At 35.6% G+C, this 72,089-nt stretch overlaps 7 protein-coding genes and 1 pseudogene across 9 annotated transcripts in view; 5 read left to right on the plus strand and 3 right to left on the minus strand.

The window, feature by feature from the left end:
* Nucleotides 1–1,433: 1,433 nt before the first annotated feature.
* On the minus strand, nt 1,434–2,137 carry LOC110797670 (auxin-binding protein ABP19a-like). The gene has a single exon (XM_056835375.1). The coding sequence runs from the start codon at nt 2,068–2,070 to the stop codon at nt 1,444–1,446; it is 627 nt and encodes a 208-aa protein (XP_056691353.1). The 5' UTR covers nt 2,071–2,137; the 3' UTR covers nt 1,434–1,443.
* A 5,439-nt stretch (nt 2,138–7,576) lies between these two features.
* LOC110797667 (auxin-binding protein ABP19b-like) lies at nt 7,577–8,604 on the plus strand (annotated as a pseudogene).
* A 601-nt stretch (nt 8,605–9,205) lies between these two features.
* LOC110797673 (uncharacterized) lies at nt 9,206–15,143 on the plus strand. Its single transcript, XM_022002776.2, has 5 exons — nt 9,206–9,383; nt 9,493–9,547; nt 10,441–10,826; nt 11,224–11,867; nt 14,257–15,143. Exons 3-5 carry the CDS (start codon nt 10,538–10,540, stop codon nt 14,698–14,700), a joined length of 1,377 nt encoding a protein of 458 aa, XP_021858468.1. The 5' UTR covers nt 9,206–9,383; nt 9,493–9,547; nt 10,441–10,537; the 3' UTR covers nt 14,701–15,143.
* A 1,103-nt stretch (nt 15,144–16,246) lies between these two features.
* Nucleotides 16,247–17,099, minus strand: LOC110797656 (auxin-binding protein ABP19a-like). The gene has a single exon (XM_022002764.2). It carries the CDS (start codon nt 17,034–17,036, stop codon nt 16,398–16,400), a length of 639 nt encoding a protein of 212 aa, XP_021858456.1. The 5' UTR covers nt 17,037–17,099; the 3' UTR covers nt 16,247–16,397.
* A 7,138-nt stretch (nt 17,100–24,237) lies between these two features.
* On the plus strand, nt 24,238–28,148 carry LOC110797674 (uncharacterized). The gene is made up of 8 exons (XM_056836491.1): nt 24,238–24,469; nt 24,767–25,055; nt 25,194–25,286; nt 25,917–26,061; nt 26,202–26,312; nt 26,392–26,474; nt 26,567–26,624; nt 27,664–28,148. The coding sequence occupies exons 2-8, from the start codon at nt 24,768–24,770 to the stop codon at nt 27,741–27,743; spliced, it is 858 nt and encodes a 285-aa protein (XP_056692469.1). The 5' UTR covers nt 24,238–24,469; nt 24,767; the 3' UTR covers nt 27,744–28,148.
* Nucleotides 28,149–34,484: 6,336 nt separating this feature from the next.
* Nucleotides 34,485–35,594, minus strand: LOC130467225 (uncharacterized). The gene has a single exon (XM_056835665.1). The coding sequence runs from the start codon at nt 35,592–35,594 to the stop codon at nt 34,485–34,487; it is 1,110 nt and encodes a 369-aa protein (XP_056691643.1).
* A 15,749-nt stretch (nt 35,595–51,343) lies between these two features.
* LOC110797676 (MOB kinase activator-like 1A) lies at nt 51,344–57,233 on the plus strand. 3 transcript variants are annotated; one of them, XM_056836493.1, is made up of 7 exons: nt 51,344–51,499; nt 52,856–52,904; nt 53,001–53,109; nt 53,735–53,828; nt 55,147–55,280; nt 55,393–55,556; nt 56,861–57,233. In XM_056836493.1, the coding sequence occupies exons 4-7, from the start codon at nt 53,812–53,814 to the stop codon at nt 56,930–56,932; spliced, it is 387 nt and encodes a 128-aa protein (XP_056692471.1). In that variant the 5' UTR covers nt 51,344–51,499; nt 52,856–52,904; nt 53,001–53,109; nt 53,735–53,811; the 3' UTR covers nt 56,933–57,233. The 3 variants fall into 3 exon arrangements, with proteins under 3 accessions (XP_056692471.1, XP_021858472.1, XP_056692470.1); XM_022002780.2 differs by lacking the exon at nt 51,344–51,499 and adding an exon at nt 51,559–51,786; XM_056836492.1 differs by lacking the exon at nt 51,344–51,499 and adding an exon at nt 52,051–52,459.
* A 14,573-nt stretch (nt 57,234–71,806) lies between these two features.
* The window catches only part of LOC110780383 (uncharacterized), an 8,814-nt gene continuing 8,531 nt past the window's right edge, over nt 71,807–72,089 (plus strand). The window contains exon 1 of the mRNA XM_056835667.1: nt 71,807–72,006. The gene's annotated coding sequence lies outside the window, so the exon portion shown is untranslated. The remainder of the gene's footprint in view (nt 72,007–72,089) is intronic.

The following is a 72,089-nucleotide window of genomic DNA, read 5'->3' on the forward strand; positions in this document are numbered from 1 at the left end:
TTGAGAACGGGGAAGATGTTGGGGTCATGATCCTCTTTCCTAGCCTCGCCCTGATACCTTCGCTCCTCGAGTTTCCTCTGTGGGATTGTTCGGGGGCGTGTAGAGGGCTAGGAGTTCGATCACTCCTCCTTCTTCTTCTCGACTGGCCACTAGCTTCGGTTTGCCTACTGGATCTACTGGTACTGCCTAGCCTATCATGGACCAAAGGGCGCAACCTACTGTGTACCGAGCTTCGGATCCGAGTGCGGTCACTTGCCCCGCTTTGGAGAGCTTGCGGTGTTAGAGATGGTGTTTCAAACCATTCTGGCTGCTGTTCTACCCTTTGTTGCGTATCCCATGTACTCTCTGTCCATCTTGTCGTTAAGTGTGTCCCCGACATTGAAGGGAGAGTGCGTTCGGGTCTCGCAGTTTCTTCGTTAGACGGTGGCTTGTTCAGCAGAAGTTGTCGCCTGATTCTCCTCGCTTCTCGGCGATCCACTGCCTGTGCCTGTTCTTTCTCATTGAAGAGGAAATTCTGCATGATAGTCATGGCTGCGGCGAGCTCTTCTCGAGAAGGGAGTGGAGGTCTGCTAGCTGTTGCGGCGGTAGCCCTTGTCGGCTGTGATCTCGCCACTGATTGCAGTTGCTCCCCCTCGTCGGATCCTGAATCCATTTGGACAAGGACATCGTCCTGGTTGTCATTGTTGGGAATTTCCATTTTTCAAGTGAAAAATCGGGTGTTTTTCAAGGCTTTGAAGTGTTATTCCCCACAGATGGCGCCAAATTGTTCCGGTGTTGAAGTGGATGGAACAATGGGCTTCGAATGAAGGCCCTTTTGAGTGTGTTGAAGATCTTGCTAGCTTGAATGAGTAATGTTCGAATTCACCTGCACAAAGACAAAGTTACTAGCCTCGGGGGTGTTTCCGAGGAAAGCCCCTCTGATGCCTAAGTAAGAACAATGCTCGGATTCTAGAGAGAGAAGTTCTCTAGAGAGTAGTCTTAAGGCAATAAATTGGACGTACCTTGAGGTGTGAGCCTTGGCGGCCTATTTATAGTGTTTGTATAATAAATGTCCACATAGGTCATTTATTGTTTGGTGGGCATTGGGCCTTGCTGGCTAGACAACCTTTTTGGAGTGTTTGTGGGTTTGATGTTGTTGTATTGAGCCATTGGGCTTTGGACTTAAGAGCCCAATTAGTAGCCAATTGGGAGCCCAAACAATTCCTAACAGATAATTTAATTAATATCACATGTACTAGTTATGAAAGTGTACGTGTTATAATGATTAGGATATGCATATGAAAAAGTATTTTATTAATCGTCAATTAGAATATAAGTATACATCATAAAATTCAACTATGAATAGAAAAAGTTATCAAACTAATGGGAAATCATACACTCTTTATTAAAATATTAATTGAAATTTTTATTTGTTAAACATTGGAATAAATTTCCAGGGTCTTATTATGCTGTACCGAACATTCTTTTCATCCGCATTACTTCCTCATGACTTAAAAGTGTGATTTGCTCAGCTATATCAGCAGGTAAATTACCAGCAAACAAAGAGGGAGTAGTGAGTTGCAATGCTGGGTTCGCACCATTCAAACTAACAAATGCAGTAGCCGGAGTTCTACCAACATTGATTTGGAAGTGAAGCATTGCTTGTGGAAAGACCATCACATCACCAACTTGTAATCTTTTATAGTATGCGGTGTTGTTTGCATCAATAAATCCGGCGATGATTGATCCTTTGGCCAAAATAAGAACTTCTGATGTACGATGGGAGTGTAGTGGGATAACTCCACCAGCGCCAAAGTCTAACCTTGCCATCGAGATGCCTAAACCATTTAAGGCTGGGAATGCATCTGAAAATGCTAGAGTCACATTATTTCCGAAGACGTTTGAAATGGTTCTTTCACCACGGAAACCAGTGTAAACAAAATCATCAGTTGTGACACTAGTAGGATCTTTGCAAGCATATCCTTCAGGGCCTCTAGGGAGACTAGGATCCCCAACACAAAAGTCGAGTTCTATTGCATGAGAAAGAGAGGCTAGGAGGCCAAAGACGATGAAATATGAAAGATTGTTCATTCTGTAAGATAATATATAGTTGTTGTGAGATCGTCTATGTAAATGTTTAAGGGTGGGTTTAGTATTGTGGATTGGTTTCTTGCATTTTCATAACAACATTGGGTGCCCTTTATATAGAGAACCTATAGTCCTATAGGAATGTAGGATGCTACTTCGTATTGTTTATCAAATAAGTTGACTTTGGTATGAATGTCAACGTCGTATGCAAAAAAGGACCAAAATGACGTGGCTCTTGACATCTTCACATCTAGAAATAGAAATTCTTGAAACCCATCCAATAATTTTATCATCATCATTGTTTGAATTTGAAGTGTTTTAAATTATGTATGGATTTTATTTTGATAAAATTAAATATGGTCAACATTTTTATACGAGGGTACACTCGAAAAATATATGCATCTACGTAGTATTAAAACTTAATTCAAAGTATAACTATTTAGTCTTTGAGCCGACACTTGCACATTGAACGGAAACTTCACCTGAATTGCTCATCTAGTTAATTAACTATATTAACAACGCACATAAAACTTAATTCAAAGTATAACTAGTTGGTTTATCGGGTTCGGATAATGTCTCGGATTTAGATTATGGTTATACCTTTTTGTAAGTGGAATTTGGGGCCGGATAAATATTGTACTTACTCCGTCCCTTAAATATCGCTTCATTTTGTTTTTTACACTATATACAATAACTTTTAGTCATCTTTTATAATTCATACGTAAGAAAAAATATAGTTGCGGGGTTCCTTGTTAGTTCGTCTCGATATATATTTTTCAAATATCAAATTTTTATAATTTTTACTTATACCTAATTCTGTATATTTAGAGTTAAATAATATATTGGTGAATGTAAAGTCAATCATGTTGCAATATATAAGGAAAATATATGTTCTTTTAGAAAGATAACATATAAGTTAATTAATAGAGCCGAATGGTTAAAAGTTAATATAGCTGCATGGTTAAGAATTTATTGTTCAAACATGAGGTTGTGGGTTAGATTTCTCATTTAACCACGCATTTTTAATGCACATTATAGATATTTACCGCTTTTTGATGGCATGAAGTGTAAATTTTCTCATAATCACTTTGTATTATTTTGTTATTTGTTATGAACTACTCCCTATGTTTCTTTTTGTTCTTAATTTATGTTTTTCTTTTTGGGTATTTCAAAATGTTCTTTACATTTTATTTTGTATTATCACATAAATGTTTTAATATTCTATCAAAATTTGTATCCAACGATTATTTTAACCAATTAAATTTGTTGGGTCATTTAATATCTCACACTTTTCTATAGGGACATTAAACTTTTCTCATTTTCCCAATAAGATTTTTGATAAAAGTGAAAACATTATAAATAAACGTAATTTTCCTTGTTTAAATTAAAAAAAATAGAGGAATCTCAATGCACATTAATGAGACGTTAATAAACGTGCAAAAGGCCAAACGTAAAGAACTAAAGAAACGGAGGGAGTAGTTTTTAGTTTTTACCCCGTGCGATACATGAGTTTTTTAATTTAAAAATTCGGGCAAAAGATAATTGTTTTTTGTCTAGTCTGAATAATTGAATAGATTGTTGTTAAAATGAGCCCTTATAACTTGAATGGTGTGGTGCCTATAATGTGTACCCATACAACTAATACTTTGACGCATCACGCATCACGCATATATTGACGTCAAAACAATAATAGGATGTCACTAAACGAAAACTGTACGAGAACCTCCATCTCATTTCAGGTACACATAAAGATATATGTATGTAATATTATTTTTTCTGTCATTTGATCAGTTTGGTTAATTGGAGAATTTAAATTGAGAGGAAAAACACTTTAAAAAGAAATCAGAAATAATATAGATATCGAGTCACCATCCAAGTAACGGAATATGAATAAGAAAATATAATAAATAGATAAAGATTTATACTTTTTACAGTAAATATTTAATATTGGCCATTAATCATAGGCCGGAAACTAGAGACAAACTGATTAAAATAGCAATATGCAATGACAATGATTGTTTGCTAGGTAGTGTTGCAAATGAAACCCATGAACATATATTTTTTGAATGTGGGTTGAAGACTTGAAGAGATGATGGATAGGGATTCGACATAAAATTCTTAGTATGATTAATGCCGCAGTTAGAGTCATAAGTATGATTAATTTTTGTTTTAGTCTAAACATGTTAAAATTTATTAAAAACCAAGTAAAATTTATCCAAGGTACGCACAAAACCTTTTAGGTAAGCCCGAGTAAGGCATGGAAGTACGAAACTAATGTGAAAAGCCTAAATGCCAAGCTATCCTTAAGCAATCCGATGGCCAAGGTCATCAATCAATCAATAAATAAATACTACTCCGTATATACTAAAAGACACATCAGAAATGGCACATGTCGATCATTTCTTAGTGTGTTATTAGATTTATTTTTTTATAAAATTTTAATTAAAGAATCTTTTAAAATATCTAATTTCCTGATTTTTTTTTCTTTCTTGTTTTTTTTTCAAAATTATGATTTCATGTGTATTATGACTACAATCTAAAATAATATAACAATTATAATTTGAAAAATATAGGTCAGTAATGGAAAAATCACAATGTTTATGATATTATTGTTTTTATAATATACGTAGTAATTTGCTACTCTGTTGTAGCAAGATAGTATTTTAATTTTCATAAACCTTTTTCAAAATAAATTAATTATACTCTTAGCCTACATGCAATAGTTTTTTAAAAAATAATGTGTTATTATATGTCCATGCCCAAACAAACATTTTTTTATTATTAGTTTCTTCCATTTTATGTAGCGGGTACGAAAATGGTTACAGTTATGGATATCATTCATTTTTAAAGGAAACAGTCACCTGATAAAGGTATGATAAGTTTTTTTTTTTTTTGCCCAACTTAAGTATTTTTAGTGAAACCCTAAACATCTAAGATTGCATTCAATTTATAATTCAAAAAATATTAAAATTCTCTAATTTTCCAACAACCCATAATAAAATTTATATGATTTTTTTTTATTAAAATTAGTTAAAATAGAGAAAACAAATTCTTTAGTCTCGGACTTAACCTAGCTTTTAATATTATTTGACAGCCAAACTAATGTAGTTGAAGTTGTATAATCTAGAATGAATAATTGTATTAATTGTTAATAAAATGAGCCCTCATAACTTGAATGGGATAGTGCCTACAATGTGAATCTATATCAGCGTCAAAACAATTATAGGATGTTACTATACTAAATTATACAAGAACTTCCACTTTATTTTCAGGTACACGTAAACATACATGAATCTAGATCTCATTTGATTAGTTTAGTTATTTGGAGAACTTAAATTAAGAGAATTAAACTTTTTAGATACACCGGAAATAAGATGGATATTGAGCCACCACCCAAATAACGTATTAAACGAGATATTGAGCCACCACCCTAATTCAATAACGTATTAAACTAGTTTTGGGTGGATACGGCACACAATTTTACATGGATTATGGTTGTTACTTTTTACCTATAATGAATTATTTAGTAGGGTGCGACATGCAGTAGAATTTTAAAATATGGTAGACATTTTTCAGACTATACTAGGTACGTAGTACACATATAATAAAATAAATAGCATGTATTACAAATAGTAAACATACCATTACCCATGTACATATGTAAAAAAATCGCTAAAAAAAACTTGTAAATATACTAAGGAGACACGGAGTAGTTCCTTAAAAAAATTGTATACAACTAATGGTTCTTATTTTGAAAAATAAAATAAAAAATTGTATACCATGTAAAATTTGATTTTCATACAACATATAGATATCTAGATTATGATTACTATAGAACAAGTGTTTGGCCTAATACTACTAGTTCTCGTTAGCCAGATCAATGTACTTTATGCTACAATACGGATCGAGTACTTTGTTTAGGAGTCAAACTTTGATTAAGGATTTTGTATGAGAACATGGAGTCAAACTTTGATTAAGGATTTTGTATGAGAACATGGAATTTGCATTTGGTCTGCTGGATGAATAAAATTTATGCACATAAAATGATGTAAAAAAGTGGATTGCTAAAAGTCGTCTTATATTACTCAAAACCGCCCCATTATTTTCCCTTATTTTCCATTATTACCCTTACTTAATCTTACTTTCCAATTCTCTCCCACCACCGCCGGCCACCAACTCCGGCCACCATCGCCGGCCACTACCTCCGGCCACCACCATCACGTCGTCGGCGACAAAATGGCCGAGTCTTCACAAGAGTTTTTTTTTTTTTGTCTGGAATTTTTTTTAGAAACTTATGCATTTTTAGCTTGTACCATGGTATAGGCTTATGAATTTTAAGCTTGTACCATGGTACAGACTTATGAGTTTTTAGCTTCGACCATGGTATTGACTTATGCAATTTAAGATTGTACCATGGAAGGAGCTTAAAATTCATAAGCCCGTACCATGGAAGGTGCTACAAATTCACAAGTCTCTATTATTTTTTCCGATTACATTAAATCAAATGCAACAACAAATCAAAACCTTAAATAATATAGATGTATGAATATTTAGCTTGTACCATGATACAAGCTTATGAATTTTAGCTCCTTCCATGGTACAAGCTTAAACTGCATAAGTCAATACCATGGTCAAGCTAAAAACTCATAAGTCTGTACCATGGTACAAGCTTAAAATTCATAAGCCTGTAGTCCTGTACCATGGTACAAGCTAAAAATGCATAAGTTTCTAAAAAAAATTCCGGACAAAAAAAATTCGATCTCTTGTGAAGAATCGACCATTTTTTAGCCAACGACGTGATGGTGGCGGTGGTGGCCGGAGGTGGTGGCTAGATTTGGGGTGGGAAGGTAAGAGGGTAAATAAAGGAGGGTATATGGGTAAATGAATAGGGCGGTTTTAAGTAATATAGGACGGTAAATAGTAAGCCCAAAAAAAATCATCTTGCACATAAATTCAAAAGAAGAATAATGTTGTTGTCATTAGTCGAACCCGTGACCAATTAAAATATTTAAGTAGTTAAATCCACTAAGCTGCAGATAGTTTATGTGTACTTTATGGATTATATTACTATAATTAAAATTAATGGCTTTGTTTTAGTATGTTAATTTATTTCAGCATTTTTTCCTCTGGGAAAGGGTAGACATTTGTCTACCCTAATTACATTGTGGATCCGCCTATGGCGACATAACGGATACATCATAATATGGACGCTTTTTATATAATATATTAAATAGAGATATAATAAACGAATTGAAGTAAATATATATATGTAGTAGTTTTTATATCATAAGCCGAAGTAATTGTTTAATATTGATAAAACTATTCCTCCAAATAAGAAGTTCATAAAATTATAGATATATACGTAGTAGTTTTTATATCATAGGCTCAACATCTTTGACTTTGCAAATAACACATTTGGCATTAAATCACCATATATGAAAAAGTCAAGCCGTCTTCATAAAAAAGCTCCCTATATAAAGGGCACCAATTTATGCTAAAAGATACAACAAACAATTCCACCAAACCAAATACTACATCCCTTACCACTAAATATCAACTATCCCATCTCCATATCTAGCTAGATATTACAAAATGAGCAATCTTGCATTTTTCATCATCTTTTCTCTCATAGCTTCTCTATCACATGCCATAGAACTCGACTTTTGTGTTGGAGATCCTAGTCTTCCTAGGGGACCTGAAGGATATGCATGCAAAGATCCTGCTACTATCACAACCGACGATTTCGTTTACACCGGTTTTCGTGGTGAAAAAGCTACCACAAATATTTTTGGAAATAATGTGACTCTAGCATTTTCAAATGCATTTCCTGCCTTAAATGGTTTAGGCATCACTATGGGACGATTAGACTTTGGCGTGGGAGGAGTGATCCCATTACATTCCCACCGTACATCGGAAGTTATTATCATCGCAAGAGGTTCAATCATCGCAGGTTTTATCGACTCAAACAACACTGCATACTACAAAAGATTAGAGGTTGGCGATGTTATGGTGTTTCCACAAGCCATGCTTCACTTCTAAATCAATGTTGGTAGAACTCCAGCAACTGCATTTGTTAGTTTGAATAGTGCAAACCCAGGACTACAACTAACTACTCCCTCCCTATTTGCCGGAAATTTGCCTGGTGACATAGCTGAACAAATTACACTCTTGAGTCATGAGGAAGTAACAAGGATGAAGAGAATATTTGGCACGGCTTAAAATCCTCTCTAATATTTTTGTGCCGCGTGACATGATATATATTTGGTCAAATTTGTTTTATTTTTTTATCATTCAGTAATTTACTTAAGCATTAATTGTAATAAACAATGTACATCTACTTACTGCAGTTCGTAAGGAGTACATTGTATTAGTTGAAGTTGTTTTGGAAATGATATGTTTATTGTTTTTTGTTATTGTTGGTTGAATTTTGTACTCCGTGATGAGCAAGTTTTGTGTAAGAACGTCGTACGCTCATAAGATTGTTGTTAAAGTGCTAATGAGTAATGTCAGCATAACATCATTTAACTATTAATAAGAAAACGATAATTATTTCAATGCATGATACTTCGTAATTGTTAACACGAAAAACCATAACTATTATTAATGTTAACTTTTGAATAAGAAAAAGTGTATACGGAGGATTTAAAATTTCGAATATACTGTTAATTTTTGTTATTAGGGCCAATAAAACAACAACGATTTATAAACAAGCGTAGGCCATGTTGTATGATCATTTTGGTATGACCGAATGAACAATTGAATATGAAGTAAAGATGGTTGTGGACCAGGACGGGTCGGGCTTCTGCTCGACCCCCACGTGTCGTATCCCCGAATAGGCATAACCCACTCTGGCCTCTGCAACGGACCTCGAGTTGTGCCTGGCCGAAAAATTCAAAATAAGGCCCACGCCGTCATACCTAAACTTAATTTCACTAAATAGCGTGTTTTGTCGTGTCAGGTCAGGTCATGCCGTGTCTTATCGTGTTTCTCCTAAAAACACGGTGTAGGCCCAAACCTTGATTTCGTGCACGTGTCTCGCCATACTTTTTCGTACCGGGTCGGGCAGGGCCGGGCCAGCTCACGACCATCTTTAGTATGGAGTAGCACTAAAAGTATGACCTAACTTAACGGGTCAAAATCAAATTAAATTTAGAAATTAGTCCTCCTTCCGCTCCCTGATCATCCAATTACCACCCTCACACAACTTTCTCTTTCCTCAAAAATTCAAATCTCCCAAAATTCGACCTTTCGATTGGATTTTCTGGGTTGCAGTATGTAATGTGGCATCAATCATGAAATCTTTCTCTTTGATATCTGTAAGAATCGGCGATTTAATTTGATTTATGTTACCCTGATTTTGAATTATTTGTTTTCACAATTGTTATTTTCTAAATTTGATGATTTCCCTCTTCTTTTTTTCTGCAGGAAAAATGTTGAAATTAATCTCTGATTATATTCTTATACCAAAATTTGGTGAAATGTAAGTTTCGATTAGTTTTGGTTTGATCCTACTTAATTTGAATTCTTTTTCTGCAATTGTAGATATTGGTTTAGCTCATTTTAGACTGTTAATTGATATCTTTTCGGCCTATAATTGATCAAATTGCATATAAAATGCCTGGATATTTGTCACAGATTTTTGTTCTTCTTTGTCAGCCTCAATTTGTAAAATATTGCACGATATGTTGAGAAAAATCTTTAATTTGTTATAAATTGATGCATGATTTCTAATGCCATTTCTAATTTTATGGCGCATTTGAGTTTTTGAATCATCCAATTTCGTTGTACTTCGTAGTTAATGAGAACCGATAGTTGGATAATAAAATTTTGACATTTCTGTTGTTTGGTTGGCATACAAAAACATGCGAAGTTAGAATTTCTAGGAATTGCAAAGTATGTGAGTTGTTTGGTTGACAAAATTTGGGTGAAATGGGGGAAGTTAAACTTCGTGGGAATTTCAACTTCCCACAAAATTGGGGAATTTACTTACCTAGTCCCCCTAGGTTAGTTGAAATTCCATTAACCAAACAAGTTTTAGAAATTTCCATGAATTTAATTAAGGGACTCATTTCCTATAAATTTATATTTCATTGGGAAATTCTACTTACTATGTGAACCAAAAGACACTTAGTTCTAATTCTGATGCCTCTATCGGAGTTCCGATGTCTTAACCCTCGGATCTCCATATGTATAACATCGTCAATTGAATGTTTGGACGAAGACAAAGTAGTTTATATCGTAAACAATTGAGCAATTGGATGCTCTGAGATTTCTACCAAATCTTCATAGCCCTAGTCTATGTGATTTGGTGTTGTTTTAATTTAATTTTGTGTATGTTTGGATTCGTAATAACGTTTACCAGTCTCGTTTCAGTGTTTCAGTGTTTCAGCTATAAAAATTCTAGTCAAGATACTGCCTTATAAACTTATGTAAGAGGGGGTAATATATCTGTTGAAGCTTTATTGTCAAGATGATGGAACCAGATACATCTTTCACTGAGGTTGATCTCAAACAAGAGAAATTTGAAGATGTAAAGGAGGAAGGTAACAAATTTAGTTGTGACCTTTGTGATAAGGAGATGGTTCACAAGATGGCACTAGTTTTACTCGAAGGTTTATCAACTGCATGTGTTGACAACACGACAGGAGATATGTTCAAAAGCCCCGGCACTGTTGCTGCTGAGATAAGAAAGGAAATGTTGAATTATCTTACTGAGAGAAGTGAATCCTTTGTTGCAGAATCTTTTCTCTCAGACGAAGGTCTTGATTTGACTTATATATCATCTATTTTGACCCTCCTACTTTACTTCTTGCGTTTTGCAAACCTTTTTTGCATATACCCCCCCCCCCCCCCCACCCCACAAAACTTTTTTTCCTCTCCGTCTTTACTAGACTCCCTTTTATATGATATTTTCAAATGTACTTATTTTATTTATATCTCCTTATTTTTCTTCGTTTTTAAGTTTACTTATTTTCCTTATCCCTTTTTTTTTCCCTTTCTTGTTTTACCTTCATTAATTCCACTTTCTCCCTTTTCCTTGTTTATTCTTTTAACTTCCCGCTCCTTTCTTGTTTGATTGGTTACAATGACGATTCATGTTATCCTACCCCGAACCATTTTGGGACTAAGGCTTTGTTGTTGTTGTTGTTGTTGAAGGTCTTGAGGAGGGAAAACCTGGGCAGCCATCTGACATAATTTCTGACTTCAGTGAAGATTTTGCTGCTCTCAAGAGGAATATATTGAGCCGGGTTTCTGGGTGGCTGCTTAGTGACATGAGAGAGGACAAAATTGATGATTTTGTACAAGAAATGGAATTGAACAGTTTCTGGTTGTTGGATAGGAGAGAAGCTATAGCACAAACTCTACTTAAAAATGTTGATTATAAGAATGAATTTCACTGCAATATGAAGTTTAAGTCTGAGGAAGAACTTAAACAACATCGCCCACGTTGTGGTTTTAGGACTGTGCTGTGTCGAAATGAGGGATGTTCTGCCACGTTCAGCGCTGCTCAAATGGAACAGCATGATTCTATCTGTCCTTTTAAGATGCTTTCTTGTGAGCAGAAATGCCCAGAAATCCTCATGAGAAGGGAAATGGACAGGCATTGTATTACTGTCTGCCCAATGAAGCTTGTAAACTGTCCCTTCTACTCTATTGGCTGTAAAGCTACCGTTCCTAGTTGTAATATCAAAGAACACTGTTTGGATAATATCCGTTCTCACTTGCTATATGCTCTTCAATATCATCACAAGGGAGTCTCGGCTGAGGATTTGGCACCCCGAGCTGACCAGATCGAACAGGTGAGTTTAAAAAATTCAATATTTGTACTTATTCTTTTGTTCTCTCCTCTTATAGGAATTCCATTCCTTGTTGTATGCATCACATTTCACAGGCAGCTTTTGTTACGGAAATCCCCCATTTCCGTAAATAAAACTCAAGATGTACCCTAATTACAGAACTTCCAAAACTTGAGCTTGTAGTCGACTAGTCATTGACCCTTTTCTTGATTGTTATGATATTTTTTATTTGTGCAAGTTTTAGTTTTCCCATTTTTCTTCAACTTCAAAAACTCTGTAGTTCTGGTCCTTCTGGATCAGATTTTACCGTGTTTTGGGTAATTGAACATGCTACCATCAGCAGCGATTTAGGAATCAGGGTGTACAAACTTATTTTTTGTGGAAGCACAATTGGGAACTAGTTACCACATGCTCACAGAACTTCACTTGCTTATTATTCAGCTAATGCGTTTTTAAATATCATTTCACATGAGCTGGCTTAGGAAAGCAATGAAAAGATGATTTTGGCTGCTTAAATGTAGTCAATCTGGGGCAAGCTTATTTAAATGAAACTAATCTCTTTGTGTGACATCGTGCTATGCCTAATCTCCGTTGTATTGTTGCACATATGTAATCATGCTCTAAGATATCAAATCAACACCCCTAAAATTATTTAACTCCAGTTGTGGGAGCATCTTTGAGGTGTGGATAGGCCACTTGTGATTCTTGATGCTCATGCAAAATGGGATTCTTTATTTTTTTACCTGTATGAAACCCCAAAGGTGATGCTTCATGCTTCTATTTTACATAATATCAAGTTATTATTCTAGGCTCATATTTTACATAAGGAAGATTTTACAATAGATACATTAAAATGGTAGCCACCATAATGTATTTAATCTCAACCATTGAAATATGTTGACCAATCTAAACCGTTGATTATGCTGACTTCAAAGTATTTTATTTTTTAATTATAATTAGTTTTTCAATAAAAATAAATGCATTAAAAATACCCCACTTTCATATTCTAAGCATCCACGTTCTTATAAGCAGTTTTTATCACTGACAAAAAAAATGAACAAAATTTCTGAAACATCAATCCAAAATTGATGTTCTTGTTATGAAATTAACGATTTGAGATCCTCCTAATCGGGGTTTTGGTAAATTGTCTGAAACTTCAATTCAAAATATCGCTATTGCCAGAAGTTGGTAGGGGTGGATGTTGCAGAGAGAATTGCATATTATGGGATAACATCAAATTTGATGAGCTATTTAATTGGACCGTTGGGGAATAGTAGGCGTTTGTTAGGAGTTTCTCCAGGATCAAGAATCAGAAAATATCAAAAAATTAAATTAAGATTGAACTTGTTAAGTTAATGGAGGAGGATTTCTAATTTTTTTTTTTTTTAAATATATTTATTCATGAATAAAAAGTCAGCATAATTAACGGTTTTGATGAGTCAACAAAAATAAAGGGTTGAGATTCATTTTATTATGGTGGCTACCATTTTATGGTAGCCATTGATAGTCTTCCTTTACATAATATCTAAAGAGGTGTCTTCAGTTTAACTTGCTAACTAGGTAACCCATGACAGCAATGAGTTTTTTTGTGACTGGAAAGCAAGTAAATTTTAATTGGCATTATGAAAAGAAAGTAATTTGTAAGAATTTTAACCTATGAGTTTTTCCGTGACTGGAAAACAAGCAGTTTTGCTTGACGTTGTGAAAAAAAGCAATTTATAACCTTTTGAGGTTTTTCGTTACTGGAAAGAAAGCATTTTTTCATGACGTTATAAAAAACAGCATTTTTGCTTGATAGCTGTATTCTCTTGCAACCACGGAGATTGGCATCAAAAGAACTAGATACAGTAGTTTACCATTTCCAAGATCTTCAAGGGGTTTTACTTGATGTTCATTGATTGCTGTAGTAGGCAAAATACCAGTGTTTGAAAAGATGTAAATTACAGGATGACAAAGAGTAACCAAGGTATATGGTTAAAGGTTCTCAGCTTTATACAAAGTTTTTTTTTTCTTTTGTTTTTACATTGTGGTGCCTTTGGTTTAATTCATTCATATTTTTGTTTTCTTTTGCACATTCCACCTGTTTAAGAGAGCTTTGCTGATAGGTTCATGTGACTGTGAGCTGAATGTGCTCATGTCCACTACATTGAGTTCCATTGAAAACATTTGATTTTATTCTCCAATTTTAGGATTTTTTTCATATTTACCACCTTTTATGTTTCAGGTTTTTACATTTACCACCTTATAAAATGTAATTTCATATTTACCACCTTAATTTGATGAAAAGTTTCGTATTCACCACTTTTTAATGGATTTCCATCCGGTTTTTCATCCAAAAATGTGGTAAATTTTCACTTCCCATGCAAAATATAACAACATTCACCTTTTTCAGAATTCTTTCGACCGGCTGGTAGGAATGCAAGGTGTGAGGTCTTTCACAAATGCTGTCAAGAATCTTGACTCGAAGCTTGGGCCATTCGAGGTTGTAAAGAAGAAGAATTTGGACAATGAGAAAGATACCAAAGATTCAAATTCTGAAGAGCCTTCATCAGAAACCGAAAATAAATTGGACTTTGAACAGAATCCGGCAGAAGACACAAAACCAGCAGGAAACATGAAGGGTTCAGATGAGAAATCAGATTCTGAACAGTCTCCTTCAAAAGTCTCAAAGAAAGACGAACTTTGTGCAGAAGAGTCAACGAAACCAAATACTGAACAGATTACAGTTGAGAAAACGAAGAAATTGGAGTTTAAACTTCCTACAGATGGAAACACAAAGGAATATCAGGATTCTGAACTGGATGTGATTGAAGACATGGAAAATATCAGGATTTAGACAACCAGAAAAGAAACTTGATTCCAAATAGCCTCCATTTCAAGATCTTGAAGAATACTTACAGATAGTATAAGTTTTGTATCATGTCCATATCATAGATTCATAGTATCGAGAATTGCTACAGTAAACCAACCTAGAGATATTTCCCGCCATCTTTCGCAGCCTCGCGTTTTTGTTTCCTGCAGAGGCATATGAGGAGGGGAATGGCTTTAACCTAGGGAAAAAAAAACTATATTTAAGAATTTTCATATCTGCTTGAAAAAGTGTATTTGGAGGATTGTAATGCTCATTTATACTCATATTCGAAGTATAAGTTTAGCTTATGGTTATTAAACCAATATTTTGATGTACAGCTGATTGTAATTTTATGATCCTGACAATATTGAAGTAACAAGTTTACTCTGTTTAAACAATCAAGTGTCCAAGATTTTGATTTGGTTGAATGATGATGCACAAAAGAATGAAAGATGCTTCAGGGTCTGTAAATCCCTTGAGTCATGACAGCCATCCTTTCTTCTAATGGAGGTTCAGAGTGTTATGGAGTTTCATGTCTTGCAGTAATGTGGTTAAGGTCTTGTTCTCTTCACCTGATCTGGTCTGATTTTTTTAGTTTCTGGTTTGGTCTGATCTGAATTTTTTTTGTGAGTGCTTTTTCTGGTCTGTTCTAGTATGGTATGATTTTTCTGATATGATATGATCTAATAAGCAATGTATAAGGTGAAAGAACAAAGCCTTAGGAGTGTTTGGTGAAATTGTGAAGATGCATAGTTCTTATCCGATGACTCGAAATGAAGAGATACAAGTCATTCTTATTGACAAAAGGATCATTTTCGTTGAATCTTTAGTCTTGTGCTAAGACTTGAGCATACACAATTGACAGTACAACTTACATATGGAAATCTGGAATTTGGAATGATTTCCAAAATTGACAGTTTCTTATTCTGAGTTTTCGCCTCCGAAAATAACCGCTCTGGTCACTCCAACAAACTTCAAACCAATGACGTTTTGGCCTAGTGATTAAAACTGAGGGTATGTATATCGTATACGGTAGATTACAGATTCAAATCCCCCCGTTTTTAATTTGTATTATTTAGTGTCTCATTCCCAACCAAAAAAAACTTCAACAAACTTCAAAACCGTCCACCAATTTCCTTATTTTATGCAAAACAGTTCAAAAAGGATGTATCATGTGTGGAATCCGGGTTAGCTTCATTGAACGTTATTTTATCAGTTTTACGCTGATTTCGTGATTTATTTTTTAGGAAATTTGTGATTAATTAATGTGTGGGTAGATTTACAATCTCCTCTTTTAATAGATATGGACTACAAGTAGATAATAAGCCTTCATGTTAATGAGATTTTAGCCTAATGATTAAAACTGAGGTCATTTGTATGACATGTTACAGGTTTGATCGCCTTTCATCATAAGATAGTAGGCTAAGACTGGGTGGTATATGTGATATATATGTCACAAATTCAAAGCTTCCATCTCCCATTTGTATTTTTTTTTTTAGTGATTCGAACCTGAGTCTTTTTTTACACAGACTTTCAATCTTAAACTCTATTATCTTTGTGGCTTATTCGCAAACTCACCATAAGATTTCCAATAAGAGGTAACATATAATGAGAAACCAAAATAAATGTTTACATACTTATTAGTTTTATTTATTACTAAAACAAAATTATTATTAAAAGTTTCAATTCATAGAACCACCAAATGCCTTCTTAAGCCTCTTGACTTGTTTAGCACCAAGAAGCATAGTCTTCTCCACAAGCTCAACAGGGAGGTTCCCAGCAAAGAGAGAATTATCAGTGAACTGAAGTCCCGGTTTTGCGCTATTCAACGTAACAATCGCTACGGCCGGAGTTTTACCAACATTAAGTTGGAAATGCAAGAGTGATTGTGGGAAAACCATAATCTCACCAACTTTGAGTCTCTTGTAATAGGCAGTGTTGTTTGTAGAGATGAATCCAGCAATGATTTCTCCCTGGGTTAAAATGAGTACTTCTGATGTTCGGTGAGAATGCAACGCGACAACTCCGTCTATATCAAAGTCTAGTCTTGCCATGGCGAGCCCTAGACCGTTGAAGGCCGCAAACTCGGAGGAGAATGCCGGAGTTACGCAACTCTTGTAAATGTTGGAGGTGTTTCCAACGGCGCTTAGGCCCTTGAAAATAAAGTCGTCAAAGGTGACTTTAGCAGGATCTTTACAAGAGTACCCTGCCGGTCCATTAGGGAGAGTGTAATCCGCCACGCAAAAATCCTCAACGAGTGCGTGAGAAAATGTGATTATGGAGAGAAGGGAAAAGGTAAAGAGAATTGCGAAATAGTTCATTTTTAAGAGGTTGAGAAAGATTTTTGCTATTTTTTTTTGAAGGGAGAAAGTTTGCTAATTAGTTCTAAGAGTATTTGTTGATTTTCTTGAGACGATTTGTTGGTCATATATATACAGACCAAGATTAGGTTGACAAGTTGACAGGGATATGACGTGTCCATAAAATTTTAAAAAAATTGAAAATAAAGAGATGGAAATGAAATTAGGATATCAAATGTGATTCTGTTCACATTATCATTCATTACCAATATGGCAGGAAATAATTAAAAAAAGTTGCAAATATGGAAATAAATCGAAAGTAGGGTTTGATCGAGTGTAAGGATTAATTTCCAAAACTATGATAGTTTCACAATACGTGCATAATTCTATATATCTTTTTAAAAAATAGCAAGTATGGAAATAAATCAAATGTAAGGTTTGAATGTAAGGTTTATTTCCAATTAAACTCTATAAGTTTCACAATACATCCTTAAGTATCAATTTTTTTTATAGCAAATATGGAAATAAATCGAAAGTACATAGTGTAACAACCCAGAAATTCTACACAAATTCTTATTTACAAGTGGTGTACAATAAATATTGTACACCGGAATAAAAGTTGACTCAAAATGCTTAAAAGTTACATTTATTTATGTAAAAGTTATCTATTTTTTAGTGATTAATTTTTTCATTGTAATAAAAAAAAATCAAAATCACTAATAATGTATAAAAATCAATCGTTTTACCCTTTAAAATGTTTATCTATCAACTTTTGTTTTTAATAATATAAAAGTTATGAAAAATTAGGTTAAAGTTACAAAAACTGCATAAAAGTTATCTTGGTGTACAATAAATTTATTGTACTCCTTATGCGCGCAAGACCTTTTGGAAATTATAATATAGAAAATAAGGAATAAAAGTGCTATTTAAATTGACGGTGGCGAAAACACCGTCTTCTGGGATTATCACTATCATAAATAACTTAGTTTTTATTAAAATATACTTTTATGCATATTAATGTTACTTTTATAAAGGACCAAAATGTGGGGTGTAACACATAGGGTTTTGAATGTAAGGATTTAGTTGCAAAATTATGAAAGTTTCACATTGATCTTATATATTTTTTTTTTAAATAGCAAATATGGAAATAAACAGTAGGGTTTTGAATGTAAGGATTTATTTCCAAAACTAAATGTAAGGATTTATTTCCAAAACTATGAAAGTTTCACAACACGTCTTTATGTTTCTTAACGATCATCCACCGTGTTGTTAGGTTATGGACAATCTAATCGTCGTACGGGATAAATCTATGTGTAGGGATCCAAATATAGTTCACATAATGAATTAGCATAATTAAGGGAACACACAATTGTGATGTACGTGTGCCTTCCCTATTTGTGCACGAACTGAGCAAGAACAAGTTTCAGGACACCAAATGCTCGCGCATATGAAATACAGAACCCCTAGGGCTATATTTACATGGAGGATTGGAAACCCAGAATTCAACTAGGAGTAGAATTCCGGTAGAAAATAGGATTTTATGAGACATAAAAACATGATTCTACCCTGAATCGTATTATACATGCATACAAATACATAGCCCTTGCACACCAAGAAGGGCTTGCTTGTGGCCCAAGTCACTTGGGCGGCAGGTAAGCTTGGCGCCCAAGCAATGTGCATGTGCGCACACAAGCGCTCAACGTGAAAGGATGGAGTAGAATATTGGTTTAGTTTGGCTTGAATTGTAATTTGAAAACCGTATGATTTAGTTTGGCTTCAGTTGTAACATATTGGTCAGACTTAAGGGTAAACCATAAATGGGATCAAGTTAGGTGGTTGTAGGCTAGTAGTAGGAGACTCGTTTTATATAATATTACATACTCCACTCCTTATTAGAAAATAGCTTCCTTTAGGGGGTCTCATCTATTAACCTCAATCCCATAAAACATACTCTTAAGTAAGATAAAAAAAATGAGATGAAATGAATAATACTGTCTTTTTCTTTACCTGTGCTTCTGAGAGTGACTTTAATTAGTCATGCAACTTCTTAGCTATTGAGTAAACAACTTGAGATTAATGGCGAATTCAATTATGATTTATATAATTATTACATTCTTTGATTGTTTTATTAACCTAAACATATATAGAATTGCCCAAATAAAAACATTGAAACTAGAGCCATTCATAAAAAAATAAAAAAATTCTACAAGATCCAAAACACTTGCAAAAATCCTTAAGCTACTCCAAATATTAATTGTCTACAAAAATAACGAAAGTCACTTTAATATCACCCAAAAAAAATTGACAAGAGAAAGAGTCATCCACCTGCAGAATGGAGGAAAATATGCTACTACACAACAGAGACTTCTAGAAACAAAATCCGCCTAGGAAAGACATGAACTTGTTAATCAGTAATGACATCCAAGAAAAAAAAATCTAACAATTAAATGGGGCAAACCAAAGATCCATCACTTCCAGACCGTGTTCCAGTTAATCTAACATGACATAAAGATATAACTCTGTGAAAATCTCCAGTTAATCTAACATAACATAAAGATATAACTCTGTAGAAATCTGGCTTTGGAGTAGAACTTATTTATAGTTTCTGCACATAAGTCCTCATAAGACCTTAATACATCATTTACTGGTTAACAAAATCTGGCTTAGGAGTAGAACTTATGATTACAGCTTTTACAGGTTAGCGATGTATTGAGAAGACTGAGCATATGATTTGTTATATCTGCAATTTAATAATCACACATTCACACCAAGATCGTTTGTTTACTTCACGCCAATATGATAGCACGCATCTTTTTCTACCATCCCCTACACTCAAGCCAATCTACCATACTATGGCCATAGCACTATGTTGAAGCCAATCTACCATACTATGGCCATAGCACTATGTTGAGTACAACAAGATAGCTTTATTTTTTAAAATTTTTTGGTAAGTAAGAAATATATTAAAAAATCGTAATCAAATGTATGTATAAGGTTGAAAACACACCTACAAAAACACACCTAACAAAAAACAAACCTCTACAACCTACAACACACACACAACGTCAAACCTAGACAACTAAGACCAAAAAGGCAAACAGTCAAAGAGGAATCCAAGAAGACAATAGCAACACCCTTTTTTACCATCCCTGAATAGCAACAAACAAGAGCAACAGAGCTGGAAGCACACCAACAGTAGAACATGCACTTAACAAACGCAAGCTGCAACCAACCTGCAGCCACTGAGGCAACACTACAGCAGCAACAACCCAAAAGCAACCCATTGTGTCAGCCCTACAACTGCAACACCCTGACCCCCTGCCTGGATAGCTTTATTTCCATAAGCCAATATCTTTTCTATAAAAATACACAAAGATAAGCATCGGTTACTTACTAGATCTCACCTCAATACTAAATTTTCATTGATGATCAACCCTGGCCAAAACCATATGTTTTCAGCAAGATATATTATCATCTATAAAATTGAATTTAAGCTACTTTCTTTTTCAGGGGAAATTCTACACCAGTGACATGCTGCGAGTCAATGCACATTCAACATCAAGAAATTAAATTTCTATTTTTTTATCAAAATCAAATAAAGTGTGTATTCAACATATTCATGATCAATCTGTATAACTAAAGCTGAAGTCCCAAATTAACATTATACACTCAATTTATTATGGAAGCTCACAACAAAGAAAAACTAATTGCTGAACTTTTAATTAGAATATGGGTAGGATTCTTGGATGCAGACTGCCCAACAATGTTTTCACTCTCAGTATTGCCTTGTAATAGATGTGAGGGTTCTTTCCTTAATTGTATAGATAGATAAACAAGATGAAATCCATAATTATTTTGAAATTTCAATCAAATATCGTTTCATATAACTACATATCTTACAAGTTACAACACATTCCTTGAAGAACTTAGTTCCCCAAATCAGAATTTAAAAATATCTACAGCATAATTTGCAGATACCCTGAAAAAACTGAACCATCCTAGAATACCAACACACAAATCCTTTCGTTTTTACAGTTGCTATCTTGAATTTGCAAAAAGAAAAAAAAAGCTGAAAGAAAGGAATATATGGAATTGAGTGAAATCAGCAATTATAACCAAGACCATAGCGGGTATTGAACATCAATAAAAAAAATTTACCGGTGAATTAGCGGCGATACTCTATTATGCCGATGTGATGGCTTTGTTACGGAGTTGTGATCAAGTGTTCGATATTGCAATTATGAAATCAAATCGTGAAATCCAAAGAAGCTTGTAATAAGAATGAAATTAGGGGTGAAAGAGCGAGATCGAATTATAATGACTCTCCTGCAGATTTCCCGTTTATAATCGAAAGGAATGAGAGAGAATTGAGTTGAGGAGAAAGTTTTGGTGAGAATAATCTGGGATTTTGAGGAAGAATAGAGGGAGCAGGGCGAGTTGGTTGCTCGAGAGTAGAGGAAGTTGAGAATTTCGTGGGTGCGTGGGTGAGCGGGTTGTTTCTAATTTAAGTCATGACGTGCTTATAAAACATGGTTATTATGGTATATTGCGACTCTTTTTATGGACAATATTTATTTAGACGACTAAAAGCGTCAATATATGCATTTCCAGTTTTCGTGAATACAAAATTATTGCGACCCTCTTTAAAAGCGCCATAGAAAAAGCGTCACTATTTACCCCATTTTCTTGTAGTGAAGCCAACCATGTATTGTGCTTGTCATGCGGCTTCCCTGCTTGGCTCGCCCATGGGCTTGTGCTACTCACTGCTACGTTGCTAAGACCATTAGTTGTACGTGATGCATACGACCTATGTCCCTGTTTTCAGCTCATTGTCCGAGCTGAAAATAGAAACAACGGATCAATAATATAATTAAAGCCAAGAGAAAAAGAAGTTATGTGTAGCCATGCACTCTTTATTTTTAAGTGAAATTTGTAAATTTAGAAACAAGACATTGAAAAAACATTAATTATGGTTTTGTTTTTTTACAAAATCAAACAAACGCTTACTATTGGTTGATATTGAAATGGGGGATTTACTACCAACTAGTTATTGGAAAATGTTAGAAGTTCTAAGTTGGAAAACCAAAAGAAAATAGTGAAAAAGGTGAATGGTAAGTTTGTCTCACATTGATCATAGAATTCTTCATTTCTCCTTGTTTATATCCCAAAGACTCATATGTGGCAAGCCACACCATCAAGTTGATGGTGTGACCTGTTCACATTTGTATTTTCGGCCCAGCCTTCCGAAGCCCGTTAACGGAAGTTAACGGAGCCCAAAAAACGGCGGTTTATGTTGGGTTGAATTTGCAACCCAACCAAGTAACTGTTCCCTCTCATTTGATCAATAACCGACCATTCACTTCCCCCTATTTGATCAGTTTATTTCTTTATTCAATTCAAACCTCTTTTTTTCTCTCTTCTTTTTCTCTCTCTTCTTTTCTCTTCGCCATTGTCACTTGATGTTGCTCTTCTTCTCATCTCCATTTTCGTTTCAATTTCGATTTTCATTATTCACTTTCATTTGTTTTCTACTTGTTTATTGCCCTTGAATTATCTTCTTCTGTAATCATGGTGAGATTGATATTTGATGATGACGGTAATGCGACTGAAGTTCCCGTTGGCGATAATCAATCAACTTCTACAGTTACTTCTACGGTTAGCCTGTAATCAATCAACTTAATGTCGCTAGTTTTTTCTTCAATTTCTGGTAATTCGACTTCATTCTATTCAATTTTATGATTATTATTCGCAGTAACCCTAAGTTGAAGACTTAGTAACACCGATTTCCTTTGCTTTTATGATTTTAGATAGTGTTACAAATATGTTATTTCTCCTTTGAATTTGTTAGTTTTCATTTTATAATTTAATTTCTATTCATTTATTGTTCTTTTCTTTAATTACATGTACTTATTTTACATGTTACTTTTCTTTGTCGTTCGAATTACTTTATATTTAACGTTTTTGTTGTGTTTTGTAGTTAATGATCCAGTTGCTGATACTCAAATTCCTCCTGAAGTGAAAGGCGTGGATTCAAACCTTAATGATCACTACAACAAAAACATTAATTAACATCGCCAAATTAATAGTGTTTATCAAAAAGCGCAATTATTTATATGAAACAACATCACTTTATTTTATATTGCTATTAAAAGAAATGATTTTAATTTCCACCTTAAACATAATACAGCGTTTTTCTATACGTGCTGTGATTTTTTTTTTTAATTTTTTTTTATAAACAAATTAATTCATTGATAAAAAGTCATACGACATCTACATAAAGATTCAAATCTAACAAATACATAACAAACAAATCAAATAAAAACTTCCTTTCCCCATAGCTACGATCGTAGTATATCAAACATTCTGTATACCCTCTTTTATATATTGGCATCCTCTTCGATCTCGCATAAATCTTTACCAAAGAAACAACCTGAACTAAACTAAACACACAAAAGTTAACTAAAAATAAACCCACCATAGGGGTACTTACTACACTGAACAATCAAACCCACCATAGGGGTACTTACTATACTGAAACTATGTAATTTTATTGAAATCAACGCAAACACACAACAGAATTGAAAGAGAAGGGGCGGAAATAACCAAAATTTTGAATTTTTTTTGGCTATTTCTGCCCTAGAAAACTCTAATTTTTGTAAACCCTAAAAAGAGAGAGAAAAGAGGTAGAGAGGAGAAAATTGATTGTCACTTACTTTTTTGCTGTGATTAATAACGTTTGGTTGGGAGGAATTGGAAGGAAAAGAAAAGAAAGGAAAGGAAAAATAACGTTTCTTATATTTGGTTCAAAAAATTATATGGGAAGTGGAAGGAAATGAAGGGAATTGAAAGGAAAGCTTCCTGTATAAAAGTTTTACTTTCCTTTCCTCCCAAAATTGGAGGAATTTGGAAGGATTAAAAAAATTAAGTCTGTCAAACAAAATATTAAATCTTAAACTCACGTTTTTCCTTTCCTTCCCTTCCCTTCCTTTGCTAATGTTGTACCAAACATGAGATTCCTATCATTTTCATTTATCATACCAAACATGGGAAAATATATTTTATTTCCTTTCCTTTCTCTTCTTTTCTCTTCCCTTCCTTTCTCTTCTCTTTCCTTCCTTTACTAATGTTGAACCAAATAGGGACTAAGTAATTTATCTCAAAATAAAAGGGCTATAGTAATAAATTTGTCAAAAAAAAAAGTAATAAATTTGTCACCTATCGCCAAAACCAATTAAAGAATAAACCCTTAAGAGCTCCGCCTAATTTTTCTTTCCCATGTTCTCCATCTTCCTTACTTCTTGATCAAACTCCAAAGCACATTCTGCTCTGCATAGACTGCATATCATTCCTTCTCTTGGAACCCTAACCAATCTCCTCCAACAATTCAATTGTCACCACCTCCAGCCGGCGGTTCTTCCTCCAACGACCTCTCCGTTCCTGTTGCTGTATTCTCGGTATTTCTATTTTTGTATCGATTTTTTTGGATTTTCTGTTGAATTTATTTGTATTTTTATTGATATAAACAGTGTTTCATTGTAATTTTCTGTATGATGGGTTTCAAATTGTTAATTATACTATGTTTGGTTGCACTTCATAATTCTACTCTTCAATATGATTGATTAGGATTTAGGAGTACTGGCTCAGGGACATGCCTGAGTATATTGAGGAATGTTGTTAATTAGGTTTAGGGTTTAAGCCACCGATTGCAAATTCACAATCCACTTCTGAAATCTAGGTTGTATTGTTATCAGGATGGGTAAAATCAAACGAAAGGCGAAATCTTTGCAGTCCTGCTCAAAAAAGAAGAAGTTAAATAGGGATGGGTCAGTAGCTAAAGGAGACGAGGAAGATCTTGGTGAAAAGGAGTTGAATTCAGTACAGAATTTTAGTCATCTGAACGTGGATGAAGTGAAAAATGGAGATGATGAGGTTAATCTATGCGGCATTCCATTGTCCCTTACTTGTAAGGATGCAGGAGCAGGAGCAGGCGTGACATTTGTTCTTGAGAAAGCTTCGTTGACCCTTGCCAACATTGGAAAAGTAAGTGCATTTTCAGACTAGTTGGATGTTGGATGTTGAATGTAAAATTTCTGTTGTTTAATCCGAAAGTGTTTAATGTTTAATAGGATGTGAATTGTCACAACTCACAAGAACTAATCACTGTTTTTCTTTCTTCAGAGGTACCAAATACTGAATTCAAATGAGCATGCTGGTTATTTACGAAAGAAGAAAATGGATCCTTACAAATACAGGCCTGACATAGTCCACGAGGTTCGTAGGCTTTTCCTATTGATCCTTGAAATAGCTGTAAATGTACTTTCCATTTGTTGTATCTGATCAATGACTGTTTTAACTTGTGGTATGGAGACGTTTACATTAGGGAGAGGAACAAAAAGCAGGGTACCTCTGCTGGTTTGGGTGTTGTACAGTAGGAAATGATAAGAATGTTAAATTCAAAAGGAGAAGAGAGTTATAAGGATGGAGTGAGAAGAAAATTATAACTTTCATTCAGGAAGGGTGAGGGACAAAGGGTGGACATCAAGAGTTGTAACTTGTTATAGTGACGGAGGGACCCTTTTCTACCCACACCATTGACATACTTAGATAAATTTGTATTGCCTCTTTCCTCTGTGGTTTGTTTTACATCTGTAGATGATGTTAAAAGTCTGGACTTTGCTAAGAAACCTTGGTAAAGTGAGGAATACAATTCTTCCCCTGGGGATAGGAGTGTGGAGTTCCTGTGATTGTTGATTCTAGTAACCTTATGTTCTCATCTTCCTTTCCTTGTCTATGTTGTCTTTTTATTTGAGAAAAATATGCTTCCACATTTATTGTAATCTTTCTAAGTCTTTCACCAACCAATCCTTAACGCCATTTTTGTTCCATAACTTATATTTCTAGGCGCTCAATGATATTATGAATTCCAGACTTAGTAAGGGTGGTAGGCTGAAAGCAGTGTACATCCGGACAGAGGATGGAGTTCTGATCAAAGTAGAACCATATGCTAAGATACCATCGGACTTAGAAAGTTTCTGCAGTATGATGGGTAAGTTCTTTCCTTTTAAGTGATATTGATGATTTCAGGGTGGTGCAAATTGTGTTTTCATGTCATAACCTGCAAAAAAAATTTCATTTGTTTTTATGTTGTCAAACATGTCTCTGATGATGAACACCTGACTGTTACAGCCGAATTACTGCAAACACTCAGTATCAAAGCTAAGGGTAACCGCAAAAAGCTTCTGCGAGTAGTGGCCAACCCTGTAACCAAGTATTTACCTCCCTCGTCGCCTAAGATAGGTGAGCCTTGACGAGATAATGATGGAGAAAATTTGATTACTTTGGCAATTCGTTAATGCAATATGTTTTGCTGCTTTAGGTCTTTCATTTAGCTCAGAGAAGGCTGTTGAGCTACGAGAGCATGTCAGTGGAATCAATAGGGATGAAGATGTTGTCTTTGTGGTAGGTTCAGTTATTTGATTTAGTATATGCATTAGGCAGTCTTTGCTTTTGTCTCTGCTTCTGAATTCTGATTACCTCTCTGATACTTTCAGGTTGGTGTGATGGCTCATGGTAAAATTGAATGTGATTACATTGAGGACCTTGTATCAGGTAGTGTGCTTGTTTAGATTTCTTGTTTTATATGTTTCATACTTCCGATGATTGAGAATGCAGTTTCTTAGAGTCCATGAGTTTTCACTTGGTAATGGTTTTCTATAATTTATAAATTCATTTTTATCAGCCATTGAGAAAATAATAGGCCTAAGGTGAACATATACTCCTCCCTACATATTACTAGCAGAAAATTTCTTCACTTTTGCATATGATATGCTCACAGAAGACATAAAAGGCGTATTCCTCTAAGCACGAAGCAACTTTTTTCTTTTATCACAGTATTAACAAGATATCTGCTTGACTTAAGTTGGTTTTTAGATTTCAATTGTAGATAAGCTGTCCTAATTGTTTTCAATACTGTGTTCCTCATAGTGGGCCTTGTTACAGTGTGTCATTACGATCAATGAGCACTCACATCTTCTTTGTTGCCTTTTCGCTCTGCTGTCCACTGAGTTGATAGTTGTAGAGTGATACGGAGTAGTACTTTTTACCTTGCAACAGGCTGAAAAAGCATAAATAATAAGTGGCGGAGTTCGATGTATTTTCTTATACATCTTCCTTTGCCTAATAGTTTTATCTCAATTTCAGCACTGAGCTCGTTTTGTTTTCTTTAGTACCTAACTTTCTATGCTGACGTGGTGGCCTGTCATATACAGATTACAGAGTATATTTTCTCCGTATAAAAAAAGTTGCACAAATTTTCTAATTTTGGTACATTTTTGGGACAAAAGACCTTAGTTCCCATAACTAGTTTTAGGTTCAATAGGACTCAAGTTTCTGTTGCAGTAGAGATCAATCATCAATGGTGAAAGTAAAGTTTTGAACCTTTGCCAAACACAGTGACTTTGTTCTCTAAGTTACAGCTTATTTCTTCTGATGATTATGGAACTGGGAACTAATTTCCTTAGTTGACAGTGTAAATGAAACAATTCATTACTGTCATCTATTTAATCATATAATATCCTTTGTTTTTTTTAAAGAGATACCAAATTGGTGGGATTATTATTGAATTCTTCTTGTGTTTTGTTGTTGGCAGTTTCCCCCTTTCACTTAAGTGCCGCAATGTGTTTGAGAATTATATTAATTGCAATGGAGAGGAAATGGAGCATATTGTGAAGTTGAAGTTGAAGTTGCACTCCTAATGTATTTAGACGGGGATAAGTATTAACGGAAATTCTTCATCTGTTGATCTCTAATTTGAACTCTGGTACCGTGCTATAATTTTCGTAGGAAGTGATTTATTATGTTACAGAATTAATCTATGGTAAATTATGCTATTAAACACACTAAGTTATCGCTTGCGGATCTCGGAGATGCTGAAGCAACATTGCTAGCCAAAGCATGACAAATTTAACTGCAGTCAGATGTTAATCAAATAGTTTTTTTTTTTTTTTTTTTAATGTAATTTTTATCTGTTTTAGCATATGAGGTAAAATTTAGCAACAACTTTTTGTCTACTAAAAAGGCTAAGCCTTCAACTACGTTATTATTGCCTAATGATATTACTTTTAGGGTGTTATATATGATGCTATATTGCTATTTTGCTCAAATCACTATTAGTGGAAGGCCACAACCTATGTTATGCAGTTATGTTATTCGGATTCTGTCATACTAATGTATGACAAATGTATGACAAAGATATCAGTTATATTTTGGGAAAAAAATACTCCCTCTGTTCTCAAATGTTAACCCCTTTTGGAATCTTGACACTATTCACAATCGAAGAGAATCTTCTAATTTCATTCCAATATGTATTTCAAAATATATTCATGTGAGATCTTATTTTGTTCGTCTTAATTTGTAGTTTAACAATATCAAATTTTTATATTTTTCTAACATACGTATTTGGAGATATTTACGTTTAAATATTAAGTTGAAACGAGTTGAAAAGTCAAAACATGACTAACATTTAAGAACGGAGGGAGTATGATTTTGTAGTGGGTAAGAGTTCATGTCCATACTGGAGTGTTAAAGATCCGATATGGTTTCCTTGTGATGAAATTAAAAGTCCGAGTCCGAGTATCTCACGGAGCCTATGCTAGACAATCAAAACCACCTGACAACATATTGATATAGTAAAACTATTTTTGGTACCTGAATCATTCTGCGTTCCTGCCAAAAGAGGGGAAATATATTCCCTCCGTTCCTAAAAAGTGTCCTATATGCCATAAATGGATATACCTTTGCATACCTTATTTAGTTTGAAAATGGTATCCGTTTTTGAAAAATGGCATCGGTTTTTGAAAAATGGCATCCGTTCTTTGAAAAATGGCACTTGCTTTAATTTTTGTCTTATCTCTATTTTGTCGTTTAGTTGGGTGATATGTATATTGAAATACATATTAGATATTGACCTCTCCGCCCTCAATTCTTACATTCTTTTTGGGTCTAGGTGTTTGCGGGCAAACTTAGGAGTAGGGGAGCAAAGTGAAGGAAACCCCAAGTATCTTGACTGGGTGGGAACTGGACTCTAGACCAAGTCTGGATACTTGGGGAACTAAGTACCACAAAACTACAATAAAATTATCTATTACTTTTCCTATTTCAAAAAAAATTACAATATTTTGATTAGCATGTATGTCAAGACACAACTTTGACCTTAAATATCTCTAATCATACTTTCTTTTTTTAATCTTATAATTTAATAGTTTGAAAATATACAATGAAATCAATCCACCAACATTTTACTTATAACATTTATTTTTGATAAATTAGTAAAAATTTATGGTCAAAATTAGGAAATAAATAGTGATAAAAGTCAAAATATTATAATTTTTTGAAATGGAGAAAATATGTCTTAACCTAGTGATTAACTGATTAGCATTGAGGGTCTATTATCATATACTCTATATCAATAGGTTATAGATGTAAATACCTCCTACTCATTTATAATAATTTATATTGTTTTTATGGCTATTCGGTAAAAACTGCTAACAAAATTTCTATGCGGTGTTGGTGTTATTAATTCCAAGGATTAATTCGGTAAAAACACCAACACCGCATAGAAATTTTACGAAAACAATATTGCAAATTCCAAGGATTAATTCGGTAAAAACACCAACACCGCGGAGAATGATTGAGCAACCCACCGGGTTGTCTACCAAGAGTAGATGGACAATCCATGTGGACATAGAAAGAGTAGATGGACAATCCAATAGACTAGGAGTGTAAAAGCATTTATTAAATTTATAATCAATAAATTCAGCTAATAATGTACAAAAAAAGAGATGTTGCATTACCGATACATAATTTGTATCAATACAAACTCAAATTGTGACGATTCATTGCCTCCATGTTTACATAATCTTTGAATATATAATTTCTACTTTTTATTTTACTCCGTTTTTTTTTTTTTTTTGCGTAAAGCCAATTGAGATAGGTGAACAAAGGCAATCTTCTTCTTCTTTGATAGACCTTCAGCAACAATGGCGAACTGAAAAGGCGACTCGGTGAATCAAGTTTCTTATCGTAGTCAAGAATCAGGTATGTATCAAAACACTATTTTCGTATATTTTTCTTCAATTTGGCAATTGCATTCATGGATAATGATAAATGATAATGTAAGTTCCCCTTTCTTTGAAATTGAAAATCAGAATACGAATGGACCTTCACAGACTCGTGGGCATTGATATTTTTTTTATCTTGTTTTGACTTTTGATAGTGAGGCATTACATTGTTTTGAAGCTTTTGATAGTGCAAGAATTTATCATGTATGATATAATATGAGGATCGCCAAAAATGTATCGTGTGACTTTAGCCATGACGAACATATACCAATCTCTATTGATCTAAGTAAAGATCAACTAGATTGAGATCAAGAATACTTATGGTACTTGAAAAGGTACATAGGAATAGTTCTTGATTCAAGGAAATAAAGATATGCTAAATATTGATGCTACACGCATAAACACTGGCAAAGGATCAAGCAAGACCCTTTGGAGTTAACCATTGATAAAGACGAGCTATAGAGCATCGTGTTTTGAAAATGGCAACATGGGTTGGAGACCATGAGTTGTTGCGTGGGAAATTAAAATAATAATTTCTATGTTCTAAGATATAGTTGGAGAATCTTCCACATATCTATGAACTGCCTGGATAGGTAAATCCAAACAAAGCATCACTAGCAACCTATACAGTTGAAGTAAAAGTAATTATTGCCTAAGAAGCAATAAAACAGGGGTGTTTAAAGTTCTTCACTGAACTTGGGTAGATCACTTATCTGCTGGCTTGATGGTTCTTCATTGAAAAATGCGTAGAACCACTCTTGAAGCAAGAAAAACGTCTGCTAACTTGATGGTTCTTCATTGCAAAATGAGTAAAACCACCATCGAAGTAAGAAAGACTAGATCACATAATAAACAAACTCGAAAAGATCTTATCATCATATCTCGAAGAACATTCGATGAAAAGGATATTAAGATTGGCAAAGCATGATAACTAAACCTATGCAACAAGTGAGAAGCAACACTCACGTTGTAGCACTGGAAATCAAGCATAGCTTTGAATTCCATGAATTGTTTTAGAAGATGGGTTTGAGGCCCATGGTTATAAAACATTGGGGTTGAACATTTATCATATATGAAATGTATTTTCATATTCCATTTAATCTTGGTTTAGTATTAAATGATGAGTCCCTTCAAATTTGACGATATATTCAAGATAGACGGTCAGGACCAGTCCTGTGACTAAGAAATGTCTATCAAGTGAACTTGAATGTCAAAGGTTGAAAATGGTCCCTAATCGGAGTTTTCTATAAAATTGGACGCATAGAAAACGTTAGACGATTAGAATGCAAGATGACTAGTAGTTCTGTTTCTTGAACTATGTGGACATGGCAATGTCATAATCATTTGCATAGATACTTACTTTGGGAAGACTAGTATCGGACGAGACCTATGAAACTTTACTGTAAGAGATGAAAGTCTGTCATAAGTAAATTTCATTAAATTATTAGACACTAAATCCTCAATACCTGAGTGATTTGAAGATTACTTGTTTGAGAACTGGTTGCTTTGACGTTGACCAACCGTCGCACCGTAAAAGGAGGCTATAAAGGCAACGCTCAGGTAATCACCTATCAAACGAAGTCTAATCTCAAGATCGCAAGATTGGGATTGTCCTCCCATAAATCGGGATGAGATGCTTAAAAGTTGTACAAGGCCACTCGGAGAGCTAGAAACTGTGAAATGCATGGCCGTGCTCGGATGAATCATAGGCTATGATTATCTGTTTATTTGATCAGTTGAACTCTGAAACCGAGAAACACCTCTGGACATAATAAGGATGACAACTCTTACCTTATGTTCAAGAGCAAGCATCGAGCGACAAAGGAATTAGGAAATGCACACTTGTCCCTAAGGACAAGTGGGAGACTGAAGGAAATAATGCCCTTGGTCCAAGTATGCATTCTATGTTAAGTCTAATAAATGCGGTTCAGTATTAATTAACAAGTTAATAATTCAGTGAGATCAAGTGAGCTGAATGCCTAGCTAGAGGCCGCTTCAGTTCAAGTGGAATTAATGATATTAATCCACAGCTTACTCTTGACAGAACCCGTAGGGTCACACAAATAGTACGTAAACGGATCAAGTATTTAATAGCATTAAATACTCCATCTATGAATATTCGGAACCGACGGATCTTGGTTTCAGTGGGAGCTAAGATCGTCACAGGCAAGGAATGAATACTCCGGAAACGATGATATTGCCGGAAACGGAAATATGGATCGTATCGGAAATATAAATATTATCCAAGTCGTAGATGTTGCCGGAAACGGAAACATGGTACGTGTCGGAAAATATTATCGGAAATGGAAATATTGCCAGAATCGGAAATATTGCCGGAAACGGAAATATTGTCAGAATCGGAAATATTACCGGAATCGGAAAATAATTCCGGAAACGGAAATATTAAATATTTGTTCGAAACGGAAATTAATTCCGGAATCAGAAATATTAAATATTGTTCGTATCGGAAATGAATTCCGGAATCGGAAAATTTAATCGGAAGCGCATCGTACGAATAAGCATCGGACGAGGCCTGCCGGACGAGGCCCAGCACGAAGCCAGGCCATCGCCCAGCAAGCCAAGCGCGCCGCACAAACAGCCACGCCAGGCCCAGCGCAAGGCCAGGCCCAGCAGGCTGCGCGCAGCGCGCACAGCGCGCACAACACGCGCAGCGCGCGCGGGCGCTGAGTGGGCTGCTGCTCGCGCGCACGCATGGGGCCATCGTGGCTGCCTTGCGTGTGTGTGCAAGTGTTTGTGTTCGTGCACGTTTCCTAAAACATGCAGAGTTCGATTAATGATTAAATTCCTAATTCTATTTGATAAATTAATTAAGTTAGAGTTCTTGTAGGATTCTAGGTTTAATTAATTTGTATCTGAATAGGATTTCGATTCCCTTTCCATACCGCTATAAATATGAGGCTAGGGCTCACAATTTATAACACAAGTTTCAAAGTATTCAAAGTGAGTTTTTGAGAGAAAAATTCAGTCACACATTTGCCTATAAAGTGCCGAAAATAATAGTACCTTAAGGGCGATTCTAGTTGGTCAATCTTAAGGCGAATCCGGACGTGCTGTGGACTATCTACGGAGGGACGACACTTGGAGTCCTAAAGACTTGTTCTTGTTCGGTTCGGGCGCAGCTAGGGAAGGCACGCAACAAAGAGTATGCATCTAATCTATGCTAAATGATTATGTGTAAATAATATGTTTTCCTGGGTTTATGGTTTTTCCGCATGATTTATGAATTGTCATATGTATCATAACCTAACACAGACATGTCACAAAATTGATCCAAACACGCCATAATCACCTTCGCCTGGTCACTAGTCGCTTCACCAAAGATAATCAGATCATCTGCGAAAGCAAGACTCGAAAGTGGTGGCCCGTTTCTACTTGCTTTAACGGGTTTCCATGCCCCTAGATGGATTGCTTTATTGATAAGGTGAGTCAAGCGTTCCATACAAATTACATATAAATACGGAGAGAGGGGATCGCCTTGTCTGATTCCTCGTGTGGGTGTAAAACTATCCGTCGGTTCCCCATTCCACAATATCTGTAAGCTCGTCGAACTCACGCACTTCATTATGACTTCGATCATACCTTGGGGGAGTTTTAATTCAATTAAAGAATTGCGTATAAAACTCCACCTTAGTCTATCGTATGCCTTTTCGAAGTCAATCTTGATTTCCATGTAACCAATTGTTCCTTGTTTTTTCCTCATGGTATGGAGCATTTCCTGGACTATGATCACATTATCCGTTATCTGCCTACAAGGGACAAAGCTACATTGTGTTGGTGATATCAGTGAGGGGAGGATTGGTTTGAGTCTGTTCACGATCACCTTAGTAGCTGCCTTATACACGATGTTGCATAATCCTATAGGCCGAAATTGTGAGACCACTTCCGGAGTATCCACCTTCGGAATCAGCACCAAGAAAGCTCGATTGAAATCCTCCGGGAAATCTTTTCCATTTACAACATCAAGAACGATTTTGTTGACATTGTGTTGGACAATATCCCAGTAACGTTGATAAAAAAGGGGTTGAAACCCATCTGGGCCTGGTGCCTTGAAAGCCTGCATTTCTTTAATGGCCCTTACTACTTCACAACTTGTGTATTTGCGGTTTAGGTCTTCCAGTTCTCTTGCTGACATGTTCTGGTAAGCACCCATTGTGTAGTTTCCCACATTGTAGTCAGGTTGTTCCTCTGAAAACAGTGCATGCCAATAACTTACAACCATGTTCTTTATTGCATCTGGATCTGTTATCCACTCTCCCGCAGAAGTTTGAAGCATGTCAATCTTATTTCTATGCCTCCTAACCACAGTTGCAAGGTGGAAGAACCTTGTGTTTCAGTCTCCATCCTTAATCGCCTCCAGTCTCGACTTTTGGAACCACATCATTTCCTCTTCATGGAGTACTTCATCTAACTCTTTTCGTAGCTTAGCTTCGAGTTTAACCCATTTACGTTCCCATTTAACAGCTTGGCGTTTTTGGACCCCCTCGATCCTTGCCCATAATTCCGATTTTTTTCTGAAAACGTTGTGGAATTCCTCACGGTTCCACTTACTAAGTCTTTCTGCAAACTTGCTTTGGAAAGGTACGATGGGGGCTGACTTGTCCCAATTAGTTTCTACAAACTTATCGAATTTAGCGTGGTTCATCCATGCTGCCTGGAACCTGAATGGTTTGATAGAAGCTGGAATTGGCGCAAAGCCAGTCGAACTTACTATTATTGGGCAATGGTCGGAATTGCTCTTGGGTAAGTGTCTAACAGCCCCTTGATCAAATCGAAGGCGCCATTCATCATTGCACATAAACCTGTCAAGTCTAGCTGCCTTGTAAGTGTTCTCAGTCTCTCCTCTTGCCCACGTAAACTTTGGGCGAGCAAAATTTAAGTCAATTAAATTGTTCGACTCAATCCAGTTAGCAAAGTTTCTGCATCGACGCTGCATTTCTGCTCCACCAACGCCCACCCTTTCTTCCATCGAGGTGGTGTCATTGAAATCACCTCCTAACAACCAGGGTCCTCTAAAGTTATTTCGAGCAATTGTCAGTGCCTCCCATAACTCTCGTCTAATTGATGAGTCAGGACTGGCATATATTGCTGAGAAAATCCATGGAGCTTCCCCCACCTTCGTTATTTCCACAGTCACATGTTGCGTGTGTGAGTCTAAGACCCTGACTTTAACAAGATCTTCTCTCCAAAAAACCCAAATACCACCCCTAAATCCCTGTGCATCGACTCGGAATTGCCCCGAAAAACCAATCCGGTCACACACCTTTTGCGTCGTTTCACCACTAATATGAGTTTCCACGAGTGCTAAGATAGTCGGTTTATTGATTCGAACTAGCTCCCGTATCATTGTCAAGAATGCTTGACTTCCAGCTCCTTGCACATTCCAGATCATAATTTTAACTGACATATTAAACATAGTGAAAGTTGGGTACCTGTCTACCATATTCAAAGGAATTCTAGGAAGCATATCCAGAAACGCTGTCCGAAGATCGCGCATTGGGTGAACTAACTCCATTGGGAGTGTGATCGTGGCCATCAAGTCCGGTGGGTTGTGACGAGGTGGGAGGTATGAATCGATTTGGAGTTCCACTTTGTGCACTAATGGGTGCATCTTGACCATCGTAGGTCCCTCTGTGTTGTAGTCTATGAACGTCAAGTATGCCGGTGGGGATTGTATTTCCAGCGTAATCGGCGTCGGCCATGATTCCATCTTGTTCTTGACTTGGTTGGTACACTCTATCAGGAGGATCTGTCAACAGAGTGGATTCTCTCAAGCTCGAATTAGGGTTTTGAGAAAGGTTTTCTTTTCCTTCCCTCCTTATTCGGCTGAAAGTTGATTGTAACAAGGATACTTTCTCCTCTCTTGATAAATCAATAGAAGAGATAATATTCGAATTGGGGATTCTGTTCTCCTTCAAGGGTATTCTAGTTTCCATCTGACCAATAGTGTTAGAGTTTGCATCACAGTAAATCTCCTGTTGCCTATTATCAAAAGATCTTTCCACTCTATCTGCGGTAACCGGGTTGACTGCCAAATCCACCGTGGGAATAATTTCCATATTTGTGTCCTTAGGTAAGACTATCTTCCCATGATTAAATTCTTTCTCCAAAGAAATATTCTCATCCTGGAGATTTACTTCTTCTAATGGGCTTGAATTTAGGAAAGAACTATCCCTGGTTTTATTTTTATCCAAGATAATTGTACCATCCACTTCCATATTATTCTCCTCAACAATATTTTCTTCATTGACCATATTTAGTGCCGGAAATCTCGACCCCTGGTTGACTTCTTCGTGATTCTTCTTCCTGTAATTACTTCCATCTTCCCTATGGGCCTTTTGGTTTGCTGAATGGTTCCTATTTGGAAGTCCACTTTGTTCAGTGGTTCGAGCCTCCGTTTGTTTGGTTGGGTTACCTTTAGCCCTATTCTGGACCTTCCTGGTACTTCTCTGAACCAACATCCAAGTCCCGTAACTGTCTCTCTCTTCTGGTTTTTGTTCTATCCGTCTTGTGGTCTCCAAGTTTCTCTGAACAATCTCTCCACCTTCTTTTCCCCTTTCCACTTCATTCTGTATGAACTTGGGGCAGTCTGAATCCTTATGACCTAGGTGGTCACATTTGAAGCAAATTAGGCGAAGTCCTTCATATTGAATTCGCCATACTCGACCATTTAGCCTGAACTTAGATAACAAGGGTTCCGTAACGTCAACCTCAATACAAAACCTGATATAGTGACCTCGATCCATTGACTCTATGCCGTCAGCTTCTTTATTGGTTCTTCATCTGGTATAAAATTAGGTACCCATTTTCTAATCGTCAGATAGCTGTCACCTATCATCCATGGTCCTTGAGTCATGACAAAATCATAGTCACCCATCGAAGTAAACCGTACTACATAGTATGCACATCCAACATCCGTAAGGGCTATGTCTCCCTTTAAGCTCCACATTAATCGCAGTCTTGGGATTAGCACGGCATAGCTTAACCTTTTATCAAACAATTTTATTATCAAGGAGTGCTTCCATGGCACCCTGAGGCGTCGTTTTTCCTCCTTTAATTTGTGAGCAAAATGGTAGGGCAATTAGCGTCGGTCTGCATTTCCTCTTCTACTAGCTGAATCATCTTCTGAGACCAGTCCATCATCTTCCATATCCAAAGCCTGGTATTGGCCCTGGATTCCTTGCGCAGCGATGCGTGCGTATGGTCTGGGTTGCTGCTCTCCGTTGTTGCCTCCAATTGGTGTTTCAGCCACATATGAATCTGTTTCCATTGTATCAGTCTCATCTTCTCTTTCCTGTTGACCAGTTGTCTTCCTTTTAACCTTCTTGTTGCTCCTTTGAACCAGATCTATCTCTTCTTGAGAGAGGGGATTTTGTTTTGCAACATGTGTTTTACAGATCTGAAATTATTTTATGAGTATGTATGTACAGCTACAGCCTACAGCCTACAGGTAATTAAGCTGTGGATCTTACTGATACTACAAATAGAAAAAAGGAACGCATGCTTATGAATATTTTCTAATTGGACTTAAACACCAATCACGGTAAAGAAAAACACTTTGATAGCCAAATCAATTAGTCAATGTACATACTCCATCATATTTATCAGTGGTAACTATAGCACACTCCATCATACGGAGTATTTATCTTTTCAAATTTCATTTTTAAAATATTTATTATTTATAATAATTACAATATTAATATTAATATTTATTATTATTATTATTATTTCTTTAATAAAATTACCTTAATGATTAAAAGATTTTTTTCCCATAAATATTCAATGAATACGTCCGTTTTCCATTATTATTCCAATCTCTTATTTATAGCATACGTTGAATTTTAAAAAAACACTATCAATCCAATGCATACATGTGATTGTTACCCTTATATTCAAATAATAATAGGTAACAATAATTCTCATAAGATAATAGGAAATTATTTTTTTGACATAATATCATGTTCTCGAGTTTTTTTTAAAAAAAGTATACAAACAAATATATGATATTTTAAGAAAGTCGTGTTTGGAGAGTAAGAAATGCTATTTAAAATTACATTACTCTTTGTGAGGTACGAGGGTATAAGGTTCTTTTCCGGGGGTTTTGGGTGTAAAGTTAAAAATTAGTCAAAAAATGTATGGTTGCATTTAACATTGTGATCTAGATCATATGACCTTATGTAGACTTGTAAAAATCAACAAGACTCTTACCCAACTCGAATGCGACCCATTATTTTGGGTTTAGGGCACAATTTTCCATCCACTTATGAAACCGTAAAAATGTGGGTCTTAATGGGTCAGGTTAGGGTCGCTCGATTGGTTAAGGAAAAAGAGGGTCACCGCATCATATTTGAACCCTAACTCAACATGAAATTCCCTCAAATAAAAAAAAAAAAAAAAAAACTCGACATGAAACACTTATACGTTCAACACGTATTTACCCGAATAGATGTACACCTAACCTGTTTTTCAAGTCGAACTCGAATTTACCCTACTCGAACCCAACCCATCTAACCCATTTGACAGGTCTAATTTATATGCAAGTTGACAGAATTTCTATTCTATTTTAAACCGATAGGGCGGTTTAAAATTAGATGGTAGAATCGTAAGATTCTATGTACACACTTGCTAAAAATCTAGAAATACCATTTTTAAATGTTTATAATTACAATAAATCATATTTTGAAGTTAAAGTACTTCTACCTCCGTTTCTAAATATAGAATTACAGAAATATCAATTTTTAATGACCATATGAACACTAAACCCTAAAACCCTAAACCCTAACCCTAACCCTAAACTATTATATTATAACGTCTTATCTATTATTTCCATAATTTTAAAACTAATTTTGATTCCATATATACATAAGTAGTTTATAAAAAGGTAGATAATAAAAATAAAATAAAATAGATACATTTTTTGGGAAAGTGATTTTTGGCGGAAAAAAATCGCACCAGGAATTGACACATGTCATTCCTGGTGTCTCTTTTAGTATATAGTAATAGATAGATTTGTCAGAATTTCTATTCTACTTTAAACCGACTGGGCGGTTTATAAAATTAGATGGTAGAATAGTAAGATTCGTTGTACAAACTTACTAAAAATCTAGAAATACCATTTTAAAATGTTTATAATTATAATAAATCATATATGAAGTTAAAGTACTGTTACCTCCGTTTCTAAATATAAAATTATTGAAATAGCATTTTTTAATGATCATATGAACACTAAACCCTAAGCCCTAACCCTAACACTAACCCTAAACCCTAACCCTAACCCTAAACCCTAACCCTAAACCCTAAACTAGAGTACACTTAATCAACATTTATCTACACTTTTTAACCCTTGTCCATATAAGTAAAATTAAGGTGAGTTGATATATAATAAATTCAAATCGCATAAGATAAGTACGTGTAATTAAATTGAAATTGACATTTCCTTTAGTACATATCATTACAAAATTCATTGAGCTAAGCCATATATTAGGTTGTTCGAGTTAAGCAAGTTCGTAACCCAACCGACTTTCTATTTGACGGAATTTTAACTTGTTCACGAGTGTATCGACTTATTCATATCCCGGTATGTCATATAATATAAATTGTAAATGAGTAGCTACGTACAATTATTGGCATGTAAATTTGAAAGGACAAAATAAGAAAATCCTAATAATTTTGAAAGGATAAAATTAAAAATTCATATTAAAATTGAAAGAATAGAATTAAAAATTCTATATTTTGATATAAAATGTATTTCAAATATAGTAGTAATGGCTACATAGTATACAACTAGTTTGAGTTATATATTGTCATTTGAAATTATTTACCCATGTCTTATGGGTATCCTTTTATAATTTATTAGACGAGTTTGAAATTTTTGATCGTACTAGTTTACTTATTAATGAATGAGCTTTAATTGACTTTTAGCTAGATTTTTTCAAGAACTGTTTACGAGTGTATCAACTCATTCACATTCATGTATATCATACTTCCTCTGTCCTTAATTTATTGTTTACTCCATAGTAAAATATGTTTTTATTAAGGGGTTGGCCAAAATTTTACAAGGAAATGGTTATCTTTGTCTTCTTCACTTTATAAGACAATCTTTATGAGATGAACCAAAAAAGAATATGGGAGGGAGTTTAAAAATTATTGTAAATGAAGTTGATCGTATTATTGGCATGTAAAACCAGGTAAGATAATTATGGGCTATTGTTCATAACAATTTCTTAGGAGTTTCCCTCGTGCGGAGGGTCTCCTGAGATTATTTTTCTTACCTTATAAAAAATAAAAAATCGAACATGATAATTTACACTGCCTTCGTTTCATGATGATCTTAACATTATTTGTTTTGACAGTAACAGATTTGACAATGATTGTCTGTATAACCTTAAAATTATCTAACATATTTACAAAGTACTTTGTACATTTAAACGGATGCATAGTTTGATATATATATATATATATATATATATATATATATATATATATATATATATATATATATATATATATATATATATATATAGACATTATATATATATATATATATATATATATATATATATATATATATATATATATATATAGACATATAATGCGTATTTGTAAGAAAAATAAGAAGTTAAGCACAGTTATTTAATTTATATATAATTTATACTCCGTATGTTAGACTCCTTTCGAAGTTCTGGTTAAAAAATTTCTATTGATATTATTAAAATTTCTAAAAAATTTCTAAAAAATTTCTATTGATACAGTTATTTAAGTATGCGTTTTGAATTGATTTAAGGATTAAGTTATGAATCAAAATTTAAAGTAATCAAATAAAAAAAAATTGATGATGGAGGCAGAACTATACTAAACTCTCATTCATAATGGACAAATAAACTTTTATCTACATCCCCAAGTAAATTAATGGAGCTCCCGTCAAAAAAAAAAAAATAAAAAAAATAATGGAGCAGAACTACATTTTTTTTTACGGATTTTTCATGAAATACCCCTCAATTTTCACGAAATTCACCAAATGCCCCTCAATTTTCAGAAATTCACCAAATGCCCCTCACCTTTAATATAATACCCAAACTACCCTTACTAATGACGCGCCGTTAGTCCGCCGTTAGTCTGCCGTTAGCCTACTTTTCTAATTCACCAAATGCCCCTACAATGTAACTTATTTCACCAAATACCCCTATTTTAAAATATAATTCACCAAATGCCCAAATGTAAAAATTACCTTTTTAAAGCCCAACGGCTAGTTTTTGGGATTGAAAAATAGCCGTAGCTTATTGTTTTAGTATAAATAACCCTGTTCTGAGTGTTTATTTAGTCACCAAATTATTTTGTTGTAGTTTCATCTCATTTTGTGTCATGAGTTATCATTCAAAATCATCATCCACACATAATGAGTCCACATATGTTAGAGTCCCAAATAAAATCTGTTATCGTGGGAGAAAATTTGTCATTCGTAGCTCCGATACAACACTCATTCCACAAAGGGTATACTACAAGTGTGATCCAAGCAACAATGGCGAATATGCTTAAATATGATGTTTTTGATCAATACTACATATTGTTTCAGTATATCTGTCACTATATGAAGTTATTTTTGAATGGTGAATATGATCATTATGATGTTTTTGAATGGTGAATATGCTTAATCTAGTTTGATAAATGATGTTTTTTTGTGTGTTGAATATGCTTAATCTGTTGCTGATATTTTTAGTACACTTTATTTCTGACACATCTGAAAATATTAGTAGCAGAAATGCTAGATTGATTACAATTTCACGAGGAAGCAGTTTAGTTCCCAAATATGGAGTATTTAACAAGAGAAATACGCAACAAGGCAACACAAGTAAGCATCACGAGTAGCAGCTTCAATTTGTTGTAAAGACAACATAGTAGCACCCCAACTTCCTAGAGGTGCTGCAGGACCTTTAAGCACGTACAAAAACAATTCTTTACCCGGTGTAAATAGATTCGTCAAATATTGCAATCCAAATATTTTGAACTTTTCATTGGTCTGTTTTTTATCCTGTTTAACAGTTACAACCAATTCACGCAAATCAAAAGCATTCCTGCATTGAATCCCATAATCTCTGTTCAACGCTTTAAGACAGTTGTTCATTTTAACAGCAACAAAGGTAAGCTCTTGTCTTTGGAAGAACTAAGCCAGTGAACAAATAGGTTTATTAATCCGCAACAACTGGATAATCAAGCAATTGTCGAAGAAAAACAGCTTCACTATGGCAACTTTTTCAGCAAGTTGGTGTTTGGTGTCATCTTGACAGTAGTGTCTTTCGATGTCTAGTCCTATTATGGACATGTGGTTGTCGCTAGAGCTACGGATTTTTGACATCAACTTCCCCAAACTATGATTAAGCTCAGTTATGGTGTAAACTAATGTTGTATTCACATCTAATAATAAAAAGACTCTCACTTGTCTTTAAAAAAATGGAGAGAGAGAACCCAACCCCAACCAAACCCCAACCCCAACCAATGGACAATTGTTAGCCGGAGAAATCACAGAAACGCCACCAATAAATTAGCACGGAGAACCTGCTTCATCAATTTCCTCCCCCATAACACCAGCCGACAAGGACTGTTCCTTCTTTTCGGCCGACATACACATGCCCAAAAACTAGCCGTTGGGCTTTAAAAATGTAATTTTTACATTTGGGCATTTGGTGAATTATATTTTAAAATAGGGGTATTTGGTGAAATAAGTTACATTGTAGGGGCATTTGGTGAATTAGAAAAGTAGGCTAACGGCGGACTAACGGCGTGTCATTAGTAAGGATAGTTTGGGTATTATATTAAAGGTGAGGGGCATTTGGTGAATTTCTGAAAGTTGAGGGGCATTTGGTGAATTTCGTGAAAATTGAGGGGTATTTCATGAAAAATCCGTTTTTTTTATTGCAACATTGCTTTATTTAACAGAGCCATTGTCCATTTCTAAGACTCTAAGGGCCATTGATTGACGCTTCACGACAAGTTTTATAAATATATCCCAACAAAGATAATTTTATTAATCAATGATCTTCCCTTCTTCACCAGAATACTTATTAGTCTTCATCTTCCTCCCCTCTTTTTCTCTCCTCACCATGTGTATAGAGCCTAAAAAATTAGGGAGCAGATCAACATCTTTTAAAAGAACATGAAAAAAGAAAATTCTCAAAAATCAAAATATTCCAATCAAAATATCAAACAGCATACCCTTCAAGATTAAGGAAGAATAGATTGATCTATAAAATATCAAAGAATTATAAGATCTAGAAAAGAAAAAAATTGACAATTTTCCTTTTACTTTTGTCCAAACAAATTAATCAACTTGAATAAAATTATAAAAAACCCAGATGTTTAGTAGTAGAAACACCCAATTAACCGTTAAGCATCATAAGAAGAACCGCAACTACTACCACCGCCGAAACCGCCTACCACCACTGAAACCACCCGCCACTAATACCACCGCCGAAACCACCACATTAACGGTTAAGAATCATAAGAAGAAGCCAAAAAATCCGTCACCAAAAAGGCAAGAGGGGAGGTTTTCAGCGAAACAGAGCAAAACCAAGGACTATTATACAATGGTTAAAAATAGAGTTTGAAGAAGAATTCAATCAGAGAGGGTGATAAAAACAATGAGAGAAAGTATTAATTACTCACTTCGTACTAACCAAGCAATTAATACTCCATTTCTTTTTTCTAGGTGCTGACTGTTTTTTTCTTTTTTATTTGTTAATCTCTCCCTGCAAACCCATGCCATGTCAACTGCCATGTCAGCTGGGTAGACTACCCAGTGGGTCAATAAAGTTTTCTCCCAACACCGCATAGAAATTTTACGAAAACAATATTGCAAGTTCCAAGGATTTAAGAAAACAATGACGTGAATTTGTAATTGCAATATTTACGAAAACAATATTGCAAATTCCAAGGATTTACGAAAACAATATTGCGAATATTAATTCCAAGGATTTACGAAAACAATGACGTGAATTTGTAATTGCAAATTGCAATATAAATATTTAATAAAATCAGATTTTTGGATTTTTGGATTTAAAGAAAACCTACGCTCTGATACCGTGTGAATATAATGATACGACTTACCTTAATACAGGTGTCTGAGACTCATTTATATAATAACTAGTATAATGCTCGTGCGATGCACGGTTTATAATCCTAATATTAAATTTGCATGAAATCTAAGTTGCAGTTGCAGACAATCTATAATAAAAAACAGAGCTTATAAATATTTTTCTATTTAAAAATTAATGATGAATAAAATATAATAAAATATGTTGTTGCCCCATTCGTACAATGTCTTACTTATTAAAAAAATAATTAAAAATAAGGGTACAAAGATATGTTTGTTTTAATTCGTCCCCTCTCATCATCTGTGTCAAATAAAAAATTATTCTCATTCTCCCTATACTTCGGTAGTCATACTCCTCTAACACTCCCACCGTCCATCTATTTTATTCAACTATAAATGACTTTGAAGCGGGTGAAGCCTCCACAACCGTACAAGGGTAAAAATTTTATCCCCTCCACCAACTGTAGGTATAGTACCAAATTCAATCCCATTCCTGCTCGTATTAATTATGAGATACGAAATAAAATTCATCCTTATTAACTACCTCATTATCCGATCACTAAACACATACCCCCACCATTTACTTTATTCAGATATAGATGACTTTGAGGCGGGGAGGGGCCTCCACACTCGTAACCACCTAAGATCTTATCCCCCTCCTTGCCACCCACGATAGGAACAATAGTACCAATCGGGCCACCCCACCCAATCCCTTTCCTGAAGGGTAAACAATAAAATTCATCCCCGTTCAATCACCCTCCCGTGTATCTACACCGGCCTCAAACCCACCCCTAAAATCAACATTTTTTGTTTAGGTAAGAGAACTTTGTATTTTAAAACTCTATTCTAGAGACTTCTACAATTTGGTTGTCTGGTTAGAGTAATTGAGTAAATAAACAACACATTATAATATGTAGGTTAGTATTTTTTTTTAAAAGATTCACAATAAATTAGTTGAAGGATAAGAGAAGCGGGCGGGGCTAATAAAAATTCATGCATCCTCTTCCCGTCACCCGCGGCGAGTACAACTTTTTAACCCCGTCACACCAAATTTCCTCCACCCTTCCCACCAAGTGCGGATGCGCGGGCTTATCTCCCAAAAAAAAAACTTGCCCCATTGACAATCTTTCGTCCCTATATTCGTTAAATAAGTCACTTTGTCTTTCATCTATCTTTTGAATATATTGACATAAGTTTATTATTAAAATTATTTTTATTCGCTATAATATTGATGAAAATATCTGACATACATAATTAGAATTGGGTGAGGGTGAGGGTTCTCAATCCAATAATTTAAACTCGCCCCATCACCAAGGTGGCCTGGTACATGTTATCCTCATATCTGTTCACTAACGCTAAATCTCCATTTATTAGTTAATATTAGTCAATAATTTATCTTTATTTTCTTCGTTAGAATAAATTAAGTCCGGACTCGCCCATATCAAGTGCATGTGATGCATGGTTTATATATCAAAATATTAACTTTATACGAAATTTTATATATAAGTGATATTACAATCCTTTACATTAACATAGAAAACTTATTTTTGTCGTTACAAACATATTAATAATAATTTTGTTATAATTTACGATACTACTACGTACAATATAAACCCTTAATTATAAAATATAACCATTATAAAGTCATATAACATGATATAACATGATATATATTAGTAGATCAAATATGTTACATTATAATGCTCACTCACTTTATTCGACCAAATATTCATTAAAAAATGTCATACTTAAATAACTGTATCAATAGAAATTAATGTTTTCGTAATATCTAGTTTTGCATGTACAATTGCATGGACATAATATGAAGCAGATCAGTTGCGTTGACATATAATCTGTATGTCATAGTAATACCATTTCATGTTTACTAATTTACTAATACATAAATTATAAAAGATATTTTTTAGTTTAGCAACAATATCTTTTAAAAATATACTTTGTAATAAGGTATTGAACTGAAGTATATCCTCCGTATAATTGATTTGTTTAATTAGGAAGGGGAAAAGAGCCGGGAAATATTTTTAATATGTTTATTATCAACATAATATTTAAGATTTATAATGAAAATCAATAATATTTTTTACTTAATTTAAGTATTTTAATTATTTTTGTTTAATAAAGAGAGGCGAATCAATGAGTAACATTTGTCATCACTACATTGATTTCCTCTCTTTCAGTATAATATATAGATATAGATTATGTGAAAAGTTAACATGTTTGGAGTATTACTGTATGAGTTATAAACTTTCTATCATGTTATGATTTCTAATTTTGTAATCTACAGAGTATTGCATTTTTATTATCTTTTATAGCTTTGTTAGAGTTTCTAATTATGTTAAAATTAAATATCAACATATATGACTTAAATATTCTTTGACATATTTGGTCGAAATTTAGTTTAATGAATTCTAATTATGTAAGTTAGTCTCTTATGAAAGAGCTTACATGGCCACGATAAATATAATTTTAAGAACAATTATAAATTACCCTAGTAAAAAATGTGATGTATTAATTATTTATATTAAAAGAGAGGGAAATCAAATAGTGGAAGTTGTCAGCTCCACATTAATCCTCTCTATTAAGCTATGTTCTATTCGATTTATTTGGTTTGAACTTATGTTATCTGAATTTATCTGAACTTATCCGAATTTAACCGAACTTATCTTAACTTATCTAAGCTTATTTTATCCGGGAAATAACTTATTTTTGTGTGAAAAAAATGTCTGGAAAAAACTTAATTTTCTTAACTTATATTATCTAAATTAAACCTAACTGAATCTTTCTAAACTTATTTTGTCTGAAATAAGTCAAACAGCACAAAACCTTAATATAATCAAATATCTTCCAAATAATTTAGCCACATCATGATTATTTGCAAATTGCAAAAGTAATTTTGTGGACAAACAAATACTATGTAACTTCCAAATAATATATTCCAAATATTTGGAAGATAATAACTGAGCAACTTTCCATATTAGTTATTCATATAATATCTTCAAAATGATACATGTTTTGTAAATAGTAATATCATCGCACATTATGGGAAATATACAGTAATATAGATTGTGCGATTTTTCCATATTCATTATTGTTACAATAAATAAAGTAAGTTAAATATGACAAAAATGTTATCTTATTAATTAATTTATATTAAAAGAGAGGACCAATCATGTGGTGACATTTGTCATCACCACATTGAGTTCCTCTCTTTTAGTATATATATATAGATATCGTATAGAAATACAATTACGAGTATACCCTTAGTACCCTCTATTAGTTTGTTCTAATGTTATTATTATCGCAACACAAGAAAGAGTAGAGTCAGTTATGAAATAGGACAACATTGTGTTTGTTTTTTTTTTTTTTTTGACAGCCATTGTATTTGTCTTATATATTGCCAAAGAGAAGTTGTAATCGTAAACATTATAACAACATAAGCTGTTGATTTGACGGTTTTGTCCTTGCTTATGGTTGACTTATTGTACGAGGTAAGTGTAGTACGTTAATTTTGTAGTCCGTAATTGCAAAGAATCAATGATGAAGATTCGTGTTAATTAGTTAGATATCTTGGAATAATTTTGTCTAGTGCGACTGTGCAAGTCAATGACTCAATGCTTATAACTGGAAAATTGACATAAATAATCTCAACTTTTACTCATATCCTCAATATAATCTCAACTTTGGAATATTTTGTAATAATCTTAACTTTTGGATATATTTTCTTAAAACAATCTAAATTATCAATTTGCATATGTATAATAGACCCAAAATGGTTTAGTAATGACAAGAAAAAAGATTTCGGATTATTTTGAGAAGGTAACCCCAAAAGTTTGGATTACTCTAAAATAATCCAAATTTGAGATTGTTTTTAGAAAATGATTGAAAGTTGAGATTATTCTTATCAAATTTTCCATTATTCTATGAATATCCAATACATTTTACTAATTGATGCACGCAAATGCGTGTATATAGAATTAGTGTGCAGCTATACTATACCAATGATGTCTTGGCCCAGTGGTTAAGACCGAGGGCTTGTGTACGATAGATCTCAGGTTCGAATCCCCCCGCCCCCATTTGTAATTTATATTGCCCTTGTGGCTCATTCGCACCAAAAAAAAAAGTGTGCAACTATACTATAACTAGTTAAACTCGGTAAAGAATTATACTACATATTTGTATATCATTTTTTCTTATCCGACCTCATACATATATATAATACCTCATCGATCTATATAGTTGCAACACTTCCCTAAAACGGAAACATCACAATACTTACAACACACTATAAATGGTAAACTATTTTGTATGCAATGACATCTATACCCTCACTTTATTCTCTTTACTAACTCCCAATTTCTCATCGACCAAATAAAATAATGAAACTTTCCATTTATACCCTCAAAATGGAGAAGTTTGATTCATTTTTCTTAAAGTATGTGAAAAAGTGTATGTTGCAACTATATAGAAATGGAGGAAGTAATATTTATTCAACTTTCAGACCATGCTTCATTATTAATTAATATATAGAAGGAGAGTAATGTAACACATGATATGAAAGTTTATTAATTGTTAGATAATTTGTTACAAAATTTGAATATTTTTATAGGAGGACAAATTAAGAATATTTTCCGTTAACAAGGCCAGAGTTTCCTAATTAATAGTTTTCAACTCTTTTAAAATTAGCAAGATCAAATTTCACCCCACCTCAATGTGAGAAGCAAATGTCAGAACAAAACAAGTTAGATGTATCAAAGACAAACACACCTTTTTTTTTGCTGCATAAACAAGCTATGCTATAAAGCACTTCATGTGCTCAAGTTGCTCGCTAGCATGCATCATGCATGCACTTGGGGAATAAATGAACATATAAGTTAAGGCAATGATACAACACAATCTCTTGAAGTAGTGGTTTATGTCCGTTTGAATTGGTGTCAAAATTTAAGTCTTTTGGAATGTGTTCATATTGAAATAGAAAAGGGCAACCAAGTATTATCAAAAGTGTCAATTGCATAGTTAATAGTAGATATTGCATTGTTAGCATTTTTTTTAAGGCGCAAATGACTCTTAAGGACACCATAAATTACAAAAGATGATATAGGATTCAAATCTGTGACTTATCTTACACAAGTCATTAATTTTAACTACTAGGTCAAGATCCCAATGGTTGTTGATATATTATTGCATGTACAATATACTCCGTATAAAGGAATTTATGTCGGATGCTCGATTTCCAGTAACAAAGCCATTTATCCGCTATCTGGAGAAACAACGATGAACAATATGCCCCCTTTCCTGTACCCGTTCTTTCTATGCAGGTTTGATTAAAGACATTATTTAGTTCGCAGGATAAAAAGAGTGGTTCGAGTCCTAAAAAATAATTTTGAACAAGCTACTAAAAATAACCTTTTAGTGAGACAGGTTTGTAACTTTTAAAATGAAATTACTAATTTAGTACTTCCTCCGTCTTTTAATACTCGCAACGTTTGTTAGTTTCACGCATGCCAATGCACAACTTTGATCATTTATATCTCAAATTCTCTTTATGCAAAAATTATAAAAAGTTGATATTTTGAAAATACACATTGAGACGAATCTAACAAGATCCCACATTACTATGTTTTATCTTATATAAAAAGCACTAAGAATAATCAAAGTAGATTATATGAATAGTGGCAAAAGTCCAAACGTTGCGAGTATTAAAAGACGGAGGAAGTATAAAGTTGCTCATATTTACTACCCTTTATTAAAAAATTCCTCCAATAATATAATGCCTCAATATCTTTATTGGTTATACATAATAAATTAAGAAGCTAACATCGAACCACCATTTATCAAATGTTTTTAATCATTTTTGCCAATAAAACCAACTACTATATATACCCGTTAACTAACCATTTAAATAAGTCTTCATTGAACATTTTTATCCAATGGTCAACTCAACCAGGATAATCCATTGATCAACCAGTTCAGTGGAAAGACCAACCACCAAGGCAACAACAACCAAGTTAAAGTGTCAAAAACTGACGGGCTCGTGAAGCTAGTTAGTGACCTTACTCGAGCTTTACCAACTTGGTTCAATCAAAGCAATTCAAGACTAACTCGACCCATACCCGATCAGAACTCAATTTGAACCAACCCGACTCAGATAAACATATTGAGCAAATGACCTAACATTGATTTGATTATAGAATGACCATTGCAATTCGATAGTAACACGATATAGAATGATTTGGCAATAACTACGATTTGGCAATAACTACCACAAATCTAACAGAAATTCAAATTGAAATAACGCGAAATAAAAATTTACACGACCCAAAATCTACAACATCCTAATTTCACCCGTTAAAACACACGTTTAGAACGGAACCGAGTTGACCCGAAATCCGAACTTGATACCCGACTCGAATTAGCCTCAGCAAAGTAGAGTTCCGCTGAAATTGGATTTTATGCTTTTATTTGAAACCGAAAGCTACCAGGCGATGAGGGAGCAACTTGACTCCGTGTGAGAGGACGTCAATCTCTGTAAGGCAGCATTTCCATCGGGAAGGATTCAATCCAGCCACAGGTTCCCCGGAAAAAGTTTCACCTGCCTGCTATTCTTCGGAAGGAAGGGGCGATTGGCCTCGGTGAGCTAAGGAATGGGGTGTACGTATTCAAGGCGGTGCCACAAACAAGTTTCGACTCATTTGATGCAGAGTCCACATTATTGGTGCCCATTGCAGATCAATTCAATTTGGTCCCAACTTGAATTAGATCTAATCCAAACTCAAAACAAATAGACACGACCCGATCTGACCTGTTATTAGACCTTAACTGTCGTAGGTCAACCCAAACTTCATCCTTTTACCCGAGTCGACATCCCTTACAAATAGTTGACCTTCTATTGTCAACAAACAAGGCCAAATCATCTAATATCCGAATATCAACCCGGTTATGTTGGTTGACCGTTGACTAAAGTAGTTCCTTTCAAGGCTACAACTTCTATTAATGAAATTATGGAATCCTACCATTTTTACTTACTCCGTAACTATTATATCCCTCTTTTTAATCCAAATGAAAATTATATAGAAGCATTAAAAAAAACGACAGAAATCAGAAATTAGAGAATATAGAAAATAAAAAAGGAAATAAATCAGAAAAATAGAGAATCACAGAGAAATAGAGAGAATCCAGAAAGCCAGGTCATGTTGAGATGGAGAATGGCATATTAAGGAAGAAGACCGACCTGTCTACACAATACAGTAAGATTTGACAGTCTGTCATTATTTTATTTTTTAATTCTATCATTCTACAATTATTTTTTGGCGCATTAATATTTATATGTATTAATTATAATTGTAAAACTATAGTCTATAATTCATTCTTCAACTCCTCTGATTCTCGTCTTCCTCCTTTTCTCTCTTCTTATGCTCTCAATAGATAGCAGAAATTCATTGATTTTTTTTTTATTTTTTATAAAAAAACTGTAATTTCTGTCAATTTATCATCATCATCAATTCATCATGAGTCTCTTTGGCCTTGGAAGCAGGTGAATTATTATTTTTAGGATTAGGGATTTAATGATCTTTGTTATTTTTTGCTAATCCCATGGTTAGTTTTTGAAGAAATCAGAATGATTATTTATTTAGGTTGTTGATGTGATCTGGGTTTTTTTTTTTGAACAATTTTTTTGGGTTTTTCATTTGGGGTTTAAGTTTGAAAACCCAGTAATCAGAAATTTGATTAGGGATAGATTAATTAGTTGAATTTTGCATGTTTAAATTGAATGATTATTTAACTAATATAATAAAAAGAAAAGGGTTTTGTTTAGCATGTAGTTGAGTTAATTTTATAATTAGCAAATTACCCTATTCAAGATTCTACCTTTATTCCCTAATCTCCTTTTAAGATAATTTAGTGCCGAACATAATCTGCTTTGTATAATTTGTTTTAAGATGTTTGTTCTATATCTGCCTTTTAACATTGCTTTTATGGTGGGAGGATTTGTATTGGAATCCACACTTTCCAGTTGTCAATTATTCTGATTTGCTCCATAATAACATGAATTCAATGTTTAGGTCCTAATCATGCATAGTGATCATGGTATTGAATTTCTTTGCAAAGCTCTGAATTTCTTCAAGTTGATGTTATCGAACGAGATTAAGTCTATCGGTAGTTCGGTATGATAAGTTAGTTTGATATTTTTGAAGAATTTTAATGGAGTAAGTCTTTTGTAAAGTGAGTCTGTTCATTAGAAATTATTCACTCCTTTCTTGTTCTTTTTTTTTTTTGGAATTATGCTTGGGAGTTGGGACCATAAAAGAAGCATTGTTTGCTATCCTGATCATTTTTGTTGCAAATAATGTCATTGTGTATGCTTCTGCTGACAATCAAATTTTGCTGCAATTTTATTGAATGCCAGTTTTTTTCAGACTTAACTTGCTTAAATTAGGCTGGTAATGTTCATGTTAATCATATTTTGCTGCAATTTTATTAGACTTGTTGTGAACTAGATCATGCTAGATAAATCTACCTGTTCTTTTTCAGACTTAACTTGCTTAAATTAGGGTTTTTTCCCTTCTAAATTGGTTACTTTTTTCTGAACATGATCCTTGCAGAAACCAGAAGACTTTTCGCCCTAAAAAGAATGCACCCTCTGGTAGTAAGGTCAGTTTCCAAGCCTAGTAGTGTTCCGTTCCATCATTTTCTGTTCTGTTCCTTTCTGTTCTGTTATTAGGTATTCATATTCTGCTTCTATTCCAGGGTGCTCAACTTCAGAAACATATTGATGCTACCTTGGGTAGTGGCAACCTGAGGGAAGCTGTGAAGTTACCTCCTGGTGAAGATTTTAATGAATGGCTCGCTGTGAATAGTTAAGTGTTAGGAAACTTATTTTATGAGAGTTTCTAATTAGTACTATACTTCCTCCGTTCTTATTTACGTGACACAATTTCCTTTAAGGAAAATTCCTTTTTAGTTGACACAATTCTATTATGAGAAAGTTTTATATGGTGAATTGTCATGTTTAGTGATTTGGTGAAAGTGATGGTTGGTTGGTTGTTGTTAAGGGACACTTTGTCCTTTAACTTTCTCTTTTACCTCTCCTTAATATGTGTGCCAAAATCAATTGCGTCATGTAAATAAGAACGGAGGATGTATTAGTTATATTGCACGCTGCACAAGTATATTTATGTTGTTTAATACGTAGTAATAATAACTGAAGCATCACTGCGACAGATGGTTAGAATAGGAAACGGGATTTTTACTGCCATGAAACCGTTTGATTTAATTTGGATTATTTTCCATCTATGACTTTGATCCTTCTCATTTGCAAACTTAGATACTATATCCCCACTTTTCTTTTTTCTCCATCTATTATTTAGTTTCAGTTTTTAAGTTTGATGAGCATGTAGGATTTACCTGTGACGCCTCTACGTATATGATATGTTTAAGGTCAGTCTTGTTATTGACACCGATCCTTTTTAATCTTCTTACAGCGGTGGACTTCTTCAATCAAGTCAACATTCTCTATGGAACCCTCACTGAGTTCTGCACGCCAACCAGCTGCCCAACAATGACAGCAGGACCAAAGTATATTTCTTATTCCCTGATAAAAAGAGCTGAAACACTCCCCATGCCTTGTCTAGTTAGTTGTCTTTGTTGTAATTCAATAGTTTGTCTAGTGCTATTCCATTTTGTTTCGTCATTCCTCACCTCCAGCGGCGGATCTTGAACAGTTTTACGAGGGGGGCCAGTAGAAAAATTAAGCAGTATAGTATTTAATGTATACAATTATACACAAATTTTAGGGGGGTGTAACTAAAAATACACTACAAAATTTTTCATTGCATGTGCATGATAACATTGAGTGCATGCTGAAGATCACGTGTTGCAAAGAAGCTCTACCCTTCTGAGCTTCCTCTGCTTGGCTTAATTTGAATAATGATGCTGCTGATATCTTCTGCTGATATCTTTTACACCACTAGTGAAACTTCCAATCCAATATATATTTCCTGGGTGCCGTAATAATACCACTCTTCCTTTCTCTTTCTCACGGTCTTCTAGCTCATTTTCTGACGTGAAATTGATGTAAACACATCTTTCTTCCTTTATTTTTGAATTTTAGACCTTGAGTATTGAGTTTGTTTAAGCAGGCCACATCTGCATCAGTTAGGTAGTTATCTTTTTAAGCCCTTTCAAATTCACAGATTATATTACACACAGGAAAATCTTGATCATCACGGGTAGATTTGCAGTAATTTCAGGGGCTTAAGCTAGATCCCATTCTTCCTATACTCAGTTTCTCACCATGTAGGATGGTTGAGATGGGTTTCTAAGCGTACCAGAGAGCTTATTCAGTTGCTGGATGATGATGATGTTGAAGATAATAGAATGAAAATTATACACCCTCCCTTTGATAGAACCTCTCTATTCCTTTTTTTAAGCTTGGGTTGTGTAGCCATTAAGGTAATATCTAGTCTTATCAGAATTTTGGCTAATAATATAGAGAGTTAGTATCCGTAAGGTAACTAAATTTGTTACCATAGGCTGTGCCACGTGGCACCTTTTGACACCAGTTGCATGTCTGTTTTTTTTGTGGGGGATTCACGTAAAGCTTGATAAGGTGATTTAACTCTAATGAAGTGATCATTTTTCCCAAAACGGATCTCTATAGTTCTCTAGACCTAGAGTGAAGGAAGTAGTTTCTCGATTTCTGAGATGATATTAGCAAGATTACCTCTGTAGCACTCGGAAATTCCAAGACTTGATTAGATCTTCTTGTTCACTCTCACTAAAAGAATTGTTGGTCATTTCTTATGTTTTGTTCGTTTTTTCTTTTAGGTCATGTACTTTTTTGCATTTACATTTGACATTTTTAAAGTTGACAGATAAATTATTTTCCCAACAGATACGAATATAGATGGGCTGATGGAGTTACTGTAAAGAAACCCATCGAGGTATCTGCTCCAAAATACGTTGAGTATCTGATGGACTGGATTGAAGCGCAACTGGATGATGAATCTATATTCCCTCAAAAATTGGGTATGCTAATTTTCTTTCAATAGAGTAGAGACAAGTTTGTGTATTTTCCCTGTTATTTTTCCAACAGAACAAATATAAAGCAACTGTTGTTTCATATTTTTTTGCTGCGCAGGTTCCCCTTTTCCTGGAAATTTTCAGGACGTTGTTAGAACTATTTTCAAGAGATTGTTCCGTGTGTATGCACACATCTATCATTCTCACTTTCAGAAGATAGTGAGCTTGAAGGAAGAAGCCCATCTTAACACTTGCTTTAAGCATTTTGTCCTTTTTACATGGGTGAGCTCTCTTTCTCTAGCTATGACACTTTTGCCTAACTTTCCGTGGCATCTTCCATCACTTCCCTTGACATTTTTCTAATTAGCCTTTGCAAATAATTTCTATATGCTTTCTTAGATATTTTGATATTTACCACCTTATATATATACCACCTTAATTTTATGAAATGTTTTATATTCGCCATTTCGTATCTAATTTCATCATATGCACTACCTGCTTAACTATATTCTTAAATTGGAAACCTAATGAAAATGGAGGGAACTTTAAAAAGTTGGTTAAGTTAGGCTCACATGGACGGAAATTTGGATAGAGTTCGTTAAAAGGTTGTGAATGCAAAACATTTCATAACATTAAGGTGGTAAATATTAAATTACATTTTACAAGGTGGTAATTGGTAAATACAAAAATCTGAAATTTAAAAGGTGGTATAAATATGAGAAAAATCTTTTTTCTTTTCGATTTTCTTTTTTGGGTGGCACATGAAATGCTTCACATGGGTAGGGAACATCGTGTCTTGTAGTCCATCTAGGAATTAGTTGTCACATTACCTTGATATCTCATAATGAAGGGTATACCATTATTTATAAAAGTCCCTTCATTATGGTTGTGATAATTATGTCCCCTCTCTTTACTTAGTTTTAAGTAAGGGCATATTAAGAAATCCAGTTATGAATCACGATTTAGAAGGGTGACAATTATTTTCAGAACATCCGGCAAATAGCATCATAGTACATTAATAATTAGCCAATCTTATCAGATTTCTTATTGAACATAAAAAAAACTTGCATATCAAGTGAGATCAGTACTTGAAACCTAGGTTACTGGGCTCTTCATTTTACCTCAAATACCCGTGGGTATGGACACTTCATTTTGTACCCAAATCATGCAATTTTTTCACAAAATAGCCGTGTCGGACACTTAAACACTTACCTGTGTCGGATATGGGTAGAGGTGATCAAAGTTCGGGCCGCGCCTGGATTTAACACAAAAAATCATGCCCAAACCCATAAATTTTGTACGGGCTTTTGGGCCTAAGTGGGTTTCGAGTCGGATTCGGGTTTTGGTCTAAAAGTGCGTATTTGAGGTTGCCCAAACCCGTACTTTTTCGGGCCGGGCTATAGATGATCAGGTCTAGATATGGGTATCCTAGTCCGGGTTAGATCCGATTAATGTAGGTGTTGATACAGGGATACAAGATTAGTTGTGAAATAATCGTGCATTGGCAAACGTGACTAAATAAATAATTGCGTCATTAGAAGTATGTATATGATTCTGAATCCTGATAACTTGGTGTTATAATGCAGGAATTCCGGTTGATCGACAAGGGGGAATTAGCTCCACTGCAAGAGCTTGTGGAGTCGATTCTGCAGTGTTAGTTAATGGTTGTTGTGTAAATGTTGCTCCTCCATAGACCACAGTATGTTTTGATCACCAACACATTTTTGTAAGCTGTTTGATGAAACTAGTTCTGTTACTCAATTGGGGTTTGCCTTTGTTAATGATTTTTGTTATTGTATGATTAAATCTTGTCTCCTCCAAAAGGGAAAAAGGAGTTGGAAGGAAGTTATGTGTATTCAATCAATTTGTCACTGTTGTCAAGTTGTTCTTTGATCTAGTCTTGTACACTTTGGTTAAACAACTTCTATTCTGTATGTGAAGTGGCTATGTTATTGCCTATTTGTCTGGTTTCTTTGATTCATAATATTTTTAAGGTTGGCTTAAATATGAAGCCTTCTTAGTAGGAATGACAATTCAATCCGAATCTGATTCGATCCGATGGAAAAAATTACATCCGAATCCCAAAAAGTAAAAAATTCTGTATGAACCTTATAGGAGGTGAAGTTTGTGAAAAATCCGAAAAATCCGACCTGAATCTGACCATATCCGATAACTGCTGTCACCTCATCTACAAAATACAAATACTCCATTCGTTCTTAAATATTAGTTTCCTTTTGACTTTTTCATTCATTTCAATTCGACTTTCAAATGTAAATATCTCCAAATACGTATGTTAAAGAAATATAAAAATTTGATACTCCCTACGTTCCTAAATACGTGTCCAGTTCCCATTTATGACGTTCCCTTTTATGTGTCCACTTTCCGTTTTTGGACATAAAAGCTTTACCAATATACCCCTTAAGTTCTAAACAATTACACACAATACCTAACTCTCCTAATTATTTATGCCGAAAAATTATTAAAATAATAAATAAATAAAAGATATTTTTTTTAAGAGGAAGTCAGACATGGGGAACCTAAACCCACCCCACTCTCTCTCCTTTCATTTTTGTTTCATCTCCTCTCTCCCTCTCTCTCTCTCTCTCTCTCTCTCTGTTTCATCTTTTTTTTTCATCTTCTTCATCTTCTTCATCTCCTCTCGTCCCTCCCTGTTTCTTTCTTCCTCCATCTTCGGCCCTCTTTGATCTATCTCCCATCATCTCTTTTGTCTCCCTCTCTCGCCAATTTCACCCACAAAATTCTAGATTTTGTTTTAAATGGTGAAATTTGACCATGAAAATTTCAGATCTGAAGTTTTCATGGTCAAATTTGACCTTTTAAAACTCGAATATGGCTTTGGATTACTATGTATTTTGAAATTTTGAATTTTTTTTAGTTTATTTTGGTTTAATGACGATTTTTGGGTTTGTTGGTGACTTATTTTATTTCTGGGTTTGTTGATGATTTTTTTGTGATTTAATGGGTATTTTTTTTTTCTGGGTTTCTGGAAGATCTAGGGTTTCTGGGTTATTTGGGTAACTTTTGTGATCTGAGTTTTTTTTTTTTGGTAAAGGTAAAGTTATATTAACAATCTCACCAAAACTGTTACAAGCACCCCTTGAGATAGTTCTTCAAAGAAGAACAAGGGGGAAAACAGACACAACTCAAACACCCAAAAAACTCTATAGAGAAGCCAACCATTCTCTATCTATACAACTTACTTTCTTCACTATGGTATGTATGCATCTGTTTTTTACAAGGAACTTTATGTTCTTTACAGTTTTATCTACTCCACATATTGTAGCTTCCCAAAAACCCTTGTTTCTCACCTGCCATAACAGGTACACAGTAGCAGCAGTTGCAGCTAGAATCACTTGTTTCCTCCATTTAGATGCCTTTAACACACCTCTGATCCACCTGCATAAAGTCTCAATCCCAACTGGTCTGTGAGGGACACCAAGCCAGTGCATGATAGCAGCAAAACATTTACTAGCATAAATGCATGATCCAAATAAATGGTCTTGAGTTTCAAGAGCAGACCCACAGATCACACAAGTATCAGAAACATCAATGCCCATGTGGCACAATCTAGCACAGGTGGGGAGCCTGTGCAACATGACTAACCAGAGAATAAACCTGTGTTTAGGTATTACAGTTCTAGCCCAGATAATGTTAGACCAGTGTAAATCCACACCAGGTCCTTGTAACTGCTTGTAGACCTGAGAAATGGAGTAATGTTATCCCACAGGCCAAGTGTCACATCCCAGGTGTTGAACAAGTTCCTGTTTGACTTTACAAATACATTTGAAACCCCAACTAGCAGTTTTAGGAGCTTCAAAATCCCACCAGCTAGACTGTTTCCCATAAACCTCATTAATCCATTTAACCCATAATGAATCCTGTTTTTAGGCAATATTCCAAACCAACTTTGCTATTGCAGCTTTATTCCACAGCAAGATGTTCCTAATACCAAGACCACCAGTTTTCTTGGTCTCACACATTTTCTCCCAGCTAACATAGCCATGTTTTGAGCTAACTGGATCTCCTGACCAGAGAAAAGCTCTGCAGAGGGAAATAATCTGTTTAAGGACAGCTTTTGGGAGGATAAAAATCTGTCCCCAGTACACATGAATGCTCATCAAGACAACATTAATAAGGACCAATCTCCCTGCATAAGATATGTGTCTAGATTGCCATACCCTTATCCTTGTTGTGATCTTTTCCACCAATTGCTCACAATCAGCTACATTCAGTTTCTTGGTGCTGATAGGTACTCCTAAATACTTGAAAGGAAGAGAGCCAAGAGTAAAGCCAGAAGCAACAGTCAACCTCTGTGTATCCACTTCATCCATTCCAGAACAACACATTGCTGTTTTTTCCTTGCTAGCAAGCAAACCAGAGGTGTCTGAAAAGAGGTTCAGACCTTGGATCATACAGAAAACTGATTGAAAGTCACCCTTGCAGAACAATAGGACATCATCAGCAAAACATAGGTGGTTCAATCTTAAACCAGTGCATTTTGAGTGAAATTTGAAGTGAGGGAGATTGCCAACATAAGCCATAGTCCTAGATAAGTATTCCATACATATCACAAAAAGCAAAGGGGAGAGTGGACCCCCCTTTCTGAGACCTCTCTTAGCAGGGAAGTAGCCACGGGAGCTACCATTTAGAAGGAGGGAGTATTTAGTAGAGGTCAAACACACCAGAATCAGTTTACTAAAATGGTCTGGAAAATTAAGAGCATTAAGCATTTCCTTCACAAATTTCCAATCCACAGTATCATAAGCCTTCTTGATGTCAATCTTAATCATGCAACTCTTTGGTCCTGATTTCCTAGCATAATGCTTAACCAAATCCTGACAGATAAGGACATTGTGAAGAATACTCCTCCCTGAAATAAAGGCACCTTGATTTTGTGAAATAATATCAGGAAGAACCAGTTGTAGCCTTGAACATAGCAGCTTGGTGATACATTTGTACAGCACATGACAACAGGAGATGGGTCTGAAATCCATCACTGTGGTGGGGCAATTTGTTTTTGGAATCAAAGTGATAGAGGTGGCATTCAGATTCTCCAACAATTTGCCATTCACAAAAAAGGCTTGAACATCATCCACTACTTCAGTACCAACAATCTCCCATGCAGCTTTGTAAAACTTACTCCCATATCCATCCATGCCTGGGGATTTATCATTCCCTATTGAGAACATGGCCTTTTTTATCTCATCAGTAGTCACAGGTCTATTCAAAAGAGTGTGGTGTTCATTAGTCAAGACAGGACCCTTTTCAATGATTTTTAAGTTGACAGGTTTTCTAGGACCACCAGTGGTCCCTAAAAGGTGAGTATAGAAGTCCAAGAAAGCATTCTTCACTGCAAGGGGATCATCCCTCCAAACTCCATGGGCATCAATTATGGAATAAATAGCATTCTTTTGTCTTCTCTTTTTCAAACTCTGATGAAACAGTCTGGTATTGTCATCTCCTGTGGTTCAGTCAATTTTTTCTTTTTGTTGCAGAAAATCCACATAGTTCCTATGAACTGCAGTATAATCATTGCTTGCCTCCTTTTCTTTTATTCTGAGATCATTATCCAATGGTGAGAGGTGCAGTTGTTGTTGAATGTCAACCAGATGAGCCAAAGCAGTTGTATCCCTGGCATGAATGTCACTAAACCCCTTCTTATTCAGCTCCCTAAATTCTTTTTTCAAACTCTTCAATCTCTAGCATATTCTGAACATAGCACACCCCACAATCTGCGTACTCCATGCTTGCTGAACAATATCATTGAAATGAGGGGAATTGCACCACATATTGTAGAATCTGAAGGGTTTATGGGTATGCACATCAGTATAGGATCTAATGATGATGGGACAGTGGTCAAAAGTCCCCTAAGGGAGAAAATTAGCCACAACTTCCTCAAACATGTCACACCAGACCTGGTTAGCTACCACTCTATCAATTCTAGACATCACCCTATGCTCCCCCTCCTGTTTATTTGTCCAGGTGAAGAAACACCCAGCACTCTTAATATCCTCAAGATGGCAAACATCAAAACAGTGCCTCATAGGTTGGACCTCAGTATGCCTCACAGGTCTCCCTATCCTCTCATTCAGGTTAAGAAGATTGTTGAAATCACCCATACAGACCCATGCACCTCTAACACTACCAGCTATGTGTTTCAAATCCTCCCATAAAGGAGTTCTATCCTTAGCCTCATTCATAGCATATACAAAAGTACACTCAAAAATGGTTTTGTTATTACCAGGCAAGACATGGCAATGAATATACTGACTGGTCATAGAAACAATATTCACAGTGAAACAATTAGGGTTCCACCCAATTATTATTCTACCCCCTGCATGTTTAGAGATATTGGAGGAAAAACACCAACCAGGACAAACATTCAGATATAGAGAGCCAAGGTTTGAGGCCTTGACCCTTGTTTCCAAGAGACTGAACAAGTTGATTTTATGATTCAGGATGAAATTCCTGACTTCAGTTTGCTTCACTCTCTTGTTCAAGCCTCTTACATTCCAACATAGTACACTATCCATGTTGGTTAGGGGGAATCACCCCCTCCTCAACATGAACATGATCCTGAATCTCACCATTCACCTCATCTGATTCAACTGTAACAGCCATAGGTGTGTGGGGTGTATCACCATGGAACAAAGCAGCAAAGGAGTTACTAGTGGGAGTGGGCCTCACCACACTAGTCCTGATTGGCCTTAAGCTCCTTGTCACCACCTGAAAACCCCCCTCCTCTTGTCTAGAAGGGTGTTGTTGTACCACTTTGGGTCTCCAAACTGGCTTGGTCTTCTTAGTGCACACATCAGCAGAGTGCCCCATTCCCTTACAAGTTTCACATACTACTGGCTTCCACTCATACACAATGGGTTGAGTAACCACCACACCATCTGCATCCTCATACTCCACAGAGTCAGGAAACACTTGAGACATACTTACCTCAACCAACACTCTTGCATATTGCAGTTTCTCTCTTTTCTTAGTGGCCATGTCCATTCTCAGAGGTTTGCCAACCATTCCCACAATATTTGTACAAGCTTTTCTCCCCCCAATACATGAGATTCAGTTTAGGCAATTGAACCCAGATAGGGATCGACTTAATATCTTCCTTATTAACACTCATAGACTGCTCCCATGGTTTCACCACAAAAGGTTTCTTATCAAAAAATTGATATCCCATGCTAAGGACTTTGTCTTTGTTTTCAGTGGTAGTAAACCGTACTATGTGCACCCCATTTCCAAGAGCTACCACCTTATCAACACCAAATTTCCCCCAAATCCTTCTAACAAAACCATCAATCACATGTGAAGGTGGGTTTGCCCCCAAAACAAAACAAACCACAGAAGAATCCCAAAATTGAATCTCATCTCGAATATCATAATGTGTGATTTTAACACGAGGTTTTTGAAATTCAGAACGCACAGAAGATTTCGGGCTGACATGAATCAGAGATGCAAAATTGAGAGGAGCATTATCAGAATTGGGCGAAAAAACAGAGCATACCTCATCTTCAATGGCAGAAGCCACTGTCGAGCGCACCTCATTGTTCCTCACAACCCCTAGCCACTCAGAATATTGCCTCCTAACTTCAGATTGTCGCCGGAGCTCCGCCAATCCCGAAACCGGAGAGAAAATTTCCTCCTCAAGTGCCACTTCCAAAGCTGGAACTCCAATCAGTTCCGTCATCGATTTATGCTTCACTGCCGCCGATGAGGACGCCGGTCCCTTCGGTTTGCTTCCACCACCCTTGCCACCACCTCTCTTCTTCCCCATGAGTCTCTTGCTAAGGCGACGGTGTCGCGTGAGAAGTACGCGCTCCGAGAGAGAAACCTAGAGAGAGAAAGGCTGAAAATCCCAGCGTATTTTCATGCGCGGGCCTAGCTTCGTGTTGTGATCTGAGTTTTCAAAAAAAGTGTTTGCATGTGCGTTTTTTTGGGTTTTGATTGAGTTTTTGGGTTTTTCTGGGTTGAAGATCTTGATTCTTTGGTTAAGTTTCTGTGTTTTTCTGGGTTTTTTCGACTCTTGTTGAGTTTCTGGGTTTCTGGGATTTCTGGAATTTTTTGGTTGAAGATCTGGAAGATCTAGGGTTTCTGGGTTATTTGGGTAACTTTTGTGATCTAAGTTTTCAAAAAAGTGTTTGCATGTGCGTTTTTTTGGGTTTTGATTGAGTTTCTGGGTTTTTCTGGGTTGAAGATCTTGATTCTTTGGTTGAGTTTCTGGGTTTTTTTCGACTCTTGTTAAGTTCGGGTTTAGTTCCAATTTTTTGTTGTTCGAATTTTTTGATTATTTAGTTCGATTTTTTTTGATAATTAATCTTAGTTTTGTTCGATTTTTTGATGTTTTGTTTTGATAATTATGGGTTTAGTAATTTTCCTGGGGTTGAAAATTATTTTTGATAATTTTTGTATGGAATATCCGTGAATCTGTGTGATTGTAATTCTATTAGTTGATGGATTTTTTTGGTGTAATTTGATTGGTTGCATTGGTTGGTAGTGGATTGAAGATATGGTATTATGCTTGTTTTTCTGATTTCTCTCTCTTTTCTTTTTGTACTTTTAACATTAAACAATTATCTACTTTTTCCTTTCCCCAAAAAAACCATTCCCAATTATTACCTCTTACACACCATTCAATTTTATTAATTACCGTGCAAATTGATAGACTATATATGTATATTTAGTTAATATTGTAATTAATGTGTTAATTACTAGTTTAGCCTTGCTAACCCTAACGTAGCCTTGTGATTGTAACTGTATAAAGATTCTCACAATCAATGAAAGACTCGCGGATGATTTCCTACATGGTATCAGACTAGGTCTTCCTTCTCTCGTTTTACCCTAGCCGTCGCTCTCTGCCTCTTCTTCTTTGCAGCTTCACCTCCTCATCCATGGCTGACAAATCCCCCTTTCACTCTGCCTTGGCTGTCACTAACGTGAAGTCTTTAATATCCATCTCCCTAGACCTTGAAACAGGTCAATACCATGAGTGGGCAACCCTATTTAAGGTTCAAGCAAGGGTGCACAATGTCCTGGAGCACATCATTCCCCCCACTGACCCAACCGAACTCGCCGCATATAAATCCTCGAAGGCGGCTGATCTGAGTCTCTGGAACCGCCTCGATGCAGCCGTATTACAATGGATATATGCTACTGTGTCCCTTGATGTTCTCTCATCCATTCTTGTCCTTGATGATGTAGCCGAACAAGCTTGGAACCGGGTTGCTCTTCTTTTCCAAGATAACAAGAATACGAGGGCGGCTTATCTCGAAACCGAATTTGTTAGGTTATGATACATATGACATTACATAGATCATGCGGAAACAACCATTAACCCAGGACAACATATTATTTACACATAATCATATAGCATAATTTAGATGCATACTCTTTGTTGCGTGCCCTCCCTAGCTGCGCCCGAACCGAACAAGAACAAGTCTTTAGGACTCCAAGTGTCGTCCCTCCGTAGATAGTCCACAGCACGTCCGGATCCGCCTTAAGATTGACCAACTAGAATCGCCCTTAAGGTACTAGAAAATTTCGGCACTTTTATGAGCAAGATGTGTGTTTTAATTTTCTCTCAAAAAACTCACTTTTGAATACTTTGAAAACTTCTTATAAATTGTGAGCCCTAGCCTCATATTTATAGGGGTATGGAAAGGGAATCGAAATCCTATTCAGATACAAATTAATTAAACCTAGAATCCTACAAGAACTCTAATTTAATTAATTTATCAAATAGAATTAGGAATTTAATCATTAACCGAACTCTGCATGTTTTAGGAAACGTGCACGAACACAAACACTTGCACACACACGCACGGCAGCCACGATGGGCCCCCATGCGTGCGCGCGAGCAGCAGCCCACGCAGCGCCCGCGCGCGCTGCGCGCTGCGCGTGCTGTGCGCGCTGCGCAGCCTGCTGGGCCTGGCCTTGCGCTGGGCCTGGCGTGGCTGTTTGTGCGGCGCGCTTGGCTTGCTGGGCGATGGCCTGGCTTCGTGCTGGGCCTCGTCCGGCAGGCCTCGTCCGATGCTTATTCGTACGATGCGCTTCCGATTAAATTTTCCGATTCCGGAATTCATTTCCGATACGAACAATATTTAATATTTCCGATTCCGGAATTAATTTCCGTTTCGAACAAATATTTAATATTTCCGTTTCCGGAATTATTTTCCGATTCCGGTAATATTTCCGATTCTGACAATATTTCCGTTTCCGGCAATATTTCCGATTCTGGCAATATTTCCATTTCCGATAATATTTTCCGATACGTACCATGTTTCCGTTTCCGGCAACATCTACGACTTGGATAATATTTATATTTCCGATACGATCCATATTTCCGTTTCCGGCAATATCATCGTTTCCGGAGTATTCATTTCTTGCCTGTGACGATCTTAGCTCCCACTGAAACCAAGATCCGTCGGTTCCGAATATTCATAGATGGAGTATTTAATGCCATTAAATACTTGATCCGTTTACGTACTATTTGTGTGACCCTACGGGTTCAGTCAAGAGTAAGCTGTGGATTAATATCATTAATTCCACTTGAACTGAAGCGGCCTCTAGCTAGGCATTCAGCTCACTTGATCTCACTGAATTATTAACTTGTTAATTAATACTGAACCGCATTTATTAGACTTTAACATAGAATGCATACTTGGACCAAGGGCATTATTTCCTTCAGTCTCCCACTTGTCCTTAGGGACAAGTGTGCATTTCCTAATTCCTTTGTCGCTCGATGCTTGCTCTTGAACATAAGGTAAGAGTTGTCATCCTTATTACGTCCAGAGGTGTTCCTCGGTTTCAGAGTTCAACTGATCAAATAAACAGATAATCATAGCCTATGATTCATCCGAGCACGGCCATGCATTTCACAGTTTCTAGCTCTCCGAGTGGCCTTGTATAACTTTTAAGCATCTCATCCCGATTTATGGGAGGACAATCCCAATCTTGCGATCTTGAGATTAGACTTCGTTTGATAGGTGATTACCTGAGCGTTGCCTTTATAGCCTCCTTTTACGGTGCGACGGTTGGTCAACGTCAAAGCAACCAGTTCTCAAAAAGTAATCTCAAATCACTCAGGTATTGAGGATTTAGTGTCTAATAATTTAATGAAATTTACTCATGACAGATTTTCATCTCTTACAGTAAAGTTTCATAGGTCTTGTCCGATACTAGTCTTCCCAAAGTAAGTATCTATGCAAATGATTATGACATTGCCATGTCCACATAGTTCAAGAAACAGAACTACTAGTCATCTTGCATTCTAATCGTCTAACGTTTTCTATGCGTCCAATTTTATAGAAAACTCCGATTAGGGACCATTTTCAACCTTTGACATTCAAGTTCACTTGATAGACATTTCTTAGTCACAGGACTGGTCCTGACAGTCTATCTTGAATATATCGTCAAATTGAAGGGACTCATCATTTAATAAACCATAAATTAAATGGAAAAATGAATTCATTTCATTTATTGTGAATGATTAACCAATAATGTTTTACAAAGATTTAAACTCTAAAACTTTAAAACATTAAACAGAGACATCAAAGCCATTCTCCAATATGCTTGATTCCCATAGCTGCAGTGTGCGAGTTGTGCTTCGCCTGCGGCAGAGGTTTAGTTAATGGATCTGATATGTTGTCATCAGTTCCAATTTTGCTTATCTCGACTTCTTTTCTTTCAACGAACTCTCGTAGAAGGTGAAATCTACGAAGTACATGCTTGACTCTCTGGTGGTGTCTAGGCTCTTTTGCCTGTGCAATAGCTCCGTTATTGTCACAATAAAGGGCTATTGGTCCTTTAATGGAGGGGACTACACCAAGTTCTCCTATGAACTTCCTTAGCCATATAGCTTCCTTTGCTGCTTCATGTGCAGCAATGTACTCCGCTTCAGTTGTAGAATCCGCAATGGTGCTTTGCTTAGCACTTTTCCAGCTTACTGCTCCTCCGTTGAGGCAGAAGACAAACTCAGACTGTGATCTAAAATCATCTTTGTCGGTTTGGAAACTTGCGTCCGTATAGCCTTTAACAATTAATTCATCATCTCCACCATAGACTAGGAAGTCATCTTTGTGCCTTTTCAGGTACTTCAGAATATTCTTGGCAGCAGTCCAATGCGCCTCTCCTGGGTCTGACTGGTATCTGCTCGTAGCACTGAGTGCGTACGCAACATCTGGGCGTGTACATATCATAGCATACATTATTGAACCAATCAATGATGCATATGGAATCCCATTCATTCGTCTACGCTCATCAAGTGTTTTTGGGCACTGAGTCTTGCTTAGAGTCATTCCATGAGACATGGGTAGGTAGCCTCGCTTGGAGTCCGCCATCTTGAACCTATCAAGCACCTTATTGATATAAGTGCTTTGACTAAGTCCAATCATCTTTTTAGATCTATCTCTGTAAATCTTGATGCCCAATATGTACTGTGCTTCTCCTAGATCCTTCATCGAAAAACATTTCCCAAGCCAAATCTTGACAGAGTTCAACATAGGAATGTCATTTCCGATAAGCAATATGTCGTCGACATATAATACTAGGAAAGCAATTTTGCTCCCACTGACCTTCTTGTATACACAAGATTCGTCCGCGTTCTTGATGAAACCAAAGTCACTGACTGCTTCATCAAAACGTATATTCCAGCTCCTGGATGCCTGCTTCAATCCGTAGATTGACTTCTTTAGCTTGCATACCTTTTTAGCATTCTTTGGATCCTCAAAACCTTCAGGCTGTGTCATAAACACAGTTTCTGTTAAAACGCCGTTTAAGAAAGCAGTTTTGACATCCATCTGCCATATTTCGTAATCGTAATATGCAGCGATTGCTAACATTATCCGAATAGACTTTAGCATTGCAACTGGTGAAAAGGTTTCATCGTAATCCACACCGTGGACTTGCCTGTAACCTTTTGCAACCAATCTAGCTTTGAAAACTTCAAGTTTCCCATCCTTGTCCTTTTTCAGTTTGAAAACCCATTTGCTTCCAATGGCTTGGTAGCCATCTGGCAAATCGACCAAATCCCATACTTGGTTTTCAGACATGGAGTCTAATTCAGATTGCATGGCTTCTTGCCACTGCTTGGAGCTAGGGCTCGTCATAGCTTGCTTGTAAGTCGCAGGTTCATCACTTTCAAGTAATAGAACGTCATAGCTCTCGTTCGTCAAAATACCTAAGTACCTTTCCGGTTGAGATCTATATCTTTGCGATCTACGCGGGGTAACATTTCTAGATTGACCATGATCCTCACCAGATTCTTCTAAAGATCTCTGAGTTTCATCCTGAATGTCATCTTGAGCATTCTCTAGAGTTTGTTGTTCGACTCGAATTTCTTCGAGGTCTACTTTTCTCCCACTTGTCATTTTGGAAATGTGATCCTTCTCCAAAAAGACACCATCTCGAGCAACAAACACTTTGTTCTCAGATGTATTGTAGAAGTAATACCCCTTTGTTTCCTTTGGATAGCCCACAAGGATACATTTGTCAGATTTTGGATGAAGTTTGTCTGAAATTAATCGTTTGACGTATACTTCACATCCCCAAATCTTAAGAAAAGACACATTTGGAGGCTTTCCAAACCATAATTCGTATGGAGTCTTTTCGACAGCTTTAGACGGAGCTCTATTTATAGTGAGTGCAGTTGTATTTAGTGCATGTCCCCAAAATTCTAATGGAAGTTCGGCCTGACCCATCATTGACCTGACCATGTCTAGCAAGGTTCTGTTCCTCCGTTCTGACACACCGTTCCATTGTGGTGTTCCAGGAGGAGTCAATTCTGATAGAATTCCACATTCTTTCAGATGGTCATCAAATTCATAGCTCAGATATTCACCGCCTCTATCAGACCGCAGTGCCTTAATCTTCTTGCCTAATTGATTCTCTACTTCACTCTGAAATTCCTTGAATTTTTCAAAGGATTCAGACTTATGCTTCATTAGGTAGACATAACCATACCTACTGAAGTCATCAGTGAAAGTGATAAAGTAGCTGAAACCACCTCTAGCATTTGTACTCATTGGTCCACATACATCTGTATGGATTAAACCCAATAGTTCATTTGCTCTTTCTCCAACTTTAGAGAAAGGTTGCTTTGTCATTTTGCCAAGTAAACATGATTCGCATTTACCATAATCCTCTAAGTCAAATGGCTCTAGAATTCCTTCCTTTTGAAGTCTTTCTAAGCGTTTCAAGTTTATATGACCTAATCGACAATGCCACAGATAGGTGAGATCTGAATCATCCTTTTTGGCCTTTTTGGTATTTATGTTATATACTTGTTTGTCGTGATCTAATAAATAAAGTCCATTGACTAATCTAGCAGATCCATAAAACATCTCTTTAAAATAAAACGAACAACTATTGTCTTTTATTAAAAAGGAAAATCCCTTAGCATCTAAGCAAGAAACTGAAATGATGTTTTTAGTAAGAATTGGAACATGGAAACATTCTTCCAGTTCCAAAACTAGCCCGGAGGGCAACGACAAATAGTAAGTTCCTACGGCTAATGCAGCAATCCGTGCTCCATTTCCCACTCGCAGGTCGACTTCACCCTTGCTTAACTTTCTACTTCTTCTTAGTCCCTGTGGATTGGAACATAAGTGTGAGCCACAACCTGTATCTAATACCCAAGAAGTTGAATTAGCAAGTATACAGTCTATAACGAAAATACCTGAAGATGGAACGACTGTTCCGTTCTTCTGATCTTCCTTTAGCTTTGGACATTCTCTTTTGTAATGGCCTATTCCATCACAATAAAGACAGCTTGATGTGGACTTGTCCTGCTTTGATTTAGCATTGCCCTTGGACTTTCCACCTTTCTTGAATGGTCTCTTTCTAGCCTTGAGTAAATCTTTGGCTTCACAGTCCAGTACTATTTCAGCCTTTCTGACAAGGTGAATAAATTCTGCAACTGTTTCTTCTCTTGGTTCACTTAGGTATAGTTGCTTGAAGCGACCAAACCCACTGTGTAGTGAATTGAGCAAGACAGAGACTGCCATCCTTTCGCTTATTGGTGTTCCTAGTAGACTTAGGCGATCAAAATATGAACACATAAGATCCACATGGAACCTCAGTGGGACGCCTACCCTCTGTTTAGTGCGAAGGAGCTGAACATGTGTTTCTTGGACCTCCATCCTATAACACCTGTTGGGAGAACTAACCTTTAGACCAGACATTGATTCAATCAACTCATGGACGTTCAGGTCCCTGTCCTCCGTACTTCCACGACAGATATCCCTCAGATTCTTGATGAGCGTAAAAGGTTCATAGGCTACAAACCTTTTAGCCCACTAGTAGAAAAAACCCCTGTTGCAGCCCCCTTGTTGCAGCGTACAAGTATAAATACGCTTCAACAACCAGTCGGTCAACGCGGGTCAAACCCTTTAAAGGGTTATCGCAGCGTACATTTTAGTTGTTCGCAACAAATGCGTTGTTGCAGCGTACAAAATAAAGGCCCGCAGCAACAACCCGTAGTTATTGCAGCGTACATGTTAATGCCCGCTGCAACAAGTCCGCGTTTCAAATTAAAATTTTTACTTTCCTAGTTGCAACGTACAAACCGCGCTCAATCATATCTCTGTTCCTTCTCTGCTATAGCTCCAAGCTTATCCAAGGTCGCCGTCGAACTCAGCTCGCGTCGCCGTCGAACCCAAGAGTTGCTCAGCCCTGCGTCGCTGTCTTGGTTCCGTTGGTTGCTCATCTCCCCGTCGCGTCGTGGTTCAGCCCTGCGTCGCTGTCTTGGTTCCGTGGTTCCGTGGTTCAGCCCTGCGTCGCTGTCTTGGTTCCGTGGTTCAGCATCTCCCCGTCGCGTCGTGGTTCCGGTGGTTGCTCGACGTCGTGGTTCCGGTGGTATGGTGTGTTCAATTTTTATTTTCGTTTTTTATTTTCGTTTTCAGATTAGGGTTCAATTTTAGTTTTTGATTTTCGTTTTGATTATTGTTTTTGATTTTCGTTTTTGATTTTCGTTTTGATTTTCGTTTTGATTTTCGTTTTTGAAACTTAACGACCCAACGAAGTAAATGGGGATTGCTATGTTTCCGAGTATAGATCTATTTCTTTAAAAAGCACACAGCCACTATGTTTCCAAGTAATGGGGAATGGCCTAAGGCTGTTGCTGACTGCTACTCACCCCTTCAGACTGTTGTTTGGATGTTATTTTGCTGATTTCCAAGAGGCTTTTGGATTACCTTTTTTTTTTTAATTTTTTTAATTTCCAAGTATGCTCAAAGTGTTGAATACATCACTTAGATCAGTAGTATCAGGCCCTTAGTTCCCTTCTTCCTTCCCCGAGGTTACAGGATTTTATTCTGGCATTACCCTTCTTCCTTCCCCGAGGTTACGTAAGCACTTAGTTCCGCACTTGAATGCTGCGTTAATGCCAATAACTTGAATAATGTGATTGCTACGTGGTGATGTGGTAGATAGTTAATTTCCTGTTACATGCATTTTATGAGAAATATCTGAATTTGGCCCTCGAACTATTTTCGTTTGATTTTCGTTTTGATTTTCGTTTTGATTTTCGTTTTGATTTTCGTTTTGATTTTCGTTTTTATTTTGATTTTTTTGGCTGTTTTTCAATTATTTCTTTTATTTGCAGTTAATTGTGAAGATGGGTAGATACGCATATGGTTGAAGAGAGGGGCGATGATCGTACTGCCAGCATAATCTATCATCGTGCTTGTTCGAATTTCAACAATTGCATAAGGTATTGATATATCTAATTATCTTCATAAATTTCTCTTTTCCTCTTTTGAAAGTTGAAATCAATAGTACAGTAAGTGCATATCA

This window comes from Spinacia oleracea, chromosome 2 (assembly GCF_020520425.1).
Source record: "Spinacia oleracea cultivar Varoflay chromosome 2, BTI_SOV_V1, whole genome shotgun sequence".
Taxonomy (NCBI): Eukaryota; Viridiplantae; Streptophyta; class Magnoliopsida; order Caryophyllales; family Amaranthaceae; genus Spinacia; species Spinacia oleracea.

Excerpts from the sequence above, each read along its gene's own strand:
- LOC110797673 (XM_022002776.2), top strand. The coding sequence starts at position 10,538 with ATGATGGAACCAGATACATCTTTCACTGAGGTTGATCTCAAACAAGAG. Across the intron at positions 10,827-11,223 it reads ATCTTTTCTCTCAGACGAAG|GTCTTGAGGAGGGAAAACCT; the intron begins GTCTTGATTTGA and ends TTGTTGTTGAAG. Across the intron at positions 11,868-14,256 it reads GAGCTGACCAGATCGAACAG|AATTCTTTCGACCGGCTGGT; the intron begins GTGAGTTTAAAA and ends CACCTTTTTCAG.
- LOC110797670 (XM_056835375.1), bottom strand. The coding sequence starts at position 2,070 with ATGAACAATCTTTCATATTTCATCGTCTTTGGCCTCCTAGCCTCTCTT.
- LOC110797676 (XM_022002780.2), top strand. The coding sequence starts at position 51,761 with ATGAGTCTCTTTGGCCTTGGAAGCAG. Across the intron at positions 53,110-53,734 it reads TGAATGGCTCGCTGTGAATA|CGGTGGACTTCTTCAATCAA; the intron begins GTTAAGTGTTAG and ends ATCTTCTTACAG. Across the intron at positions 53,829-55,146 it reads ACAATGACAGCAGGACCAAA|ATACGAATATAGATGGGCTG; the intron begins GTATATTTCTTA and ends TTTTCCCAACAG.
- LOC110797656 (XM_022002764.2), bottom strand. The coding sequence starts at position 17,036 with ATGAACTATTTCGCAATTCTCTTTACCTTTTCCCTTCTCTCCATAATC.
- LOC110797674 (XM_056836491.1), top strand. The coding sequence starts at position 24,768 with ATGGGTAAAATCAAACGAAAGGCGAAATCTTTGCAGTCCTGCTCAAAA. Across the intron at positions 25,287-25,916 it reads GGCCTGACATAGTCCACGAG|GCGCTCAATGATATTATGAA; the intron begins GTTCGTAGGCTT and ends TTATATTTCTAG. Across the intron at positions 26,062-26,201 it reads AAGTTTCTGCAGTATGATGG|CCGAATTACTGCAAACACTC; the intron begins GTAAGTTCTTTC and ends TGACTGTTACAG.
- LOC130467225 (XM_056835665.1), bottom strand. The coding sequence starts at position 35,594 with ATGGTAGACAGGTACCCAACTTTCACTATGTTTAATATGTCAGTTAAA.